General features: G+C 44.1%; 1 protein-coding gene across 4 annotated transcripts; it reads left to right on the top strand.

Moving 5' to 3' along the window:
- Positions 1 to 15,934: 15,934 nt before the first annotated feature.
- Positions 15,935 to 53,567, top strand: LOC123034620 (monocarboxylate transporter 2-like). 4 transcript variants are annotated; one of them, XM_044452125.1, is made up of 5 exons: positions 15,989 to 16,051; positions 18,540 to 18,799; positions 40,610 to 40,753; positions 43,973 to 44,800; positions 51,666 to 53,567. In XM_044452125.1, exons 2-5 carry the CDS (start codon positions 18,583 to 18,585, stop codon positions 51,968 to 51,970), a joined length of 1,494 nt encoding a protein of 497 aa, XP_044308060.1. In that variant the 5' UTR covers positions 15,989 to 16,051; positions 18,540 to 18,582; the 3' UTR covers positions 51,971 to 53,567. The 4 variants fall into 4 exon arrangements, with proteins under 4 accessions (XP_044308062.1, XP_044308060.1, XP_044308059.1 ...); XM_044452124.1 differs by lacking the exon at positions 15,989 to 16,051 and adding an exon at positions 16,763 to 16,841; XM_044452127.1 differs by lacking the exon at positions 18,540 to 18,799 and having other exon boundaries at positions 15,935 to 16,051.
- The last annotated feature ends 18,522 nt before the right edge of the window (positions 53,568 to 72,089 follow it).

The following is a 72,089-nucleotide window of genomic DNA, read 5'->3' as shown; positions in this document are numbered from 1 at the left end:
GGACAGAGCCCTGGGGGGCCCCACTTGTCAGTGGCCAGCATCCCAATGATTCCCCACTAATGGTTACCCTCTGCTTTCGATCAGTCAACCATGCCCTAATCCACCGGGCAGTGCTTTGGTGTATCCCAGAACTCCTCAGTTTCTCCACCAGGATATCATGGGGCACTTTGTCAAAGGCCTTGCTGAAATCCAGGTAAACCACACCCACTGCATCCCCTCCATCTAGCCATCTCGAAACCTTGTCATAGAATTCCACAAGATTTGTCTGGCAGGACCTGTTTTTGCGGAAGCCATGTTGTGTGGCTGCCAGCCTCCCTTTCCTATCACTAGATCTCTCCCTATTATGAGCCTTTCCATTGTTTTTTCAACAATGGACTGGCTAACTGGTCTGTAATTCCCCATGTCCCTTCTACTACCCTTTTGGAAAATTGGGACCACTGATGCCACCCTCCAGTCCTCTGGAACTTCACCCATTCTCCACGAGGCCTCAAAAATGGAGGCCAGAGGGCATGAGAGAACCCCTGCCAACTCTCTAAGTACTCTTGGGTGTAACCCATCAGGGCCTGGTGCCTTTGTAATGTCCTATGCCTTGAGGAGCCCCTCGACTTCAAGGGGGGTGACTCTAATCTGTGCCCCTAAGTCCCCAGCCTCATCTAATCTCCTGATTTTGTTCACTCACTTGCACCAGCCAAATTCAGAAATCTCATGAATATGGAGAACTTGGCGAATGTTGCTAAATTCTCATAAAAACTGAACCGGAATCCTCAAAAATCTGTACCTCTTCTTAGGCAGGAAATGAAGTGGGTGGGGGCAGGGAGATCCTGCCTCAAAGCAAAACCAGAGGACCTTTGCTACAGCTGCGGGGCCCCTCCTGGGTGGAAAGAAGAGCAGAATCAGTCAGCAGCTCCCTTCTACTGGGGTGAGGGATTCCTCCAGATTTATCAGCGGCCTACATGCAGGAATGACTCAGTGAAGCGTTTCCTCCGGCTTATCTCAGTGGTGGGGAAAGCAGGTGCATGTGCTCTGAGTGTGCCAGCTTGCTCTGAAAGAGACAGCTCAGGACCGAGAAATGGGCTGGCAAAGGTGTGGGCACAAACTTTGCCCTTTCCTTATTCTTTCTCTTGGCCCATACGACTTCCTCGGCAAAGGGCTACACACTGCGTGCCTCCGATATTCCCACTGATATTGGGATCGGCCTGTGGCTGTTCAAGGAAACATCTCAAGTTCCTCCTGTCTCCAGCATGCAAATTGTTGTTGACCTTAGGCCTGCCCACCCCCCCCTCTCCCTCTCTTGTGGAAATAACCTTTGCCATCTTGGTGAACGGACTGGGTCTTGCTCCTAAAGGGAAGACGGTGGATTCCTGTTGGCCTGGGTTCCTGTTCCAACGATTTGAGAAAACAGGAGGAAGTTTGGTGATGCAAGAGCCCCACCGTTTCTGGATCAGATTTGAGCACCTGGCACAAGGATGCACAGACTTCCTCCTGTTCCTTAGGAGGAACAGCTGAGTCCGTTTCTCAAGCCTCACTCAGGAATTTTTTCAGCTTTTGTCTCAAGAGCCGGTGCCCTCCCTCCTCCTCCTCCCGAGCTGCCAGGAGACTGTGACAGTGCCCAGTTCCACGACCAGGGTGCTGTGGGGACGGTCACCTGCCACTTATGCAATGGACTTAGCCTTTTAAGCAGGGATCATATGGAACCGGGGAACTTTCCCTGCCTTGTCGGAAAACTGTACAGTCAGTGAAGCATTTGCCCTTAAAGGGAGTCACGTTTAAGCTCCCTAAGGAGGAAGAGGAAGCGCAAGATCACCAGGACAACTCTGTGGAACACCATTTCAAGGTGGGTGAAGTTCCTGTTGGCTCTGAGAATGTATATCCCCATATCCTTATCAGCTGGGCTCTCAGCCTCATAATCTGCACGACATCCATTGTGCCCTACGAAGTCCTTTCCCAGCCTTGTGGGTGGAGAGCCTGTGTTGAGGTTTACACTGTTCTGTAGCGGAAGGAAAGGTAGAATTCCGAAACAGGATTTGTAGATTAATGTCTGTCTGAGACTTGCGCGCTCTCTCTCTCTCTCTCTCATGTGCACACACACACACACACACAAGCCTCACCACTATGATTTAATTAAGCTTTCTTGCATGCTTACTAGAGCAGTCATTTTCAAACCATGTGCTGCACAACCTCCCCATGAGAAGAGCAGCAGTAATGGACAACATGATCTGAAACACTTGACACATGGTCCCTAATGAAAGTGCTACTCCTGTCTTGCAAGGGGTGGCCGCTAGTCTGTGGGCAGAGCCAGCTCCCTGGGCAAGACCCTCTTCATGCCCCACCTTTCCTGGCCTGCCTGCCTTCTCACTGCAGCGGTCGCAGGCTGCTCTCGGTCCTCTTCCTCCTGCTCCACATGGATGCCACTTGCTTGCCTCTCAGGCAAGGCGGCAGCGCACAAGTATTGCTCTGCCTCACCTCAGATTTGGGTGGCTAGCCCAAAGTGGGCCCAACTTAATGTGCAGGGTGCAGTGGAGAAGAGGGAGAGCGAAGCCAGTGGAGCCCTGCCGGGATGCAGACCCTTGGCAGATGCCCAGCTATGCCTGCTTGCAGCTTTCTCCACAGCTGTTATTTGAGGGCGGGGGAGTGGACTGAGCCACATCCACCCTGCGGAGTAGATGTGGCACAGAGTCTGTCTGGGCTGCAAACGTATCGCTGCTGTTACTACTGTTCATTCATTCAAGGTTTTGACAGACCTTTTCCTCAGAGTTGGTTTTCAGAACAATTTACAAATGTGTACAGATATTTCCTCTTGGGGGAATGAGACTCCAGCAAGCAGTTTTGCCTCATCTTGCTTCATAAATAACCACTATATTGCACCAGCAATATGGACCATAAAGTTTGTCTTCAGGAAAAAGTTTGTCTTCAAATAGGATTTTTCCACTGTGTGTCTACACACATACAAAATTACTTTATGCTTTTTAATTGTACTATCACAGAGGAAATATTGCAGCTGGGTCATGCACTTTGCACAATTATATAGCTTATAAACTTTTTTTTTTTTTGCTGATAACCATTATCATTGTTTTAACAATGGTTTTTTTCCCCTTTTCGCAGAGCTAGGCGGTAATCCTATAAATCAGAAGTTCTCATCAGTCACCCCAACGTATTCCCAAACAGCCTGAGAATAAACTGTGAATCTTGGCATTTCTTTTTTCTTTTACAGGCCAAAGCCTTTATTTTTTATTAACCCTTTTCTTCATAACTGGAAACAAGTTAATTTTTTAATGAGAATTACAGGTTACAGGCTGGACCTTGATCATTGTTGTAAAAAGAAAAACATCTAGTACAGGGCCACGGACAAACATTCTTCCATGTTTTGTAGTTTTTTGTTGGACAGATACTGTTTCTGTTCCCAAGAGGCTTGCAGGTCAGCCTTGCCTTTGGGAAGAAGCAGTAGCCTCAAGAAGCGGATTTTGGCTGTCCTGGAAGAGCAGCAAATGGCCATTTAATTTAACCCCGTACATGATCGGGAGCTGCCAGCAAATCACGAGGCTGCTCACGCCTACGTCTGGCTCTGTGACGTTCATGGTAAACGGCACTGGGTCCAGTGCAGATGCCCAGGGGCCCCCTGCTCTTCATCTTCCTCCACTGTGAAAATGCTCCACCTCTTCCTACTCTCTGCTTTCTGTTCTTTAAGCAATCCAGGGTCAACAGGAAAAGATACTGGAGGGCAGAGTTGTTTTTCTCTTTAGTGCTATCCCTGTCCTAAGAAGTAATCTGTAAATATCTGTAATGGGAGATCCTGGGTGGAGCAGTGAGCAGGATGTGGGAGGGGGACAAGAGATACTGGCCTGAACTGCCCACCTCTCAGCCCAGCTCAGAGGGCTCTGGTGAGCTCATTCCCAGGTCGGCCACCATGGGCACCTTCAAAGAAGGGTGAGTCACGATACACCATTAAAACACACGAGAGGAGAACAGTGCATCTGAAAGAATTCCCTCTTGCGTAAGACTGGCTCTTGGGGAACTGCTAGACCGGGGTCCTCAAACTTTTTCACCAGGGGGCCAATTGAAAGGTGCCAGCGGGGCGCGTGGGCCGGCATGGGAGTGGGCACGTGTGCACGCGGGCACTGAGGCGGGGCGGGCGGGCGCGGGGAGGGGAGGGGAGGCAAGGCGGGGGCGGGAATGTGCCGCGACGCAGCGGCTTGCTCGCTTGGAGATCGTTTTCTCCAAGGGAGTCCAAAACGATCTTGCGAGCAAGCCACCGCTTCCCCGCACGTGGGACAAGGCAGGTGGCGGCGGGCGCGTGCACGGCGTGTTAAAAACCTCTCCGGTGGGCCAGATTAAATGGCCATGGCAGGCTGGATCCGGCCCCCGGGCCATAGTTTGAGGACCCATGTGCTAGACTTTACTGATTACAGTGGTAAAATGGAAACTGATCTCCTGAATGAGGTATGTGTTTCCTTTTTATACCACCCAATAGCTGAGGCTCTCTGGGCCCTTCCCAAAAGTTAAACAAAGTTAAAAAGATACAAACACAAAAAATAATTTTAAGGGCTAAAACCATAAAAGCAATAGCAATTGCTATTATTCAGCATAGACACATAGCAGCAGTACAGAAGAAAATGGGCACAAAACGAAATTTAAAAGTTAGCCTGTTAAAATGCTGGGGAAATAAAAAAGGTCTTCACCGGGCACCAAAAGGAATGCAAAGTAAGTGCCAGGTGCGCCTCTTTGGGGAACTCAACCAAAACTGAATGGCAGAACCGCAGAGGCCTTCCTCCTGGTAGACACCCATCTCACTCCTTTTGGAAGGGTCTCCTGGGTAGGTAGACATGGGAGGAACTAATCCTACAGAGCACCTGGCCCCAAGCTGCTTAGGGCTTTGAATGTCAGTACTAGCACTGCCTCTCCCAGGTTTGAAGAAAAAGCGAGACAGAGCCGAGCATCTGCGTATTGGTGGTAGTTCAGCCCATGCCTCCAGATAGCCTCCCCCGTTGGCTTCATGCACACATTAAATGGCACAGGGGACGAAAGAGATCCCTGCTGTGCTCCGGGCAGAACTGCCCTGCAGGAATCCCCCAGCACCACTCCCAGAATTGGCCGGTCAAGTCGGAGCAGAACCACCACAGGTCCTGTCTCCTACTCCTCGCTCAGCCAGCCTATCCCGAAGGATACCATGGTTGATGCTACTGAAAGAGGTCCAGAGGAATCAACACAGTTGCCCTTCCCGTGTCTCTCTCCCAGCAAAGGTCATCCCACAGGGCAGCCAAGCAGTTTCCACTCCGAAACCAGGCCTGAAGCCTGATTGAAATGGCTCTAGAGCAGCCTCTTCTAGCAGCTTTATCTCTAGAAAGGGTGTAATAACCTGACACTTGTTATCTGCAAAATGCTAGCTTTATATAGCTTGTATCAAAGATAACAACAGAGGCTTTCACTGGGTGTTTTCTTCCAGATTTTCCTCCTGGTTTCCTTCAGCCGTGAGAATAACTGAGCCATGTCTCCCCCAGCTAGCACAGGCTTGGGCTACATTCCTCCTGACGGAAGATGGGGATGGGTAGTTGTCTTTGGAGCATTCATCTCTGTTGGATTTGCTTACGCCTTCCCTAAAGCTTTCACAATCTACTACAAAGAACTCCAGATCGTTTATGGCAGCTCCTACAGCCAGATTGCATGGGTGTCTTCTATTATGTGTGCCACAACCTACGGAGGAGGTAAGTGAAATGCAACTCTTTGCCCAGAGGGTGAATTCTCTGTATCTCGATTTCTGCTTGAACTCCCTGCCCCCCTTTTTTCCTGGTACATTTTTCAGTGTATAAAAAGCTATACTATTATCTAGGAAATTAACACTGAGCTTACTGGACAGCTCCTTATTAAAACAAAACCTCTAATTCCAACCAAATTTCATGTTTCATATAGTTTCTGTAAGATTTCAATTGTTCATTTAAACATGGTATACTAATTTCCAGATCTTTTGGCAACTGCTGACATTCTGTTTCCGGTACTGTGGGAATGGTAATATTTTCATTGCATTTTTAACATTTCAATTTCAATAGATCATTTTTATGTTTACTTCACCATTCCTGGTGTTCATATTTTCTGCAGTGTATTCAGAACTACAAGTATACCTTTGGCTGGGCAACTGCTTATGGAAGACTTCCTTCTTGTACACATCTTGTAGTTTTCCACTGATTCTTATCATAAATTAAGCTCTTCATGTAAGCTTTGCATGCACCTCTTATGCAATTTTAAACTATTTAACACTGGAAACATTAGAGAATGTTTTGCAATAGCAGCCTGAAATGCAATATATCTGAAACTTTAAACAGAAACCTGAAATGATTTGTGGTTGACATACACACATGCACACCCAAACAAAGCAATGGCCATTACAGGGATACGTCCAAATGTTAGCACAAGATCTACTTCCAGAGTTCTACTCCACTATATTAGTCTATCCCAAGTGGAGGACTGCACTGCGGGCACTACATGATGCTTAGGCAGAAAAATGTCCTAAAGCTCCAGCATTGCTGGACAGCAAATGCTGGGAGTTGTTTTCTGTTTAAACATGGTGAACCTTGTGCCTTTCATGCAGAGAGCAGTGGCACACAGAATCATAGACTCACAGAATCATAGAAAAGTAGAGTTGGAAGGGGTGAAGAAGGCCATTGGGTCCAAACCCCCTGATGCTGCAGGACACCTGTTTACACCATCCCACTCAGAAGGCTGCCCAGTTTCTTGAATGCCTCAAGTGTGGGAGAGCCCACCACCTCTCTAGGCAGCTGGCTCCACTGTTGTATTGCTCTGACAGTGAGGAAGCTTTTCCTGATGTCTGAATCTGGGTTGCTTCAACTTGTTCCCCGTCCTACACTCTGCCATCAACAAAAAGAAATCTTAAAGAAAATAGACCTCCAGCTGTTTTGGATTTCATCTTGCAGCATTTTTGTCATTGGCAATGATGGCAACAACTTTTGGGATGCAAACTCCAAAAGAGGGGAGCCGTCTTCGCTGGCACAGCCATTCCCACAGGCCTCTTACTGGAACTACCATGTAACCAAGGCCAGGAATGTGTTTTATGTGCTAGCAGTGCACACAAAAGAGAATGATTTTATAAACACTTGTATACAGGAGATGAGGAAACATCTGCCTCCTCTCTAAATTTCATCATTCCTTGATGTGGGCTATGGTTGCAGTGAAGAGGAAAAGCACAACACAAGGAAACATAGAAACCGAGCAAGTCAGAAGGACAATCCGTTGACCTGGGCCTGAGAAGAAGGGAAAGAACAGCCTCAAATAAGGCAATCCCGGTGAAGAGACACTCGGGGCAAAAGCGGACATGATGGTTATTTTAAGGCCGCTGAGGAGGGTTGATTGTTGCAGCAGGCCTGGGAGAGAAACGTTTAACCTCCCCTGTACCCCCAGCACTATCTCAGTTACCTCCGGAAGCTGCTCTTAGTCCATCTGGGTTAAAAATTTTGGCATCGATAAAGGCACCTATCCTGGCTTGTGCATGTGAGTGTAATTTAGACCAAGCCTGCAGTCTCCATCACCTAAAAGTAAAGGTTTCCCCTTGATGTTACATCCAGTCATGCCTGACTCTCAGGGGCGGTGCTCATCTCTGTTTCCTGGCCGCGGGAGCCAGCATTTGTCCACAGACAGTCTCCGTGGCCATGTGGCCGGCATGACTAAACACCGAGGTGCAGAGAACGCTGTTACCTGCCCACCGAAGTGGCACCTTTTTATCTACTTGCATTTGTACTTTTATGTAAAAAATGAGGACAGGAATTTTTTGGCATGCACAGGTGAGCAACTAAGCTATTGGAACTCTGCCAAAGAGTCACGGTCTCATATCAAGTAGATGCATAATAAAGTGACTCTTAAGTTAGAAACAGTTGGCCAAGGGAGGCAGCTTCAAAAAGCAGCTAACTTGGGTCAACAAGCTCTTCTCCCTATGAACTGAAATCAAGCTTGGCATAAGAAGTTTCAGAATACTTTATCATAATGAAATAACAAATTACTTCCAAAAATTGGACAGTGATCCACAAGCATGATTCCGTTAGATATTTTGTTTATGAATTATGAAGTGTTTGTAATCAGAATTAGTTATCTCATGCATCAGTTTGAACATGAAATGTTCCACATGCAGTCTGAACGTAACTATAGGACCCTGATTCCCCCAACACACAGTTGTCGTTAAATGGTTGCTTTGGAGTGGAGATGTCCACCTACTTGCTATGCACAACAAACACTACTATTGTCTGTAACAGTTGGTTTCAACCAGTGGTTCACGGAGATTTCCTGCTGATCCGCGGGTGGGGGGTGTGCATCCTGCTCGCTACGGATCGGCACGAGGGCTTCCTCAGTCGGCATTGAGTTCGTGGAAATCTGCCAGTGCTGCTGGTGAAGGGGGCAGGGAGGGGAGAGATGGTTTGGTGGGAGCCATGCTGCGCTGATTTCGGTATTTTGTTCTTTCGTTGGCATTTTTATTGCTTGGTTTCTGGTTGTTTGGGTATTGCATTTGGAAACTAATACACAGAATACTCTATTATGTGTATGGTGCTTTTTGTTTCTGTCTCGGCAGTCCCTGGGGTGGTTTTCCTGTTTTCACTGGTCCCCAGCTGTGGAAAACCACCAGTCTGTAACTGGTAAAGGAGGTCTTCTTGCAGGAATTAGGTGCAGAATGTCATTTAATTCAAAATGTCATCCACCTGAAACTGCCCCATCAGGCCACAACAGAGTTAGAAGAGAAGCAATTGACTTTCTACAACTGCCACAAAATTGCCAGCTATTCCATCAGCCTACCCGAACTGTTTCCATTTCACCAGGTCATTTAAACAACTTGTGTAGTTTGCTGTTCCCCTCCTCCTATTACTTTTTGTGTCATATTTTTTAGATCGTGTGTCAAAGAAAAGGGACTACCCCTTATTTCTGTTTTGCTGATCTGTAACTCGCTTCAGTAGCATTCTAAGCTAAAGAGCAGGGTAAAAAGGCTAGATTTTGGGAGTGGAATCCCCTTCCTCCTACACTGCATCTCACCTCATCCATCAGGGTCTTCTAACTCTGTAGCATTTTCAGTGGCTGGACAACTTCACTTCTGCAGGTGTAGGTGATCCAGAGTAAATCTGGATCTAACTCTATGCAAATAAATACACATAACTTTAGGAGTGACCAGTGATCTATTGTGCAGAAATTGTTGATGGTAATCAGCAACCATATTCCAGAACTTCCACACGTTAAACATTCCCATCCAAGAATGAACTAATCAGACTATACCCCTTCCAGTATAATCTGAATATATTAGGTGAAGCTTCCTGCAGCACTTACTGAGAATTTTGCATTATGCCTTTTTATAGTAGCGTTGTTTTCTTACATTAGTGATGGATCAGTTTGCAAAAGAGGTCCAGATACCCCCAATCATCTTCAGAGACTCACCTAGTTTATTGCTTCAGAGGTACTGAAAACTGCTAGTGCTTGCATTTCTTATATTGTATGAAAATAAGGCTCAGACATGCACAGATATTTATTTAGTGTGGTGGCTAAATGGTTGTGCAGGAGGAGCAGGACAAGGCCAGGAAGCCGGATTGGGAGGGTCCACTGACTGCCATTTCCTCACCTATTTGTGGTTGTTAAGTGCTGTCATGTCTTCTCTGACCTATGACAACCCTCCAAAGGGTCTTCTCCTTCACAGCCCTGCTCAGCTCTTATAAACTCAAGGCTGTAGCGTCCCTTATAGAATCGATACTGCTCATGGTTAGTCCTACCCTTCTTCCATCTTCAACTTTCCCTAGCATGATTGTCTTCTCCAGTGACTTGTCTTCTCATGATGTGCATAAAGTACAACAGCTTCCATTTTGTCATTTCTGCTTCCTGGGCAAGTTTTGGCTTGGTTTGATCTGGCTTTGTAGGACCCACATGTTTGCCTTTCTGTCAGTCCAGGGTATTTGCAAAGCTCTTCTCCAGCCTCTGTAAAAATCACCTTGTGAAACAAAGAAAAGGACTGCAGAAGTCATCAGTTACCACTGCCCGGAGGAAATTTTCATAGCTTTGTTAGCTGAAAAGGAGCTGCAATTTCTGCAACTGGAAAACCAAAATTCTGCAGATAAAAATTGTGCATCTTTGCAAATATTTAATTAATCCTTTAACCCCTTTCTATATTTTCAGTGGCTATCGGGTCAGGTGCCGTGCTTGTGCATTCCTTTCAGGGTTAAATAGGTGCTAAATACTTCACAAACCATAATCTGTATCACCCTCAAGACAGATCTGGGAAATGCTTTGTATTATCCCCCTTTTCTAAATTAGGAATGGAGGCTTTGCCCTATACCAGGGTGGTCAACCAAAGAGCCACATATGGTAAATGTCAGATGTTTGAGAGCTGCAAGCAGGTGCCTTCAGGTGGCAAGCAGCAAGTGGGTGGTGGCCATGGGGGGTGACTGTTGGTGGTGCCTGTTGGGACCCATGTGTGGTGGGCCACAAGCCACAAAATAAACTTAAAGAGCTGCATGTGGCTCCCAGAGAATCAGTTTGGCCACTCCCAGAGAATCAGTTTGGCCACCCCTGTATTATCTCATTGGGTGAGACCACTCAGGTTCCTGATAGATACCAAAGACAATGGTTTGTTAGCTTGCAGTAGGGGTTTCTGCACACAATAAAAACTGCATTTGAGCCTTCTGAAAATATTATTAATGTGGAACTCAATATCTGTGCAATTCAGAAAAGTCTTACCCCAGTGGCAGAGTTGTAGCATTATAAATGTGGACCATTTTGGATCCCAAAGGACAAGTGAAAAGTAAAAGCTACAGGTGACAGAAATAGGGTCAGAATCCTAAATGGAACTTTTCAAAGACTGTCACATAAAGACAGAAAGAACTATTACAATGATCAGTGCAAAGAAATAACAAAGAGCAACAAAAGGGGAGAAACAAGAGTCTTCTTCCAGAGGATCCAAAATATCAAAGGGAAATTCAAACCTCCATTAGGAATGCTAAAAGACAAACAGGGGAACATATTATCTGACCAGGAGGAAATAAAGAGAAGGTGTAAAGAATATACAGAAGAACAGTACAGAAAAGATGAAGGGATGACAGACCTCTTTGAAGCAGAATCCTACGAAGAAGGGCCTGCAATATTAGAAAGCAAAGTCAAAGCTGCTGTGAAAGCACTTGCAAAGAATAAAGCAAAGTAGTAGGATACCAGTAGAACTATTCCAATCTGCAGAAAATGAAATCCTAACAAATATATGTCAAATAATTTGGGAAAAAACACAATGGCCCACAGTCTGGAAACATTCAGTCCCCGTGAACGGAAAGGCAAAAGAGTGCAGCAACCATGAAACCATTGCATTAGTCTACCACACAAGCAAAGTTTTTCTTGAACAGTCACAGCAAAGAATACTATTCTATATGTAGTGAGAAATGTCGGACATGCAAGCTGGGTCCTATAAAGGAAGAGGCACTAGAGATCATATTGCAAATATACGTTGGCTATTGGAGCACACTGAAGATTTTATGAAAAAGATATAGACTGCAGCAAAGCCTTTGACTGTGTTGCTCATGAGAAGCTAGAAGAAATGGATGTTTCTCTGTACTTGATGTGTAACCTGTATAATGGACAAGAAGCTACAATGGATGTTACAGCAGTGGGGGCTTAACGTGTCCGCGTGGAAGAAGGAGGGACAGATGGCTGACACCTGTCCCTCCTTCTGGTTCTGCCCCCAGCCAGAGGGTTCCAGGTAGTCTTGTCAACCCCCCTCGGGCCTGATGGTGCTGCTGCTGAATGCCAGGTCAGTCCACAATAAATCTTCCCTCATTCATGACTTGATTGTGGATGAGGGGGCCGACCTGGCTTGCATAACGGAGACCTGGGCGGGAGAGGGGGGGATGTCACCCTCTCTCAAATGTGCCTGCCCGGGTATCTGGTTTAGCACCGTTCACGCCTGGAGGGGAGGGGAGGGGGGTCGCTTTGGTTTACCGAGCCTCCATCTCCCTCACGGGACTTCGAGGCCAGGGCTGGAGTGCCTCTACTTGGTGTTGGGCTACCGAGACAGATAGGGGATTCTGTTGGTGTACCGTGCACCCTTCTGCCCAACAAGTCTCCCTGCCTGAGCTGACAGAGATCATCTCGGACCTGGTGTTGAGGACCCCCAGGATGTTGGTCCTGGGGGACTTCAATCTCCATGCCGAGACTGGTCTGACCGGAGCGGCTCAGGACTTCATGGCCTCCATGACAGCCATGGGGCTGTCTCAACATGTCACTGGCCCAACCCATGAACGTGGACACACTCTGGACCTGGTTTTCTCGACGGGGCAGGAAGAGGGTGGTCTGAGGGTGAGGCATTTATGTCTGACACCCCTGTCATGGTCTGATCACTTCCTGGTGAGGTTTGTGCTCAAGAGCGGCCTCTCCCTCTGTAAGGGTGCGGACCCGATAGTGTGGGTCTGCCCCCGGAGCCGGATGGATCCGGATGGATTCCTGAAGGCCCTGGGGGAGTTTCCGGCTGAAAAGACTGGTGCTCCTGTCGAGGCTCTGGTCGAACTGTGGAACGGGGAGATGACCAGGGCTGTTGACACGATCGCTCCTAAGCGTCCTCTCCTGCCGGGCAGAGCCCACTCTTCCCCTTGGTGAAGGGGAATACACCTGAATTGCGGGCGATGAAGCAGGCTGGGAGACGGCTAGAGCGTAGGTAGAGGAGATCACGGGATGAATCTGACTGAACACACTTGAGAGCCCATTATCGGGCCTATGCTGTGGCGGTGAGGGCGGCGAAAAAGAAATTCTTTTCCGTTTCCATTGCCTCCTCAAAATGCCGTCTGGCGGAGCTTTTTCGAGTGGTGCAAGGCCTGGTTCGTCCAGGTCCTAAGAAAGATCTGGTTCCACCCGCAAAGGCCCGCTGTGATGACTTTGCCAAGCATTTCAGGAAGAAAATCGCTCAGATTCGTCATGAGCTAGACTCTACTAGTGACTCAGAGGTTTCTGGGGAGACACCAATGCTGCCGTCTGGGCCAGAATTATTGGATGAATTTCAGTTATTGCGGCCCCATGATGTGGACAAGGTGCTTGGACAAGTATGTCCCACCACTTGCCTATTGGACCCTTGCCCGTCTTGGTTAATAAATAATGCCAAGCACGGGATTGGGATCTGGATCTTGGAAATGGTTAACGCTTCTCTGAGGGAGGGTCGGGTACCTGCCCCTTTAAAGGAGGTGGTAGTCTGACCGGTCCTGAAGAAAGCATAACTGGATCCAGAGATGGCCACTAATTATAGACAAGTGGCCAACTTCCTGTTTCTGGGCAAGGTCTTGGAGCGGGTGGTGGTGGGACAACTCCAAGCTCTCTTGGATGAAACTGATTTTCTGGACCCATTTCAGTCCGGCTTCAGACCAGGGTACGGTACTGAATCTGCCTTGGTCGCCCTGTACAATGACCTGTGCAGGGAGAAGGACAGGGGGAGTGTGTCCCTGTTGGTTCTCCTGGACCTCTCAGTGGCTTTCGATACCATCGACCATGGTATACTTCTGGATAGGCTAGCGGTATTGGGGGTCAGAGGCACTGCTTTGCAGTGGTTCCGCTCCTATCTCAATGACCGATTCCAGAAGGTGGTGCTGGGGGACTATGGCTCTGTGCCATGGCAGCTATGCCATGGAGTACCACAGGGGTCCATTTTGTCCCCTTTGCTTTTTAAAATCTACATGAAACCACTGGGAGAGGTCATCAGGAGGTGTGGGCTGCGGAATCATCAGTACGCTGATGATACCCAGCTCTACCTCTCGTTTTCCACCAATCCAGGTGAGGCAGTGGCTGTGCTGAACCGGTGCCTGGCCGAGGTAATGGGCTGGATGAGGGCCAATAAACTGAAGCTCAATCCAGACAAGACGGAGGTCCTGTTGGTTGGTGGATCAGGCTTTGGGGAAGGTAAATTGAACCTAGTCCTGAATGGGGTTGCACTCCCTCTTAGGGACAAGGTCCGCAGCTTGGGAGTGCTCCTCGACTCAGAGCTTTCACTGGAAACTCAGGTGACAGCAGTGGCAAGGAGCGCTTTCCTTCAGCTTCGGCTGATCCATCAGCTGCGCCCCCTACCTGGAGTACGACTGCCTGGCGACAGTGACACATGCATTGGTGACTTCCCGCCTTGACTTCTGTAACGCGCTGTACGTGGGGCTACCCTTGAAGACGGTCCGGATACTTCAATTGGTTCAAAATAGAGCTGCCAGGCTGCTGACAGGGACGGGGCGTTATGTTCACATGACTCCAGTCCACCGTCAGCTTCACTGGCTTCCGATTGAAGTCCGGGCCCAATTGAAGGTGTTGGTGATGACCTATAAAGCCCTAAACGGCTTGGGTCCTGGTTACCTGAAGGAGCGCTTACGTCCATATATGCCTGCCCAACCCCTGAGATCTGCAGGAGAGGCCCTTCTCCGGGAACCCTCCGTGAAGGAAATTAGGACGGTAAGTACTCGGAGGAGGGCTTTCTCTGCGGTGGCGCCCAATCTATGGAATGCGCTCCCCAGAGAGGTCCGCCTGGCGCCGTCGTTATTTGTTTTTCAGCGCCAGACAAAGACCTTTTTATTCAAATGTCCTTTTATTAACTGTTAATACTATTTATTTATTTTATTCTTCAGCCAGGGTGACTTATTGTATATTGTTAACTTGTTTTATATTTTTATTGTATAATATTTTAATTGATATATTTGTGAGCCGCCCCGAGGCTTTGGCAAATGGGGTGGCATAGAAATTTTCTAAATAAATAAATAAATACCGTCAGGTCAGAACACGGAGAAACTGAATGGTTTCCCACAGGCAAAAGTTCCAGGCAAAGAGGACAATCTTCTTATCTGTTCTGTCTGTATGCACAACATATAACGAAAGCTGGAAGAGAATCAAAGGAAGGAATGAAAATTGGCAGAAGAAACATCACGAATTTAAGATATGCAGATGATACCATACTACTGGCAGAAAACAGCAATGACATGAAAGAAGTCCTGATAAAAGTGAAAGAAATTGCAAAAGCAGATGAATATTAAGAAAACAAAAATCATGTTCACAGAAGTATTACAGAATTTTATTGTTAATGAAAAATTGACATTGTGAAAGAAATTCACTGCAGCCAAGAAATTCAAAGGAGAATCAGAAGGGCAGCAATGAAAGCACTGAAAAAGATAATCAAGTGTAAGGGCATTTCATTAGACACCAAGGTCAAGATCTTCCAAACCACTGTATGTATCTGTATGTCACAATGTATCAATGTGAAAGCTGGACAGGAAAGAAAGCCAAGGGGTAGAAAATGGATTCATTGGAAATAGGGTGCCGGTGGAGAGCTTTGTGAATACCTGGGCTGACAGAAAGACATACAAATGGCTTCTGGATCAAATCAAGCCAGAACTTTCCCTAGAAGCAAAATGACAAAACTGAGGCTGTCCTACTTCGACGAAATCCTGAAAAGGCAAAACCATAATGCCAGGGAAAGTCGAAGGCAAAAAACGAAGGAAAAGACCAACTATGAGATGGATTGATTCCATAAAAGCAGCCACAGCCTTGAACTTGGAAGTGCTGAACGGACAGGACATTTTGGAGAGCTTTCATTCATCGGGGGCGTAAGTCGGGGACGACCTGAGGGCACAGGGCAACCATGCAGAATCCGAGCGGATCCCTTTGGGGCGCTGTCTTTTAGCCCAACCCACCTCGCAGGGTTGCTGTGAGGGTAACACGGAGAGGGAGTGGGTATTGCGTTGCGTTCCTTGCCAGAAAGGGAAGAAAAGTTGCGGACGAGAATGTAGGAATGGCGCAGAGAGCTTTCCCCCGTGAGGCCGGGAAGGCGGCGTGGGCAGCGGCGGGAGCGCCAGGGAGGCCGTGCCGCCCCTTCCCCGGGCCGGCGGGGCGTGAGAAAAAGCGGCAGCGGCTGCGGGGAGGCGGCTCTGCCTCTTGGCGAGGTGCCTCAAGCGCACACGCGCACACGGACGGCGCCGCGGCTCCCCTCCCGCGCCCGGCCCCTCCCCGGGCCTCTCGCACATCCCGCGGCGCTCCGAGGCCCCGAGCGCACACAGCGACCGCGCGAGCCGGAGCGCGGGGCCAGGTAAGCGCGCGCCCGCCCGCCGCGCGCCCGCCACGGGCGACCCAGGGCGGGAGGGCGGGAGGCGCGTGTGCGCCGCGGATGCCCGTGCGCGGCCGTTCGGGCGCTGCGCGTGTGCCTGCGTGTGCGTGCCAGCCCCGTGCCAGCGTGTCCTCCGCGTGTGCGCGTGCGCTCTTTCTACCTCGGCGGACTGTCCGAAAAGCTAGGGAAAGTATTACCCCGGACGCTTGCCCGGGGAAAACGGCTGGCTGGCTGGCTTAACAGGGGGCCGTGGGACCTCTCTGTCTAAGCATGCACTGGACTGCGCTGTGGGATCCCTTCCTCCGGCCTTCCGGTGCGCCCGTGAGTGCGCGCAGAGGTGGCAGTTCTGCGCTTAGCCTGATCAGTGGCCCGCACGCCGTTATTCCCTTTGCAGACCTGAGGATCTGCAGTAGTGAAACTTCAGCCCTGCCATTAACTTTGCTGATGCGCTGCGACTTCCACACTGTTAGCACTCCGCGGAGAGATATTCGTTGACATTACCCTGGAAGGCCGAGCGGATTCAGATCATGTGGAGAGCAGCAACCCTCTTTTCCTAATAGTACAACTTTTCATGCTCGCTGTCTCCCTTCCAACTCCACTTCCTCAGCACCGAAAAGTCATGTGTTAGATCAGGCCAGTTTTTTTTTTTTTTTGGAAGTATGAGTGTGTGGTTAGTTGTGTAGACAAATCAGAGAGAACAACTCGCAGTAAGGTACTGTGAGCGTTTTACCTGTGCAATCTGAACAAAGTGCAAGTGAACAGACTGTGCAAAGTGAGTACTGTATAATATAAATCTAAAATGTAGCCAAGATTTTGAATATCCATTTCAAATATGTACAGTATGCATTCAGTTCATATGGAAACTTAATGCACAGCATATTTTATGTAGGCTTATAGTACAATCTTGTGTATTCATATGTAATACCCATTTAATTCAATGGGGCTTATTCCCAGGTAAATGGGTACTGGATTCCATTCTTCATGTGTAATATAGTTGCATATGAATCTGTATTCCTTGTCAGGAAGGAAGGTTGTATCTTTTTGAGTATGTGTTATTGTGTGTTAGTCTTCTCTCTGAATGATGATAGTTCTGGAGACTATAAAATTCTGTAATTTCAGGGCTGTCTCCAATATTATTTTTTAGTTACATGCATCTAAACATCATAAAAGTTAATTGCAAAAACATAAGCCTCTTTTACTGCAAGCGTTATTTGCCTGTTTTAACATGACACTGTAAATTTTGTAGTAAACGATGCATCATATATTGTTTTCCTTGAATAACATTTGCAATCCATTGATGAGGGTATGAAAAAATGAAACAATGAAAGCAGCAGTTCAGAAAAATTGAATTGATTGTATCAAATTTCTGCCTGGATTTATATCTTCTCTCAGTTACCTTTGCTTAAGAGCAGTTGCCTAGAGACTCAGAACTGGTTTTAACATAGCCTTTGTGTCTTAAGTAATAACCACCTCTGAAGTTAATTTTTTTTTACATACTTGATTGCTCATACAGAAAAAAAGCCAAGCAGCTATTAGGCTTCCGGAAGAAATCTAGAATTAAACTTTTTTTTTAAAGCACAATAATTTATATAAGGTACAGAAAATATGATTTGAATATACCCAAATTAATCAGAGTTATGCCGTTAGCAATGTGGCTGTATTAATTAATTAATTAATTAATTAAAACAATATCCTTCCTAGTAACCATAGGTCAGGTAGCAGTCAAATAAATAAAATAGACTTTCAGTGGGAGTATTTAATGCCATTAAACCCCAAGATAGCAAGGTTTCTATCTGGCACTTGGAAACAAATGGATAAGAGGAGCAATTTCCATAGAAGAGAGCCAGAGAAGACACCTATTAGCAGTATTTACCCAGGTGAAGGTACCCACAGCCTGGCCACCGATAAAGATCTCAGTGGCTGGCCAGAGTCATAGAGGAATAGTGGTCCTTAAGATACTCTGATTTCAGACTATTCAGGACTTTAGAACCAGCTCCTTGAATTGTGTTCAGAAATGGACCAGGAGTCTGTGGTCTGTGTCACTTCAGAGGTGGATGGTTTATCACTATTAAAGATTGCAACCTCAATACAGCCTCAAATATTTACACAACAACATTGCCTAAAGAGTAGCATGCTAATGTGTAGAGAAACCATCCACCTTCTTGGACATAATCCTATCTGATGGTAGGAATCCTAAACACAATATGGAAAGAAACAGTGGCACAGTCCCAACCATCAACACTTGGAAACTAGTTCCACAGAAATCAGCCGTAATCAGATTGGTGAGTAAAGCTTTCTTAAGATTGCCGAAAGATAGATGATGTGTATTTCAGGAGCTATCAGGTTTTACACATCTTAATATGAAGGCTGAGATGATTAAGAAAAGGAGAGGAGGAATTGTGTAAGTGTATGTGAACTGCTTGTGGGAATGTGATACAAGCTGATTGTAGGTGTGCACTTTGTTTTTCAGGGCTTCCAGAAAAGTGGTTACAGGGAGCTTTTTTAGCCTTGATATGCCTCCTCCAGCAGACACAAGCCTAGCCTGTTCCCCTCCAGATGGAGGATGGGGATGGGCAGTGGTTTTCGGAGCATTTATATCCATTGGATTTTCATATGCCTTTCCAAAAGGCATAGCAATCTTCTACAAAGAAATCCAGGATTTCTTTGGCACATCATACAGTGAAATTGCTTGGGTATCTTCAATTATGTTGGCCGCTACATATGGTGGAGGTGAGTAAAAAAGAACTATCTCCTTAGTTTTGCCTTTCAAGTAGAAGACATGAGACTTCAAATTATACTGCCGAAAAAAGTGTGATTGGAATTAGAGCCTACTGCAGAATCATATCCACTGAAATGTATGGAATTTAAGTTAGCTGAATATTCATTATGACTGAGTGCGGTTAAGAGTGGGGTGGAAATATGCTAATAACAAGGATTAATCTTTGTCAATATTTGTGTCACGATAGCTATCTGTCTGTTGTATCCAACCAAATATTGGACATTCCTGAAAGCTATCGTTAACTAATCAGATGGGATTCAAAATAGTCCACATTTATATTGCTGCAACTGTGCTGGTAAGGGAGAACATTTCTGATTTGTAGAGGCAGCTATAAGAAATGAACATTTGAGCTGTGTGCTAGTAGAAGACAATAAGCAAAGGATACTAGTTTCATGTCATTGCAAAGGGAGGGATGGTTGTCAAGATAATGCAGGAAGAAGCCACTCTGACTCTCTGGGAAATACGTATATAGGTCAAGTGTTCGGTCAACAATAATGTAATGATTGTGATGTTATTTAGTTTGCCTCCATAGTATTTTCAAAAAAGCTCAAATGGGGTCGAAAACTCTCTTTACAACTAATGAACCATGGCCATTGGTATGTATCAAGAACCTGTGTGGTCTCATCCAAAAGTATAATATCTGAGAATAGGGCCATTTAGGTTTCAAGCTTGGGTCCTCATTTACAAAATAGGAATACCATGAAGACACTTCAGTATTTGCATAGATGAGCAATTTTTGTCTGCAGAATTTGTGTTTTCTAGTTGCAGAAATTCAGCTAACAAAGCTGTGCAAATTTCCCCAGTAGCTGAGCTCTGCTGTCCTTTTCTTTGTTCCACAAAGTGATGCTTACAGTGACTGCACTAATCCAGACTGCAGATTGTCCCCTGCTTCTGGCTTTTGGCAAACTTTCCAAATGAGGTTGGCTCACTTCTGATGTGGGTCTCACTCTCCAGTCCTTGCCTCACTCTCCTGTATAGCTGTCAGGCTTCAAAAGGAGCCAGGGAGAGCCTCTTTTCAAGGCTTCATTGCCACAGGGGGCATTTACAGAGTGGTGATGTGCTGTGCAGAGGGAAGGGTCAACTCACCCATCCACGCAAGCTGTGATTCCCCACTGAAAATTGCTTTCCTGCAGAGCAGCTTGACTTGAAAATGGCCTTCAGTGGGTTGAAGCTGGATTGCCCCAGAGGGCCACTTTCAATGAGGCACAAATGAAAAGAGGGGCGGCTCCCCCTGTACCCCATAACCTTCCAATTAGTAAATCTCTCCCCACTGGTAGTAATCAGAGGTTTCCCCCAGTCTAATTGCTTGAGGGTGGGATGCTAGGTTGAGAGCCAGAACATAGGTGTGCATATGTGAATGGGTATGTGCCATGTGTGACTATGACTGTTTATGCATGTGTGTGTATGTATAAATGCACATGCACATGAATGTTTATTAATGGATGTGAATGCATGAAAGTGTGTGGGGCAACCCTGCCCAGCTTGGCCTCTGGAAGGTTAACCATGAGAGAATGAAGCTGTAAGACGGAAAAGTTTTCCACCTCTGGCCTTCAAGGCCAGAATTAGTTTCCACCAGATCAATAGATTAGGCTTCTCTCTCAACTGCATGTGTCAATATGCCATTGGAAGCCTGGCTCTGTGAAACTCAGGACCTCTTGCCAGATGTGTGTTTATGGCAGTTGCACCAAATTCAGTTAATTTTCTGTGTCCCTTAACTTTGAAAAAATCTTTACTGTTGCATTTATTCTTTCGGCCACCCTTCTGAATCCCATATATCTAACAATAAAGAAACTGCTTAATACAAGCAAATACATACTTTCTGGTATAATTATGTTTAAGTAGAGGATAAAACCCTCTCTGCAGTTTTAGCTGAGCATTTTGATTGATTTAAGAGACCTTGGAAGAGCATCTGGGCATTGGTTTAGACAAGATTGTAAAGTTAATGTTTGATTAAACAGATTGTTTCAACACTCTGAAGCAATTTGTGCTGAAAGTAGAAATCCAGGATAATATAGTTATATACACAGAGTTCTGTTCTGTGTTGCGTGTATGAAGCATATAAAGTGGGAATGGCTTATTTGTATTCCCCCGACTGTAGACACGGTGGCCCTGAACCAGTGACAGGAATCTCCGCTTGGATTCCCGATGCAGAAACGCTGATTTAGCAAGAGTTCAGAGAACTCCTGGTTCTGGGCTGCTCCTGTTCCCATGTATGCTCTGGCGCAAGGAGGCATCTTTAGATGGGCAGAATTGGGGAAGGTAACACCTACACTCAGCCCCCTTCAGCCTCTTCCTTGCTCTCTGGGTCTGATGATATTTTAGGTAGGAAGGAGCTGAGCAAGTGGGGGAATAGCCGTGTGACCCCTGACTTTGCTCAGTTTCCGTGATCTGGATGATTATGAGGATGGGGTCCCAAGCATTCTGAATCTTACTGGAATGCCCTGGGTGCTGTCACAGAATTGCTGTCGTGGTCGGGGAGGTTGTTCATTTACGAATGGCAATCCTGGTGGGCTGGTGGGCACGACCACTTACAAAATGGTGATTTCCCAAAGTGGTGAGAGAAAAAGAACCTAATTACAAGGCAGAGCCCCAAAAAGAAAAGCACTTTGTAACCTGAATAAAGAGAGTGTGGGGTCCTTTGCTTTGCAGGATGCCAGACTCCCACTTATTTTCTTTTAATATTAAGAGACAACATAAAAATTGGGATGGGCAGGGATCCTGGCAGGCACTATGGGAGGTGTCTGCATGGATATTTTTGCCCATAGGTGCCACACCGGAGACCCCAGATGCAGGTGGAGCTCACTGTAAACCCTTAGGCATTGTAGACTGCTCTGTATAGGAGGACATCTATGCTGCTATGATGCTTCCTTTGCATTAACCCAGAAGTGCAAGAAGTAGTATTGGAAGAAAATGAAATGGAACGGAAAGGAAATATTTTTAAGGGCTCATGGTATGCAAAATTTGCACAAAATATGAACTGTGTCGCCCGCTGGATGCTTCTAGACAGATCAGAAAGTATATTCTGCTTTTTTCCCTTAAGTTGTCTTCTGCATCTGGATAAAGGATGAAGGAAGCAGTAGGAAGACAGAGGAGGTCTACCGGTGGAAGACATGGCTCAGTTTTCGGCAAAATTCTATGACTGAGGCAGGGTGATGGGGTGATCAAGGCTGTTTGAACTAGTGGAGATTTGTGTTGTTGGTACACCCAGTTCCTGGGTTCAGAACTAGTTCCATTCCTGAGATCATCTTTAAGTTGAATTTGTATGTAAGTTAGATCACATATATGAAAAGCATATAAACACTGAAAAAACACTTCCATGTACACTCAAACATCTTAAACACAATGCAGCATTGTACTAATGGTAATAATGCAGTAATTATAAAGTCACTACAGGAACTGGAGAGAGACAGAGAGTCTGTATGTAGGAAAAATAGTAAAAAAGATTATTAAAGGTTAACACTTCCTGAGCTGACATTAATCTTAACATTAACTGGGACTGGTGATGGAGAATCAGGGTTTGATTGTGTTGCTGGAGAGGAAGGACTTGTACCATTTATGCTTTGGAGGCGTGGTTACAAAACAAGTACATTGCACAGTTACAAAAGGCATCACTAACTCCGTGTGATCTGAAACACATCGGCTTGCATATGCCAGTTTTTCCATGAGCATGAAGAACTACTGCAGTCTCAACTTTGCCATTTGTCACTTTCCCCCCTTCCCTTCCCTTCCCTTCCCTTCCCTTCCTGTTCTTCCCCTCTTTTCTCCTTTCTTCCTCTCCTTGCTGCCTGGTGTTTGCCACCTGTGGGCACCTGCTTGCAACTCAAAGACAAGGTGGGACTTCCAGGTTGGCTTGTTCATAAGCAGGGGTCATCCTTAAATAGGCCATTCATTAATTGGGGGACTGGCTGTATTTGCCTTGTGCAGATGAGTCCTCTGATGTCGTTCCTCTGAATGACGGTCGCAGATGATGCAGTTTCTAGTTTCCCAACAGCACTGTTAATGACATTCTTTATATAGCATGGAAATACTTCCTCAAACATGAGAATACACCTGGTATACCACTTCTCTGGCCTAGCCTTTGAACACGTTTCTTTTAGAAAATTTCTATATCACTTTTCATTTTAGGAAACCAAGAATGACCCCACAGCAGTTCACGAGTTAAAAGCATGATTTGCCATAAAATGAATAGTAAAATGGTAATATGGCAATAAAATATCTAGGTAAAATAACAAGCAAAGTTAGCTGACAATGCTCATCATCAGGGAGATTCCTGGGCAAAGAGATGCTCTCTAGTTCTCAGCAGAAATTCTTCTGCACCAGAGGCCTGCCTGATCTCAAGGGAGAGATCTTTCTAGATTTTAGGTGCCACAGCTGAGAAGGCCCCCACACCATGGTCAAAACAGGCTTGGTAGGCTGTGGTACAGTAAACAAGGCCTCTTCCTCAGAAGGGAGAGGCTAGTGTGAAGGCCGTTCCTCAGAAAACCAGTCCTGAACTGTTTGGGCCCTTGGAAACCAGCAGTAACACCTTGTACAGTGGCTAATTAGCTGCTAACTGAGTCAGAGCATTGGTACATCTAGCTCAGAATTGCCCACTGAGCAGGTCCAGTTCACACGTAATGGCAGGTAAGGGTTAGGGTTAGTTTAACTCACAGTTGCCGAATCTGGTGGGTATGAGCTTGTGCACCTGCTCAGGCATACACCTCAGTTCTGCTTGCAATTAATAACCCTAATTGCAATTAACAACTCTATCCCTATCCCTGATTTTTGCTAAGAAATTAAATGCACATGACTTTTTCCTATTTCATTCAACTTTAGAGCATTTAACTTTGGGTGGTTTGTGCCCTTAGTAATGCTAAGTTACAGCCTTAAGGATTCTGTGTTCCCAGCTTCCCTCTGCAGTGCATCTGGAGATCAGAAGTTTTTCTTTTCTTACTAAGCTGTGTTTACTCTTTTGTCAGCCTGCTTCTGACCCCTTCCTTTGGCCCTGCTTTCTGTGCCAGGATGAATTGGGAAGCTGCTTTCATTGGACAACAGTTTCCCATGATTTCTGGAGTGGCAAACTGTGCTTGGCTATTTTGCTCCTAGTGGTGAGGTTGTAGCCCAGCGGGGTTCTGTGGCAAGTTTAGGCTCTGGCAACAGAAGCAAGCCTATGCCAACCAAGTCTAAGACTAGCTTTTGGCATGAAGGCATGCAAGGTAAGGTTCTAGTTCCAGTAAAGGAAACTCAGTGCAAAACAGAGGTCAAGGTTCAATGGGGCAAAGTTCAAGCAAAGCAAACAGCATTCTGGATAGCTTCCTGTGAAGTGCAGGTTGACAAACTATACAATCAGACTCAAAGTTTGCTGTTTCAACCCAGGCTCAGACCTTAATAGAGCTAGAAGTTCATCTGGCTGGCTGGCTCTGCTTCTGCTGAGCAAACCTTCTTCAGATTATTGGGCATGGCTTGCTTCACCAGCTCCAAACTCCAGTGGCATAAGGAAGATTTAGTATTAGTTTCCGGGCTTAATTCCCAGGATGGCAGCATGACCTTCTCAAGCTAGAAAGGAACTGTAAGATTAGTTCCTCTTGTACCTCATCTGCCTGGGCACTGAGGATTCTGGGACTGGTTTTGCAGCCAGATCCTTCTCCCTCTTTGCTTCCCATGGATCCCTGACCTCATCCTTTAAAGATGGAGTAGTAAATTCCAGGATCATGGCACTGATGTTAGTTCTGATGAACTTCAGACTAGCCAACTTCAAAATTACTGAAGTAATTTTGGCTTTTACTGAAGAAGCTGGCTTTTTGAATTAACTATAGCTAAGATCCACTACAGGTACTGATCTGGATGGCACAGAAATAAAAGATAAAACATCTTAGAAAGGAGGGGGAATGTGTCAGCCCCATATTTTTGGTAGCTTATTCTGCTTGTTCACATAGTGCTAAACTACAATTTAGTGTGAACTGGGCCATTAGTTCCAAGGTTGGCAAATGTCAGTTATGATTAGGGACACAGGCCATGTTTTACAATCCTGCTTTCCTTGAGCCATAGCTAACACCAACTGCAATTCTCAGTTTGGTTGAAACAAGTAATTAGCTGAAAGTGAAAGTTCAAGCTTCCAACCTCTTCGTGGTGATGCTGGAGAAGAGGATTCTGTGCTTGTTCCCAAACTGAGCTTGTTGATGGTTTGGTTCAATAATTCATGCAAACTAATTATCTGGAACTTCCATCCTGATAGTCCTTATATTAACAGAAATGTGGGAGGGCATGTTTCACAAGCATTTTCATTTACTTGCCCCCATTAAGTCCCAGCAAATGGGAAGGCAGTGGGAGAAGAAAAATGGATCCTGGGAAGGTCTGTAGCTCTGTGGTAGAGGGCAAGCTTTCCATGCAGAAGTAGGGCAGAAAAACGTTTTGGTCTGAATGGCTGGAGAGCTGTAGCCCTTTGGTGCACATGGGTATTATTGAGCTAGGTGGACCAGTGGTGAAATGCAAACATCTTCCCATCTACACTGCAGAGGTGACTTTCCTCTCCTGCTCTCTCTGCGAAAAGAGCTTTCAAGTGTACAGCCCACTGAAATAATGCAGACCACTGTTTGAGATGCATTTCCTAACCACCAACTTTAAATCAGTGGAACAATGCCTGGAACAAGGAACAAAGAGAGAAACATTTTTGACCTTCTTGAAATGATAGCTTGCAAAGCAAAAACTGAACCTTGGGAAAATTCAGCATGGCACTATGCTATTTCCAAAGGGCTGCCTGTTTTTATAGCATGGTAATAGAGGCATACTGGATATTGCAGAGTTGTATTAATTCATCACCCCCAATTCAGGGTGGTGCTTCAAAGACTAATGTACAACTTTAGGTATGATGACTACGTATTGACCATAAAACAAGAAAAGATCCAATGACAATGACTGAGAATTAAACTTTGTATCAGATACTTTGATCTACATAAACAGTAAATTATTGTTTGCTCTCCTTCGTTCCTTGAAACACAGATGAAATGTTGAACTCCTCCTGTTCTTTTTTTGGCTTTCTGCCATGTGCCTTTTATCTACATCCTATGATACCTCTTAGTCCACATAACAAGAAAGAGACTGCTTGAATTTTCCAGAAATGTTTTAAAGACTTACTGAGAATGTCAGATTTTGTATGAGATAAAAATGCAATAAATACAGGTTGGTAACTTTCTGTTTGCATACAAATAGTCGTACAAATCTATGGTACAATTTCTCTGTAAGTTGCCTTAAAAAAGATGTTAAATACTTTGGGAGAAGAATAATGTTAGTGGCCAGATGCTATATATTTGCTATCAAAGCTTTATTGATATCATTTTCTGCTAACTTAAGTCAGCTGATGCTGCTCTGCCTTTGACGGCAGTGTGGAAAAATGAATATTCTGTCTGCTATTAGTACCTTCCATCAGCAGGTAACTGAGACGTGCTTTTCTCCATCTGCTCAGCATGATCCTCATTACAGAGGCACTCTGCGTTTGGACCCCAGATTGCTTATACGACAAGGCATCTAGCCTGTCCTCTGCATGTATGAGCAAGGCAAAAGAGTTAGCCTGAAGCTGCTATCATCTGAACTTTCCTGATCTTAAGCAAGTACCTGAGGTGGTTGTATAAATCCTAGTTAACATGGTTAAGTAACATGGAACATGGTTATCATCATGGTGAACGTTGTTGAGGATACAGCACTAAACTATCATTAAAACTGACAAGGAAAAGAGAGGTATCTGTGCTGAACTGAAGGGATAATTTAATGATAGTGACCGGATTTGCATGACACAACAATGCATTTTAATGGTTTAAATATCTCTTTTGAAAAGTTTTTTTTTGTTTTTTAATGGTATTTTATTATTTTTATGCACTGTTGTAAACTTCCCAGAGAGCTTCAGCCATTGGTTGGTATAGAAATGAAATAAACAAATCTAGGTACTCAACAACCTAGTGGTTAATCCAGCAACAAACCATGGATTGAATACTGGTTTATTTAGCCCCTAAACAACCCAGTGGTCCATTTTCACAGGCTATGATCCACAACCTGCAAAGTAGGAGATCATGGGTTGTGCACTAAAAGCAGAAGAAATGGATATGCTCATGCACCATAGCCCATAGGTTTTTAAACCAGTAAGTCGTCATCATGTTCAAATCAGTTCTGTATGGAAAGATGTGTAGGATTAAATCCAAGTCATGGTAATGGATATTTGCTGGTCTGATGGGCTGTTCTCGCCACAGTGGTCTGCATTTCCCCAAAAATCTGCTCTAGAGGGTTTCCGTGCCCTCTAGAGCAGTTTTTGGGAGCTTTAGAGAGTCAGTACAATCATCCCTTCCCACTTCCTCTGTCAGCAGAATGACAATGTTGGGTAAAGAGAGTTTTTTAAAATCCTCTTTTTGTTTTCTTGTTGCTTGGGTTTTGATTTTGAAATTCTTAGTAAAATGTAAAAATCATAGGGATTCCACAGTAACAAAGATTTTTCCTCTAGTTCCAGTTGAATAACATGTATATTGTAATTTGTAGTTCTGGCCAAAAGAAAAGCATATTTTGGAAATGTGGAAGGAAGAACTCATAAATATCAAAGAGTGTTTTTAAATAGGTTGAAGTTGATACTGCTGTATGAAAGTCTAGGAAACAAACAGACCAGTATTTGTGGAAGGCTTACATACGAGTATGTACACATGGAATGCTACATCCTAGTCCAAGCTGGGGAGATCTGCAGGAACAGCTAATAGTTTGGCATCCTGAATTCCCATTAAACTTGATAGATGGGACACTAGATGATCATGGAGATACGCTCTCCTCCAGGACAAGTAGTTCCATGCAAGGAAACGCAACTGAACTTGCAATCTTAGTATATTATTTGCCCATAAAGCATGCCTCGTTAAAAAACATAAATAGTTATTCTACAAATAAATGCAAATATAGATTTTTGTAAGAAGAAAGCCTGTACTAGGTGGCCAAAGTTACAACTACAGTCAAGGGAAGGAGGCTAGAAGGCTGACGGGAATCTTCACAAGCCAGCAGCCTTAGCTCCTCTCCTCCCACCCCTCAGTGTGCCCTCTTTTTAGCCCCCCTTCCCCAATCTGGGGGACAGTTATTTCCATAGAATTGTGGGGGGCAGGATGGAGTTTGGTGAGGGGCTCAGCCTCTGGAGTTCCACCTCCTAAGATCACAGGATTTCAGAGCTGGGACTCTGCATAATCCCAGAGTTCCAGATGAAGTTGGGAGGCCATTGGATTGCATCCTTATCCTTTGCAATCATATGGAAAAACCAGAAAACGTAATTCTGAAACTTCTTTTGCCATCGTTTCTGAACCAGGCAAGCTTTGTCCTGGAGCTTGCGAATGCTCAGCTGTAGAACATCTGCTCAAACAGCGAGCAGTAGGTCATTGTACTGCATCCTGGAAGCTGAAAGTTGACAATTGACCTTGAACATTTTTATCCCAAACTTTATAGCTATGTTTTATTATTCAGAGACTACTATAAATTACAGTGGCAGGTACAGAAACTCCATTCTAACTGGGGCATAAATAAAGCATTAAAAATAATGCATCTCATTCTTCAGCCCATCAAAAGACAGGCCTAAGGATCCAGCTTTGCATTTAAGGATCCATTCTAAGTTCCACTGACATTAAAGGTGAATCAATTAATGTTGCAAATCAAAATGCAAGTATTCATTTTATTTAATGAATAATAAATTTAATGAATTAAATTATTTAACAAATGAAATGAATTTCATTTAATAGCCATGTGGTTTTAATTTTGCTCAGGTTATTGACAATACAGGAATATATTTCTGTTATTATACTAGTAATATTTGGCATGTGTGTTTCACAGCGTTATTAGAAGCAGCATGATATATGCTGGAGTTTGAAAACTTTTTTAAAAGCACAAAAATTAAAGCATTAAATGCATAGTTCAAACTCAAACAATTTAACATTCTACTAATTTGAGTAGAAATTCTCCTGATGCAATCACTAAGATTTAAAAGTGCTTAACTTTGGTTAGATTTCAATAATAATAATAATAATAATAATAATAATAATAATAATAATAATATATTTGGCTTTTAGATTGCTTCTTTACATTGCCTTTGCAAATCAAGCCTTTGCTTTGCAACTGGATCCTCTTGAATGTTTTTGCTAAGCAGCACAGGGCTAGGTAAATCTTTTTTTTCTCTTTTTTAAAATTGCACTGTTCTGATTAACAATAGCACTACCTATTCAGATGAAATATCTCCATGTTCTTACACTGCATCACAATGCTTCATCATTTTGTCTTTTGCTATGGCAATCAAGGTCACGGGACAGGAATAACAGAGCTGTGATAGTAAACAAAAAACAAGATTAATATGAACTAGCAATGGGAAAGGAAGGCTGTTTAGGATTAACTCTTTGCAGCCGTGGCTGTCAGGTGTGTGTGTGTGTGTGTGTGTGGGGTCTTCCGAACATGACAGGGTGTGATTGTTGCAGCGACATCACAGGCAGGAACTTCCTATCACATACAAGCTGTACAACGGGTTTGTGTGTCCTATGGAAACCTGGGAGCTTCTTGCTCCCTTCCTGTAAATCCAGTTCCTTCACAGCATAGAAATGAGTTCCATGCTTCTTCCCTTGCTTTTTAAGAAAACTCTATTCATCTAGAGATGACTATCCATTTCTACATTTCTGATTATCTCAATATTTTGGTAACGAACTGCAGCACTGAGCAATCTATCTTCTTTCTTGCATTGTTAAGAAAGAAGCCCAGCATTTGTATCCTGTGAATGAGCAACCATCTGAGCAAAGAACAGATTTGACTCAAACTAGTATGACAATCTGAATGAAGTCTAGCTCCATTCTATGTCCTTCTTCCTTCTCAGCCCTTCTCACACCTTTCCCTACTGTTTCATTTTTTTTAGATTTGGTAACCCTTTATCCCCCACCCCACCCCACCCCACCCGAGCTGTTCATTGCCTGGATGAAAGCACTGACTCCCAGCTTTGCCTAGAACTGTCTTATCAGGCACAATAAGTGTTACTAGATTCAGTACAGAAAAAAAGCGCTGTAAAATGATGGGACGCAGCCTGACAGAAGCAGGCCAGGTGTCTACAACCTGCAGCGAAGGGGGCGATCCTTAAAACAAGAGGGCTTGTGAAAGCCTCACTGGTCTCATGGGCCTGCCAAAGGAGGTTGCCTCTGATGGTTTGGAAGGGGCTGGCACTCCTCGTGTTCCAGACACTAGCCTGGTAGTTAAAAAGTCTGCTTCCTGTTTTCAGTTGGTGAGCCCGGGCTGTTCACCTGCTTTCATTTGTTCCTATTCTTTCTATGAAAGGGTAAAAAAAAATAGACTGGCATCTCCATTATAAGTAAAAGAGCTGTTAATCGCCAAAGACACGGTTACAAAGAAATTAGCATCTCAAAACTGACTATTGTTAATGCTTATAGAAGTTACACCTGTAACATTTCCTTTCACATTTTAGACAGAAAAAATGCAGCTTTTCTTCTGACCGCAGTTATTAGTAACGCCATGTCAGTGATGAAAAGATGCAGTATCTAATTAACTTGTCAGTGCAGATATCCTATATGCTGTGTGCTGCTCATTCATCTAAAAATGAGACATGCTAATTAACAATAATTACAGGGCCTGAAATAGGACATAAGATATATGCAGGTGATCTGCAGTCTTTATTGGTCATGGAATCATAGTTTGGCCCTCCTGTTAAATGGTGAGGGGGCCAACATACACTTCCCTTCAAAGCCTGGCGTGGTGCATGGGTTCTTCATGGCTTGTCAAGCATCTCAGCAACCCAGCCTTGCTGCGTTTGCACATACCCAGGAACCATGGTGTGTCCCTGCCATGAATAGTAAAACATCTAAAATGGAGGCAGCGGCAAGATGCCCTGCTGTAGCTTCTTCTTACATGTGAACTCAGTCACAGAGACAGGGAGGGATCACCTGCCTTACCTTGTGTCCTCAGCTGCACGTGCCCAGCTGTGCTTTTGAATCCAGGTGTCATGTGCCAAGATCTTGACCTAAAACCTACAGTTCACGGTGGCAATCGATGGAGTGTTCATGGAGGGAAAGCCAATAATGCTGAGTCACCTTGCCAAAGTTCGATTGACTGACTATGCAGTTTATTGCAAATCTATAAAAGTATTTCTGAAAATATGATCTTTGAACGTGGCAAGGAGTGATTTGGCTATTTCTGCAGAGAGAGTTTGGTTGAATAAGGACTGCAGTTCCTTGGTTAATCTTTTAGCAAAGGTTGGCCCATGGAGGATCTCCTGTGATCTGTGGAGTCTTCTTGGATGCCTTTGGGGTGGGGGGCGTTGCAGCAGGAATCCCACGGTTGTCTCTTGTCTCCTTCCAGTGTCTGCTGAGTCACTTGGTGTGCCAACCCCATGGAGGCCCTGCTGTGCCTTCACTCACTGGGGAAGATACATTGTGGGCAAATCCTGCCCAGCCAGGGGGCAGCTGGCACTTTGGCCAGGCACCAGGAGAGGTCAGGGATGGCAGGGGCAAGCATGGCTACTGCACCTCTTCTCATCAGCGAAGGGTTGGCTGCAAAGGATTACTTGGTCCACACCCCGAAAATGTTTTCTCCACTGTAGAAGCAGGCTAGGCCATCCCTGAAATAGCAGTTGCTGTGTCAGGAGAGAGAAATAACAGGGTGGCTACTTTGGCTCTGGAGAGGAGAAAGAATAGCAGATTCTCATTTGGCTGTGAAGAATACTGCAGGGCTCTGGGCAGAAGATTCAAATACACCCTCACCTCTAGTGGTGAAAATGTAGTAACTAAACAACTGGCTATTTGCTGCCCCTTAAAAGGTACAGGTTTCCCCTTGACGTTAAGTCCAGTCATGCCTGACTCTAGGGGGCGGTGCTCATCTCCGTTTCCTAGCCGAGGGAGCCAGTGTTTGTCCACAGGCAGTCTCCATGGTCATGTGGCCGGCATGACTAAACACTGAGATGCACGGAACGCAGTTACCTGCCCACTGAAGTGGTACCTTTTTATCTACTTGCATTTGCATGCTTTCAAACTGCAAGGTTGGCAGGAGCTGAGACGGAGCAACGGGAACTCACCCCATTGTGCAAATTCGAACCAGCGACCTTTCGATCAACCAGCACAGCAGTTTAAACCACTGTACCACCTGCATCCCTTAATGGCTCCTAATTTCTGCTGTTTATGGTGGCCTTTTTCAACCAGCCTGACAGTAAGCCAGATATAATTCATCTATCATCCTAAGCTGAACAGTTGTTTGCTGTGAAGGCACAACACTGGTATGAGCTGCTCGAAGGAAAGAAAAGTTATGCAGTGTTAAAGGTAAGGTGAGGATGACTGAAATATCCACTTTGAGAAGAGATGTGTGGGTGGCATTCTGATTATCAGGACTGAGGTCACAACACTTCAGTGCTTCTTCAAATAAGATAACTTATTGGGGGTATATCAGAAAGCCACTGAATATGCTTTGCAGAGTGGATGGCTTATCATCTGAGGATCCTTTGAGGAGATGCAGGAAAGGAACATACAAAGACTCAGTGCAATTCTCCTTTACATCTGTTTTTAAAGGGGAAAGACAAAAGTCAGGTGGAGGTAATGCTAATACTGATGTGCTTTACATAAAGAGAAGGAGATAATTACCTGCAACTGGACAAAAGGGGATTCACAGACAATAAATTCTAGATGGCACAGGAAAGGAATGCTTTCTGTAATTGGGAAAAGGGGGGCAAGCTCTCAAGGACTACTTCAGAAGACTCTCATCAGACCAATAAAGCCACTACTACTGATGGAAATTAGAGTAGGTAAGATAGTTACTCTCACATTAGTTGCTTCTCAACAGGGAGGGAAGCTTGGCAACAAGTCAGCATGTTCTTTATCTCAGGCTTCTCCATACTTAACACCACCCATCCGTAGATAATTCGCTTTATTTAGGTCACCAGTTTTTCTTTACAACATCATGAGAAGGACCTTCCAGCTTACCCGTCACTCCTGTTTCTTCAACACACCATTCTTTAGATCGTGATACTGAGCAAACCTTATGGGTTGAGTAAAAATAATATTTGTTCTGATTCCATAAAGCCCACTTTGGGCGGCGTTAAAAGTGCAACTGCTGTTGTGAGTAGGAATAGGGCCCTCCTCCCTCATCTCACGTCGTTATGAAATTCCTCCCATTGGCATAGGTGGGTAAATGCAGTGAGAAGTCCTTTGCACATACAACTGCAGGCATGTTGGAGGGGTGGCGCTACTGAGTGCAGCCCTCTTGCTGTTCACATGGAGAATCTGCCCACTTTTAGTCCTGCCTTGATAAGGCTAAAGTCGCTGGAACTTCACTGGCAAATGAATATTGAAGAAAAGAGTCCTGAAATATGGAAATACATCATACTGTATTGCATCCATGTGAAACAGTGTGTTGACTGTACTTTAAATGGAGGCTCCCCTCACCTGTTACCATCAAAGTTTTATGTAGTTTTGCCAAGTGATGTCCTAAATAAAATCACTGAGAACTTTTTGACCCAGGAGACATGGATAAGGTGCACAGAATGCCAGATTGGTGGCATTTCTGTCTGTGGATAATTTGAACCATGGTAGGAAACTTGTCCCTCTTCAAGCTTGCACAGTCATACAAAACTGTGCTGTGACTTGAATGCATTGCCAGTGCAGATGGTGGCACTCAGAAGCAAGCCAGCTTTACAGAATGCTGTGCAGAAAGAACAAGGCAGAGCTCTGTTCCCGTGTTGCTTACATAGTATTGTCTACATCTTCAGACAGATTGCTTTCACATATTGGTTAGGAGAAATGATTCATAGATGCGCACAGCAACATGGAATCGGAAGGAAGCAAGAAACGATCTGGTCCCATAGTTCCTGGTCCTTTCACAGTTGAGCTACGCAATGCAGAACATGCTATGCCTTAAGTCACAGCAAGGGAATAGGGTGTAGCTGAGCAGAACAGCCTGTGTTTTGCATGCAGAAGGTCTCTAGCTCAGCAACAGGGATTCAGCTAGAGGACTAGAGAACTGCCATTAGTCGGAGTAGCTAAAACTAGGCCTATCATATGAAGTAGGTGGGTGCACTGAAGAAAGGAGCTTCCTGTACAGCCAGACCAAGATGACTCACACTGAAGCAAAGCCAGATGCAACTGGGGAAAGCAGCCTGGCCTGGGGAAATACTTTTTCCACCCTCAAGTATATGATCAGGACAAGCATGCCCAAAATCCATCCCGTAAGGTCCAGTTTATGCTGCAGCCTGGCCTGCCACTGTTGCGTAGTTGCTTCTGCTTATATGGATAGCTACTGCGTCAGCCATCATCAGTGTGGTTCATAGCCCGACAGCATGAGTGCCCTTGGCCAGTCCTTGCAGGGACAGGGTGGGTGGGAACAGCAACAGGACGTGGGGAGGCTCTGTGGGAAGACTGCCTGCCTTGCATGCGGGAGGTCCCAGGTTGAATCCCCAGCGTCTCTGGGAAGGGCAGGGAAAACTCATGCTCAAAAACCTGGACAGCAGCAGTGTGAACGATACCGAGTCAGACCGGCAAACGGCCTGACTCTGTATAAGGCACTTTCCTATGTTCCTAACCACACTGCTGTAGGTGAGGTATGAACCCTGCAGGGAAGCTTAAGGGGGATTAAGTTATCCAATGCAAACTGGTGGTCTTTGCAGAGTCTTGTGGCCCACATTAACATTGTTCCCAGTTTTCATGGCATGAGGGCAGTTAACAAGTGAATGTGCCCACCCTGCACCTGCTGGTCAGTTTCCCCGTTACCCTCAGGTTGTTGTGACATGCAGGCCCCGTGAGAGTGCGCGGCTGGGGTGGACAGCAAACCATCCAGCAGCCCTGCCACGGTGTGTGTGTGTTTGTGCGCACACATGTGTGCCGGGATTGGTAATAGAGGACAGTGGCTTATTCATCATGCTTGTGTCATGTGAACCCAATCTTCCTTCTCAATAACATGCATAGTGGGGGATATATATATATATATATATATATATATATATATATATATATATATATTCAAAAGCAGATAATTATTTGTAGTTTCTGTGCAGCATCCTTTGTATATACTGTTGTGAATATTCAGAGTTCCTCTTTCCATAACAGATAAGTTGGTTTCTTCACTACCATTTTAGTGTTTGTTAAAAATAAATGTTAAAAGTAACCAATGCAAGTTGGGACAAAGCCCTTTATGGATGTTGCTAAATATAGTACAAATTACAAAAATTAGAGAAAAATTCAAAAAGCTTATTAGATCTTTAAAAATATTGAAAAAAGAAAGTTGGATAATCAGGCTGTGCTGGAAAAGGTACCCATGATGATCAGAGAGTTAGAGCATCGCTCCCATGAGGAGATGCTAAAGTTCTCGGGGCTTTTAGTTTATAAGAAAAGGTAGCTTTATAAAATCATGAATAATGGGAAAAACTGGTGGAATGTTTTCACTGTGTATTATTGAAATATTGGCATCCAATGAAATAGATTTGTAGTAGGGCGGATTCCCAATGCACTTCTTTCACAAGATACAATCAATGAGCAGAGCAATTATTTCATCTTTAGAGGGTCATGGGAGTTTTTGGAATCCCAGCTCTGACATTGTAAAACAGCTGCAACCTTGGGGCTGAGTCTCTGCACTCTGACCCCCCTCTCCTTACCGCAGGCATGGGAACAGCTGTGCTCTGAGGTCAGCTGTTCTGGGGGTGAGGGTGGGTCGGAGGGTGGGGACCGGCATACAAAGTCCTGGTAGTGCTGGCCTCCCCCTGTCCCCCTCTGAAGTGCCACAGTTCAATTGGCTATGGTTCTGCAAAGCAAGAAAGGTCTGCTCCTCAGGCCTTACATAGGATCCCCAGAATCTTTCGAGTTTGGAGGGTTATAGGCATCCTTGTCGGATTGCACCATTAATGTAATTTGCTTAAAAAAGTAAATAGTGGGTGGGTCTCTCAACAGCTGTTAGATAAAGGAAGCCTCTGTGCTCACGGGCAGTGTACCTCTGAATACCTCTTGCTGGGGATGTTGGGTATTGCTTTCTTGCCCAGCTCATGTGCTTCCTAGAAGCATTTGGCTGATCCCTACTGAGACCAGAATACTGGAACAGATGGATCCATCGCCCAATCCCATAGGACTTATGATGGGATAGAAGCTAAAAAGGAATTCCAATAAATGTTCAACCGCTTATGTACAGCTATGATAGTTAAAATCAATTGTGGCTTTTTTTCCACTTATTTTTTTCTCTGACACTGCATGCTAGTACAGAATTAAAGTTGACCTCATTCAGAAAACATAAATTTCAAAATTGCTCTCAAGGTGAAAAGTAATTGGACAGCCTAACAGATGCCTTTGTACTTGACTTGGTATCCCATAGGCAGGTTAGTGTATTTTTGCCTGCCACTAAAATCTGTGACACGGCCTTTTGTGTATCACCAGTAATGAATGGACATCTGTCACACTTTTGATGAAACACATTAAGCAGGGCAGTCACTCAACTGGTGTGATTTATGGAAGGAAATGCAATGATTTACTTTAGATCTCTCTACCACAAGAAAAGGCAGACTACTTAAGAAAAGAACTTGCATGTGTATGGATTGGGCAAGGCCATCCATGATCTGGCCCTTTATCTGCAGATACGAATTTGTGTTTCATCATCACCTTTGCTTTCTAAAAGCAGCAGAATTGTTCTTTCCTTTCTATGACAACAGCTGTCTATGAACCCAGTTCCTGAGATGCATAACTTTGATATCAGCATGGTTGCCCGAAAAGTTTAGTTTACTTGAGTTTATTTCTTATTTTCTTCCTCTGTGGGCTCATGAGGATTTCTCTGTGAACCAGGTTGCTTACAGTGGTGAGTTTGTGTGCAGAGGCAGGCAGAATCCACATTTGCTGCCATCACAGGAATGACTGCCGACCACCTTGGGCTGTATCTATAATCTGTGTGCATCTTGTTTCCCGTTAAGGTTTCTCTACAGGAACCTGCAGGTGGGAGGGATTGTATGGAGAAACCTCGGCATGAACAGAGCTGTGAACAGGGACCACCATGGTGGTCGACAGTAATTTCCTTGATGGCAGAAGCGGGAGAGAAGCCCCACTGTGGTCATGGAAATGGCCTTCTTTGTTCCACAGGGAGGGTTTTCCCCATGATCTCATACGTAAGGGGAATCACACAGAAAATTGTTTCCTTTCATTTCTGGCTATGGACATAAAGAAAGCACTGAGTAGGTTGCTCTTTTTTTAGGGCTGTTGCTCTGAGAAATATTGTGAAAGCTGTGTCTTGGTTTAATGAGAAGGCCATGTAGTGGATGATTCATTAATTTTCATTCACTGTTCGTTAGACAGCAAAAATAGCAAAGCAGCTCAGGGTTTCAGTCTACTGTGAACATGTTACGTCTTTGGTCAGAGAACTGCACTGGCTGCCAGTGCTTTGCTGGGCCATGTTCAACGTAAAATTGTTGACATAGGAGACCCTGAACAACTTGGGGCCAGGCTACCTGCAGGGACCTCCTTTTCTATGTCTATAAATAAAGTTAAATGCATAAATATGCTTGTTCATTAAGAGCTACCTGTCAAGGCCTCCTGCTTGCTCCTTTGCCTGCACAGGCACATTTGATGGCAACCAGTGACAGGGCCTTTGCCGCTGTGGCACCCTGCTTTGTGCATCCTTTCCCCCACAACCTTCATGGTGTTCAGCCAGGCTGGTCGTTAATACATTCATTGGTGAATTTTCATTTTTTTAAATACTGGCTCTGTTTTTATCATTGTGGGAATTTAAATTTTGAGCTTTCATAAGTTTAAGCTTATTTAAACTATCAATAGGAATGGAGGAGGAGAGGAGGAGGAGCAGGAACGTCAGAGATCTAAAAGTTGCTTAATCAGAAATAACATTCTGAATCAGCAGCCTTGGTCAACCCAGACAAGCAATTCCAGCAGTTCATTTACAGCCCCCTGCCCACTTTTTTTTGGCAGGTCGCCCTGTATGCTTTCCACTTCGGTCTCCCAGATAGGACACGCTGTGTTGACACAGGCACTTATGCTGAGATCCAAGGAACGTTGTTCAAGAGCCTTGGTGGTGCTGAGCGCTCTTGAAAACGATTCTCTTTCAGCTTCAGACTTCAATTCCCCCTCCGATGTGTAAACAAATGAAAGGTTATGTTGAATGAAGAGACTGCTGGCCGCAGAAGCCTGATCATGTAAAGAGGACTTAATCAGTTTGTTCTGACAATGAATGGAAGAAACATTCCATAAAAAGCACTCTGCTAAATTATAGTGCTAAAAGAATGGACATTAATGATGCAAGGGTTGTAGCAGGAAGAGTATTGTTGCCATTTTCAAGCAGTTAAAGGGACTCATATGGGTAAATACAAGGGCCTCTTTCAGTAGGTCCATTCAGGAGTAATTTCACTGAGGCCCAGTTTGCATGTAACAAGAAACCACCTTGAGTGACTTTTCTTATGGGACTTCTTGAATATTCAGGCCAGGAGCCGGAGCAGGTTTGTTGAACAAACCTCGTGAAGGTAGGTTTGTGGAATGGCTAACAAGTCACCTGCCACCCAAAGGCAGCTGCAGCTTCTTGGTGCCTTATTAACCACTGCAACAGTCCACCCTGTGCCGCTTCCACATAACATCAGGCAGCAGCCCTTCCTGGGTACTGTTCAAATTTGCAAAATAGCATCCGCTGCCACTATAGGGAATCTTCCTTGTGTGCGAACCAGGTTGGAACCTTGTTGGTTTCGCAGCATGTCTCTTTAGCACAGCGATTTTCACTGTTATTGCCACCACTGTTGTTATTGCCATCTTTCATGTTTCTGCCTCCCCACAGTGGAAGCTCTCTGGGCGGAATAGCTATGGCTTATGGATTTGCATTTCTGCACTCCTGCTGATGCCAGATTAAATTGTCAGCTCCCCATAGTGATTCTGTGTCCAGAATCATGATCCTAGCATGTTTGTGTGTGTGTGTTATTTGTTTGTCTGTCTACACAATATAATAATTAACAGTGGCCTTCACTGTGACCAGAGTCTTCTATAATGTCTACTCAGAAATATACCCTATTCAGCAAAGGTTCACTGGAAGTTTAATTATTCTTCCTATTTGTGACATCTACCTGTATTAGGTTCCTTTTTGTAATGAAAGCAGAACATTGCTGATGAAATAACCTCAGTTTTTCAGCTTCTAGCCTCCATAGGACAGAGGTCACAAGGAAGCTTCTAATTAAACGTGCAAGAAGAAAGCTTTAATAGAAAAACCTTAATAGAGCATCGCCTAACTGGTTTGTGCTGTGATTGTGTCTTAAGTAGGAGAAAAATCACACAAAAACAGATTCTTAGTAAATTTGGGTGCAATAAGAAATCCGAGGATTTTCTTTTCTCTCTAGGTTTCCCATTAGTAGGAGTGAGGCAATTGGCCTTCCTATTCCATGCATCAGGCTGCATTTATAAAATCTTCACCTGCCTTTTCACTATTTGTTCTTTTTCTTTTTTCCTATTCACCTTTCTTTTCTTCAGACATGACTGTTATTAAAATAATATATTAGCAAAACTTCACCAGCTGTTGACTGGGTCTCTGAGGCTGCTTTCTTGGTTCTGAAGCTTTTTCAGTTGCAGCGTTACGTATATGCCAGCTCCCCGCCATCTTTCTTTCGTTTTCATTCTTCTCTAGCTCTCTTAATTAAGACATAGACATTTCAAGGACTCCAAAGTATTTCACAAAACCGGGGGTGCTTACCATAGATTAAAAGGGCAACAGCCCATACGTTTGATCAAGGAGTGGAATCAGGGTATAGGCCAGTGTGTGGTTTCATGCCTGAGAGTTAGACTGCGATTTGGAAGAACCACAATTTGGTCCCCACTCAGCCATGAAGCTCCCTGGCCAGCCACCGGCCCTCAGGCTAGCTTACTTCACAGGGTTATTGTGAGGTTAAAATGGAGAGGAGGATCCTATATTTTCCTGTGGTTGTTTTGGAGGAAAGGCAGGATATAAATGTAATAATCAATTAATAAAATACAATTCCTTTTCCTCCCTGACATCTCAAAGTGTCAATTAGGTATCATAAATAACAAAGACCTTGTGATACTGTGTGTGGGGGCAGCCATAAGTTTTCATGAATTGCATGAAGTTTATCTTTTCAGTTGGCAAATTATCTGTACAAGTGTAGTTAAAGAGAGGCCAAAAGCCTGTTGGAATAGTGATTGACCCAAAGTCCCCTGCAAGCTTTATGGCTGACGGGTGACTAGAACCTGGATCTCCTGAGTCCTGGTCCAACACTATCACTATGCCACACAGGTTCTGGTGAATGAAAAATTTCACAAGAAATACTACAACAGTTATAATTTCCCTTAATGAATTAATGCATCATGAAAAGCCCTACATTGTTATCCAATCTTCAGCCAGGCATCTTGGTCCTCTTCTGTCAGGAGGATGGGAGGAAACCAGGTTGTGGTGTGTGCCATGGACTGGGTGCCTTGAATAAGCATTTTAAACCTCTCCGAAAAGCACCAAGTCTCACTAAGCAGGTATGGGCTCCCTTGTTTGGCTCCGCTTCTCCTTCCTTTTCTGACATTCTCTTGAAATTAAGATTGTGAACTCCTTAGAGAGGGAACTATTTTATTGGATTCAGGAAAGTGCCATGAACTCTGAAGATACTAGATAAATGAATGTGCCCAATACCGTTGCCAGATTTTGTACCCAGTGTTTCCTTATCTTAACGTTGAGGTCTGAGCACATTCCTAACAACTTAAGCCTTACTGAATAACCAAATTAGTTTGAAAGTTTGGAAACACTTGTCACTGGAATGCCTATTTCTCCTTCTCCAATTTCTTTAGGTCCCATTAGCAGTATTTTGGTGAACCGTTATGGAAGCCGACCGGTGGTCATATTTGGAGGTCTGCTATGTGGCATCGGGATGGTTTCTGCAGCGTTCTCCGCAAGCATTTTTCAGCTATACATTTGTGGTGGATTCATCACAGGTAATGGTGAAACTTTCTTTCCTTTCCTGAGAAACAGAAGCAGAAGTGGCCTCCTGGGCCATCTCATACCCTTTGCATGCAGGGTGACATAAGCAATGATGACCATTGTTGAAAAAAATTGCCATCTTTCTTATTTGCCTTTCTCTGCCCGCATGATGACTATAAAGAGATCTTCATCAAAAACAAAGCAAAAGGTCAGGGATTCAAGATTTTGACAAGAAGCTGTAGCAGGAAAACACAACTTGCTGACACCGAAGGTGTTAATATGATGAGTGCTGGTTTCTATATGAAAGCAAACACTTGCTTGCATTAGACTGAAGGTGGCCCTTCTACAGTTGCCAGTTGGCAGCTTCCTCGGGTTGCTGGAAAGCCCTGGTGTCCCTCTGGATCCGCCACCCGCTAGATTCCTGCGGCTGTTCCTGCCCATCATCACTGGCCCCACGTGCTCACTCACGTGGTGTGTGTTCCACTGTATGGACCAGGAGAGAGCAAGGATGTGAGGAGGAGATCATCCTGCTGCCCCTCTGCTTCCTCACATCTGCCTGCTCACCAGCTCTCAAACCAATCGAGCAGTGTGGAAGGCAACGGCTAGGCTCCTAACCAGCGCGTGCTGCTGGGGCCTGTCTTGAAAGACCTCCATTGGTTGGCTTTGCCTTTCTGGGCCACGCTCAAGATGTCCATTTTAGAACCTGCTATTCAAGGGGTGGTGACCCCTCTGGGTATTAAGGTCTGCAGGGGAGCGCCATTTGAAGATGCAGTCTCGAAAGGGCTTCCTCCTACATCAGTCCAAAACTGGAACGAGCTCCCTCTTGTCAACTACTCTGTTGGCCTGGAGAAGTGGTGTGATGTGCATGTTTGAAATCTGGCCTTTTCAAACTATGTGGGTGCCATCGATGGCCTCCTGGCACTGTCTGGGTGGGGTCATAGGGCTACTCGGGGTCTCAGCTCTGAGCCCTGAGCCCTGTGGGACTGGGACTCCAAATGTGGACCTCTTGCCTGGACCCCCTTGTGCCCAGGGTGGAAAGAACAGTGCCGGGCGCCACTCTAAAGTCCAGAAAAAGGGGGCATGCTGGGGTGGTGGGGGGAGGAGGCCCAATACGTCCCTCTCAGTGCAAAGCAGGGTGTGGAGCGCCAGGTGGCAGAGGCTGCCTCTTCTATACCGCTCGCCCTGCATCGGATGCCTGTGAGCCAATGTGCTGGAGGAGGCTTGCATGCTCAGGAGACGCTGGACTGAGCCCATAGTGGTTTCAGTCTTTCACTGTTTTTAACCTTCGCTTGATTGTGCCCTATTTTCGTTGTCCGAATTTGCTGATCACAGCCTTGATGGCTTTTACACAAACAAGTGGTGTAGAAATAATAGTAATAATAATATGAATAATAATAAATGAGAATGTCTACAGACCTGGTATTCTTTATCTACTTATTTTATACTGTTAATTTTAATTTTATATTATTATGTTTGTATCTCAATGTATTTTTTGTATTTTTGTATTTATTGGTAATTTATTATGTTCTATTGTATTTCAATGTATTTTATTGTGTTGTAAGCCGCCCCGAGGTTTTGGCAAGGGGCGGCATAGAAATGTAATAATAATAATAATAATAATAATAATAATAATAATAATAATAATTGACTTCCTCAACCTGGTGGCCTTCCGAGGCATTTAAACCATAACTCTCAGACTGGGTGTTGTGGTCCAAAGGTGTCTAGAAGGCACAAGGTTGGGAACGGCTGATCTATGAAATTAAGGTGGATTCATTTCATGAAAAAGTGTGTCCATGCAATACCTCAGGTCTGGAAGGCATATTCAATTGCCTTGCTCAGACTATTAAGACTTCAAGCTAGACCTTCAGGCAACAAATTTGCAATATGGTTAATTATCCCATTTACTGTTCTTTGTAGGGAAAAGGGGGGAAATGGAGTGCTTCAGCAAATCTGACCCTTGCATGCCAAGTTCCCATTTTGCCTCTGGGTCTGGTGTTTAATAGTAACCTTCCCTTCTTGCCTCCCTTCCACAACATTCAGCTTGGAAGCATTATTTTCCAGTCATTTGCCATTCTAATCATGTAATCGGATGAAACCTGTTACTGCTGCCTGGGCAAGCACAGCGTGTTCTGTATGAATAGCCACTGTATAGTGATTCCCTAGGTGGCACCGGACTTAATTTCATCTGGGTGGAGTCAGGAGCATATCTTCTGTTGTCTTTCAGCTTGTTTATAAGAGATAATAAAGTTCTTGCCTGGTTTCTTGGCCAGAATTTCCTTTAATCCCTTCGTGGCATGGTCTGTTTTTAAAAATAATTTCAAAATGGATTGTTGGAAACAAAAACTGGCTGGCAAATTCCATCCATGTGCTGGTCATGATTCCTAAGAGGCCCAGAAACAGGTTTGGCTTGCATTAAAATATTGTTTTGAAAACATAATGCAAGAAAATATTTGATGTGTGTCTAGTCAAAGCATATTAAATGCTTCTTCTAGTAAATGTCTGTTGGCTCATGTGAATTTATGGTTCCCGCCATGACTAAACAATTAAAGGGCTTTTTTTTGACTGGATACCACTTCAACATTATTCTGCATATATTTTCCGAGTCCCGTCTGTGTGTAGACTGTTGAGAGACTTGTGTCAATTACGGCAGAGCTGACTCGCATACTGCAGCTGCTTTTACCTCCACATAGCTTTAAAAAAGGCACCAAAAATTCTTCATTGTTTTTATTGCAACAACTAACCAAGCAGCAGATTAACTCTTCTCCAGACTAACATCAGCCAGTGTGGTATTGTGGGTAGGATGTTGGACTGTGGGTCTGGAAGATCTGGATTCTAGTCCTCACTGTGTGACTTTGGGCCAGTCATTCATGTGGCCCATGACCTTATGCAGCCTATCCCACTTCATAAGGTGGTTGTTGTAAGGGTGAATTGAAGAGAAGGAGAACTTGTAAGCCACTTTGGAATTCTGCAAGAGGAAAAAAGGTGGGATATAAATGCAATGTAAGAACAACATGACTAACAGTAAATGTGCAATCCTATGCATTGTTGAGTAGAAGAAAAGTCCTACAACTCTCAGCATTCCCCAGTCAGCTGGGCTGGGGAAAGCTGGATGTTGTAGGACTTTTTTCCCTATCTAAACATGCATACAGTTGCCCCAGAGCCATTTAGTCTCTGTGATGCCAGAATGCATTTTGCCTGATCTGCCTTTTTGCTTCTTCCTCCCTGTACAACAGGACTTGGTCTTGCCCTCAACCTCCAGCCCTCAGTGATCATCATTGGAAAGTACTTCCTGAAGAAACGTCCCCTGGCCAATGGCCTTGCCATGGCAGGAAGTCCGGTCATGCTCTGCACCCTTGCACCCTTGAACCAGCTCCTTTTTGACCACTTTGGATGGAGGGGGAGCTTCATGATTCTCGGGGCGCTTCTGCTGAACTGCTGCGTGGCTGGAGCACTCTTCAGACCCGTTGGGCCTACGGGGAAGCAAGCCGATGCAAAAGCGAAAAAGGCCGATGGAGGCATTGTTGAAATGGCGGACCCCAGAAAGGAAGAGAAGGACGACAAAGACTGCTGTGAAAAGTTCAACAAGTTCCTCGATTTCTCGCTTTTCAAGCACAGGGGCTTCCTCATCTACTTGATAGGGAACGTGCTCATGTTCCTAGGCTTTTTTGCCCCTATTGTCTTTTTGGCGCCTTATGCAAAGCACATTGGGATTGATGAATATTCAGCGGCTTTCCTCCTTTCAATTCTTGGAATAGTTGATATGATAGCCAGACCAGCTACTGGCCTAATTGCAAACAGCAAATGGGTGAGGCCAAAGATCCAGTATTTTTTCAGCTTCTCCATTGCTTTTAATGGTGCCTGCCACCTCCTTTGTCCCTTGGCAGCAGGCTATCTAGGCCTTGTTGTGTATTCCGTCTTCTTTGGACTGGCCTTTGGAATGGTCTGTGCAATGCTGTTTGAAACTCTCATGGATCTTGTTGGAGCCAGCCGCTTCACAAGTGCCGTAGGACTGGTCACCATTGTGGAATGTTTTACCATATTACTTGGACCACCCATCGGAGGTAAGAATATTTCTACACTTTGCCTCATTATTCTGTTTGGTGGTGGGATACAAGCCTGTAAATTCCTTGTCTCAAGCTGGAGGCATTGGACTTCTTTGAATTCTAATTCTCCGATTCTGCCTTTGGCTGATCCAGTTTCCTTGCCTTGTGGTTTCTAAATTGCAATTCTGATAAACTCACCTGGATCAAAACCCAAATCTCAGCAAAAAAGTGCAGTTGCTCTACAAGCTTGTTAAGTTGGATCTTGCGAAACCAAAGTGTTGGAGCAAATCAGCGCTCCTTTTTCAAACCAGTGCCAGTGATTATTGCTAAATCTGCACTTCCAAACTGCTCAGATGTAATGTTTTACAAGCATGTTTTGCAAGACCTCAGGTTTCTTCATCAGCTAGCTATCTAGGTGATGCCCAGATTGATTTTTGAACAGAGAGTGGCAACATGGATCATGCATGTGTGTTTGCTCTTAGTACACGTTCAGGAATATTCTTCTGATTGACCGATAGCATTTCTATAGCACCCAATAACAGAAGCACTCTGTGTGGTTCACAACATAAGCTTGAAACCACAGAACACACAAATATAGGAAAACATAACATCTAAAAAAAATTAAAACCACTACAAAATGAAATCGAAGTAAAAGCAACAGCAGAGGACAGCAGTGCAAGGACCAAAAAACATACTTTGAAAACTGAAGGTCTAAAAAAACCTTAACAGTCTGAGAGAATAAAGAAGTCTTCCCTTGAAGCCATAAACCATCCAGAGAATCCTGGCTATGACTATTGGTTGTGGTTTATAAATTGAAGAAGATGAAGACGAAGAGGGAATTCTGTAGGCAGGTGTTCCCACTGGCAAGGCCTCTCAGTGGCAGCCACTCTTAGAAGGTGACTCTGTCCTGTTGGGAACCTCTCAGCGAGCTTTGGTTAAGGCAGTATAGAAATGTAATAAAAAATAATAACATTGGATAGGTTCATACAAGAGGACAAAGCCCTTCAGGTAAGTTGGTCCCCAAATGCTTCGGGTTTTAAAGGTTAATACCAGCACTTTGGATTGGGCCTGGAAATGAATGGGAAGACCTGGCAGAAGATGATGTGCTGGCCTAAAAGGATGATCAGTCTCAGTTAACAGTCCTCTGTCCTAGTCTGAACTAGGTGGAGTTTTGGGACCATTGTCAAAGGCAACACATTGCAGCCATTCAACTGGGAGGTAATCAGAGTTGGGATGCTGGTAACAGGGCAATCCTGCCCAGGTAAGGTTGCAGTTGGTTCACCAGCTTAACCTGATAAAAGTGCTGTTGAGGAACAGAGATCATGTGGCTCCAGGGATGATGCTAAATGCAAGAGTGTTTGCATGCTGTTGGCCTGACAATCCAGAACAAAGTAAACACCACCCAGTTGGCTGCTGGATCCGCTCATGAGTTGGCCCTCATCTTTTTCTAGATCTGTCTCACTTGAATGTACCTTACCTAGCCTATTACCACACCAGGCATAGCTTTAGAACACTTACTGTCCCACCTGGATTAAAGGAATAGGAATGGTAGAGCTGCACTGGCAGGACCATATTGGCCCTCATCTTCAGATGACTTCTCCCAGCAGCTTCAAGCAGGTGTAAAAACAGCATGCAGGAGACAAGAGAGCTCTGGAGATCCTCATAATGCAGCTGCCATGGCGTCTCCAGAACCACCTGCTGGCATCATAAGAACATCTATCTATCTATCTATCTATCTATCTATCTATCTATCTATCTATGTGATTTGTATGCCACCCCATTAGCCATAGACCCCCTGGATAGCTCACAGCATAATATACAACATTTAACAACAATTAAAACAATGCAATTCAACCATAAAATTGTAATATAAAATCAACCAATCAGATAACAATAAAATCAAGAGAGGAAAAACAGCATAAAACTAAGCACATAATATATATCGAAATGTCCTAATAACATAGAAATATTCACACTGTTTTTTCTGGCATTCAAATCAGAGTATGGCAGCTGCAATAGCAGAAACTATTAAAAGCATAAACCAAAACAGCTCACCCAACAAAATAATCATGAAAAAGATAACTGGCACCTGAGGGAATAAAGGGTTGGTGCCAGCCAACTCTCGGATGGGAGTGAGTCCCACAATCAGGGAGCTATTATGAGAGGCCCCTTCTTCTCACTATCTCCCCTCTTGCTTCATTGCGGGGAGAAACAGAGACGGGCCTCTGATGATGACTTAGTGACTTGGTTGGTATGTATGGAGATGTTGGTATGTATTTTCCCAGTTGTGAATAAAGGTGTTGCTGTAATTTTTTAAAAAGTGCATAAAAAGAGCCATGTTCAAACCAACCAAGGTCCATCTAATACATCATTCTGTTCACACAGTGGCCAGTGAGTTGCCTGTGGGAAACCTACAAGCAGGACATGAGGGCAAGGACAACCTTCCATCCATGCTTTCCAGCATATGCATCCTGCCTCTGAAACTGTCCCTAGCATAGAGCCTTCAGGACAAGTATCCCTTCATAACCTTAACTTCCATGACTTTCTCTAGTCTAGCTTTAAAGTGGTCCAACTCAGTGGCCGTTGCTGCAGCATGGAAGTGAATTCCACAGTTTAACCATGTGCTGTGTGAACACATCCTTCCTTTTACCTGTCCTGAACCTCCACCAATCTGCTTCATGGAATCCCCCCCTTTTGTTCTAATATTTGCAAGAGGGAGGGAAAATCAGTCATTCAAGTAAGATTGCAAAGTGGCATGTGCAGCCCAAGCCCAGACAGTCTATCTAGAAGCATACCATGGTCAATGGCTCCGAATATTGCTGAGAGGTCCAAAAGAATCCGTCTCTCAGCACAGTGTGACCAAGGCAGTTTCTGTTCCTAAACTAACCTACCAACCTATTTTATTTTATTTATTTATTAAAACATTTAATGCAACAGGGAATGAGGACGCCTTGATTTTAGTTGTAGAAACTAAACATCAACAAGAATAATATGTTTCTGTTGATGGATTTGGCAAATATGTGGAAGAAAGTATCACCGCGGTAAAATTTGGTGCCAGCAATGCAGCCTCCAGAAACGGAAGAGAGTTTATTCAATAGGAATTTATGTGCAGAAAACAATACAACCATATGCTATATTTTGTGTCTTTGCATGTGAGAAACCATCCAGCCTTCCTACCTTTCTGAATGCATAATTGCTTTCTTAATTTACGGTGCAGTTCTATAATGTCTCTTCAGAAGTGAGCCCCACTGAATTCATCTTTTGGTTCCATTTCTTGCAAGTCCTCTTCCCAAGAATGTAGGACAGGCAGCAGCGGTTTATATGGTCAGTTAAGTGAGAAACCGCCTGGAAACTGTTCACTAAACAATTCTGAACTAATATGACATCTCTGGGGAGGGGCTGGGTAGACGCTGTGGCAAATACACATGTTTTTGTCGTATAATCCCTGCTCTTTTTGTTCTTCAGAGATATAACTGTTCCATCAAAAGCTCATTATCTTCAAACAACAAAAAGCCTTCTGATAGCAAAATCTCCTCTCTCCAAGACAGCTCTGCAGGAGTTGTGTCAATATGACAGAATGTTTGTAAGGGGGAATTAGATGCAATTTTCATTTAGCTTTCAGAATAAAAGCCCTGAAACCATTCCCAGGTTCAAATGCACAATGGCAGTTTTCATGTTGATTACAGTGCAGCAATAGGCCTTAAGTTGCTGCCATTCCTATCACAGCAGAACTATAATTCCATATTGTGCAAGAGTTGTGTGGATTAAGTTGCTCACCTCCTGGTTGGAACAGGTGATGCCAACTTGGCATGTGCAAGCTAGGTAGCATTTACTGGCATTTTACCCACAGCACACTAAAGAAGTGCTAGGATTTAATTTTCTGCGTGAGGGGAGTGTATCCACATGCTCTTTGGCTCTGCTCTTTAACTGCCTTGGCATAAATGTTACAGCATTCCAGAGATGTTCTCTGACTTTCAAGGACAGGCACAACTTCTTAGGAAGGAAGCTCACACTTTTTATTTTTGACTGAAAGAAACTGAGACCTGGAGCTGCTTTTTAGAGTGACCGCAACAGCCTTCTTCATTCTACATCATGGGATGCCTGAACTACCTTTTTCTGAAGCAGTTTTTTTTCTGGGGTCATAAAATGACCCCAAATGCAAGCAATACTAGTTTTTAAATTGATACTGGATGAAGATTAAAAACAACAAGAGGTCTTCTTTTCTCCACATGGTCCTGGGAGACAGAGGACCTCTACTCCAGATATTATCTTTCATTGCCCACAATACTCTTTTCATCTTCTTTACTACAATAAGCACATTATTATAATATTATTATTGCACCACCCAAAAGCCGCTTAGGTTTCTCATGACACATTCGAAATAGATTTCAGAGGCCATAACTAAGGTGAGAAGGAAATGGATGTGGCAAAGATGACAAATTTACGAATGTTTGATCTGTTTAGTAAATATTTTGAAAGATACAATGCAGTATCCAAGGTGACACCACAACTAGCATAAATTCCGAGGGGTCTTGTAAAAGTTTCTGCACTTTTATATTTCATAAATATATTTTAAATATTTTTTGCTGATGGCATTAAAAGTTGGTATGATGCTGGGAAAAATGCACTGCAAAGGAAGGTGACTATGTAGAAAAGTGATGTGATTTCTTTTAGAAATTCTTAATAAATAGAGTTTTTAAAAAGTGTGGAAACTTTTTGAAGACCCCTTGTACATTGCACTAGGAAGAGGCACCTGGAATCATGTTGCAAATATATGTTGGCTAGTAGACCACATGAAAGAATCCCAGTAGAAGATCACTCCATAATTTATAGACTACAGCAAAGCCTTGAACTGTGTGGATCATGAGAATCTATGTATAGTCTTGAAAGAAATGCGTGTGACTCAGCACATTAAGACAGAATGCAGAGGAATTTTTCTTTAGGCAAAGTCATCGGGGGGGGGGGGGTTATTTTATTTCCCTGTCTGCTTAATCTGTAAGCAGAACATACAAGGAAAAGTGGATTAGGATCAGAGGAAGAAGGGATATTAGCAGAATAATTCATAATATGTGGATAATGCCATATTATTGACCGTAAGCAGCAATGAATTGAAGTGGGCCTTGCCGAAAGTGAAAGAAAGTGTGGAAGCAGGACTACAGCCAAATATTAAAACAAAAATGAGCACAGAAGATCACTCAACTTTACTCTCAACAATGAAGAAATTGAAATTCTGAAAGGTTTTACACATCTTGGCTAGTCATGAATTCAAAAGGAGACTGGAGCCAAGAAATGAAGACTGAGACTGCGAAGGGCAGCAGTGAAGGAACTAGAAAAGTTAATCAAGGACGTTTCCCTGGAGAGCAAGGCCAAGATAATCCACACTGTTGTATTCCTGATCATTATAAAATGATGGCATTGCTGTTGTGCTGGAGGTCATTTCCACCAACGTAACATGGTAGTGGCAGGTCTCATTTATCTCTCCGTCTGTTTACAGGAAAGCATTTTGGTGGATCTTCTTTGGTTCATGTTGATTAAGCTGGATTTAAATCCTCACACATATATTGGATAACAAGATGTTTCTATTCCCCTTCCTATGTTCTCTCAGTAGAAGAGCAAAAAGATCGTTGCATCAAGGAAATTTAATGACCAAGCATGGCATGTTCAGTTCTATAATGTGTGGGATCAGCATTTTACTCTTGTGCCTCAGAGTAGGGTTAGGTTGTGTGGCTTAGATCTACAAATCACAAAATGGCTGCACCAGATTGAATCTAAATTATACTTGTTGACTTTAGTGAGACTAAAGCCTCCATATTGAATTGAAAAAGATTTATTAAAATGCAGGCCAATGTTGTTACTTAGTTCTCCTACTCTGAAAAGCAATTCACTTCTTTTTTACCTTTGTGTGGGATGAGCACTTGTGTAGTATCTTCTTTGGTGAGATTTCATTTTATTCCAGATAAAACACACACACACACACACCCACCATTTTTCCAACTAAAATACAATTTTATGAAACAGATTACACTAATTGTTGAAGACTGGTAATGAAGCCAAGAAAGTGTTGTCTAATGGTTTGCAATATGAGTTCTGCAGTTTGCTTTCACCCATTTTAATAAGCAGGAAATGGATTGACTCTGGTATTTAATAACCTACTGCTAGGTTTTGCTTTAATGAACAAAATAATTTTTTCCAGGTGTGTTTTATGACTTTCTCTTATTCTGAAATGGGGTTGTGGCAAGACTCTTCTACTGTTAAATTTTGCAGTACCTTCTTTATTAAAACTCTGAATGTGTTTAGCAGACCTCTAGGTCATCCTGATTAGCAGAAAGTGAGAATTGCTGTAATTAGCCTTTGGTTGATGTTTCATTAATATTACTGGATGATGGCCTGAATATGGACTAGGCTGTTCCTAGGAGTGACATTTTTCAGCCAGAGCATATGAAATTGTATTTTTACCATACTAGGGAGCATACCTTCCCTGTGACAAAATTCCTAGTTCATACGATTACACATTGAAATAATTAATCACCACACTTTCAACAGATTGTCACCAAGGTGGTTAATTAAAAGCACTGTGTATTAAGGAGAAGAAAATAGGGAACCAACGAACACATCATTGGCATGTTAATGTAGAGGATGAAATTCATGTGCAACAAGCAAAAACATGCTTGCTAAAAATGCAGACTTGAAATTACTCTAGAATTTACAGATGTCCCTTAAGGTTGTCAATGTTGTTAGTACTGATGGAGATTTGATTGATTTTCATTGACTGTGTGCTTAATTTCACCTATCAAGTAAAATTCATGATGAATCTGCTAATGTTTTTTTCAGTTGAGTGATAGTACTGTTTCTAAGTAAGATTTTTCTCTTTCTCCCTTTACAGGAACTCTTATTGACACATTTGGGGACTACAAATACATGTTCATTAAATGCGGAGCAGTGATGGTCTTAGCTGGAACATTCCTCTTCATCATGAATTATTACAACTACCAAATGCTTGCAAAAGAAGAGAAGGCAAAGAAAAAGGAGGAAGTGGAAAATCAGGATGATGGACACATAAGAACACATATGATTACTGAGCAAGAAGATGCCACAAATGCAGAAAAGGTGCAGGATGGTCATGAAACAGTCCCTCTGAAAAGTGAGGAGGAAGGACTAAAGAATACAGCAGATAGCTCAAGTGTCTAAGTCTATATTACTAGGTATCTGAAAAGCAAATTGTTCTTTCATGTTTGTCCAAGTGACTAAAAGTTAGGTTTCTGTTGGTCTCTTTTGTATTGTACCTGCTGGCCTTACCAAATGCCCAGAATGTAAGTCCATTTCTGTATGAGTCCATGGCAGACTCCGAAGTGCTTGTTCTTACCCTGCTGCCAAACAGTATACGCTTAATGCCTTTCCTTTCCATCAGAAGTGTTGTGGCACCTCCTGAATGGAAGACATTCATCATGACAGTTGCCATAGTCAAGCCTTCAAAAGGAATCCAGAATGTGGAGAACTGTGTTGATCTGGATTAACACACTAGTTCTAGAAGTGTTATCTCTACAAGGGAAATAGCTTTGATTTTTGCTTTGTGTTTTCTTTTCTTAATACCAGTGCATCTTAATGGTCCATTCAAGACCAAACCACCCCAAACCAGTGCTGGGGATATTAATTTCCCCCATGATGGGGGATTCCAGCTAAACTTAGAGTATTCTGAGAGGACTGGGAGATGTCAAAATCCCTGCTAATTAGAAAGTCCCAATGCTGCATCCCTGAGTGTGTGAGTTCTTTGCACCACTGCTCTCAATACAGAGGACCTTGGACAATGGATGCATTTCCTTGTTTAGTCAAGAATGCTTGTTCATATTGGAGCTTTCTGTCTGCAGAACTGTTCAGCTCTTTTAGTGGTGAAGCATTACACAGGAAAAAATGTGAAGCGAGAGAGCATCCATCCTCTGTATTTGTCATGGGCAGGTCTCTCCCCCTTTCCCTTTCCATTAGCAGCAGATTAAAGTGAAAGACTTCTAAAATACCGAACTTTATTGAGTAAGGCTGACTTTGCAATACAGAGTGAGTAATAATAAACTTGTTGACAAATAGCATTTATTAGTGATCTCTTTGACTGGTGGAGTTATATTTTGCCCTTGTCAGGAGTTGATTAGAGCCCTTTTCCCTTTTCTTCCAAAAGGGGTGAGCTCCACCCTCAGGGAGGATCATCCTACTTGTGGGCCAGAGAGTGGAAATGCCAGACATTACTTAATTGGTCTGAACATTTGGCTTGATGACTAATCACTGTGTTGATGAATTCATACCTCCTCCTCCATCCCTCATTTTTTCTACACTGCCTCCCCCTGGACCTGAAGTTATCTGGTTCTCACCAGCTGCATGCCTACTCTTGCTTGTTAACATTGGTATTTCAGTAACACATTCCACCCCCCCCCTTTTTTTTGTTGTCTAACTCACCTTCCGCTTTGACTTCTGGACACAGTAATGAGCCCATTGCTTCTAACAAAATGGTTTTCTTGATCTAAGCCTAGGAGACCTTAATGTTAGGAACCAGTGCCAGTCACTGACTTGTACTATTGGAGGGGTACCTGGTACCCCTTCTAAAATTAAAACAGATCTGTTTGTTTGCACCAGGGTTAGCAGGTTTTCCTTTTCGTCTGCCTTGAAAGGGTCCTATGAATTCCAGCTAAGGCCAAAACATGGGCAACTATTAGATGCTTTAGGCAATCCTTTATTTTAAGAGATGTCCCTTGCTTATATGCTATAGGATGCACTTCTAACCTAATTGCTGTCCACAAACCAGTCTCCATCTTCATTTTTCTGGTTGAAACAAATGGCAGACTGAGCTTTATGCCACATCTTCCCCCAGAAGCAGAAGATTCCTTCTTGCCCACCACTGTCTTTTCTCTCTCTAAAAAATCAGACATTCACCCTCAGCAACTGTGAACTGGGGATACAACAAATAAAGGCATTATTTATACTGTGACTTTTATGACTGAAATTTTTCAGTATGAAATTAATTCAGCAGCTGTGGTTTTACCACATTTTTGCCAGAAGGAACAATAATTGGTTTGACGTTGGGTACCGTCTCACTTGGCTTAAGGTCTGTAAGCCAGATCTTTAGGCTTCCTGAGTTGCCAACTGATCTCAAAGCAGCTAGTGGCAGAAATGTCCTCTGCACATGCCCAGAAAGGAAATAATTAATGATATAATAAATGTTATACTACACAGAAGACATGCTCTCTTCCCTTATTAATACTTCATGGGTATCAGGTGTTGAATTGCAGTATTCACAGCAGATCTGCGGGGAGAGGCTCTGGCATAACAGGCAGAGTTGTGCAACGTGCTAACTTCCCCTGCGGATAAGAAATGGTAGGTTGGCTGCTGTTCACAGGTTGATCTATGGTGCACCCAACAGGCATTTGGACTCACTGTGGGTTATCTTCTTTCCTTTCTTCTCTGTCCTCCATCCGGTGTCCCAGGGGACTTGGTGATGGAAGCCATCTTATCTCCTTTCCCCACCGTGCCATGGCTTTTTCCTCCTGTCCCTTACGTTTCTTTCCTTCCATGATCTCTGGATTGACAGCCCAAGCATCACCACATTACAAAAATAAGTGCAAGAAATTTGCAGATTTTTATCCATTTTTGTTTTCAGACTTGTACAAGTGTGGGGGTGCACATTGTTTGTATCTGAAACGTGAAGTCTTACTGGGGCAATGCACTGGAAGATGTCACCTGTGCATGTGCAGAAGGCACTAACCCAGAGAGGCTGCAAAGAGGTCTGTTCTTGTTGCATCATGTCATGTAATCCCTTCGAGGGCTTCCTGCAAGGCTTTTTTTCCTTTTCTTTTAAAGGAGGTCCATTCTTATGCCTTTAAACTGTTTGTAGTTACAGAGAATGTATGCAGAGAAAGAGGTGCTGGAAGTGGTGGTGATTCTGACAGGGAATTTTGCATGAAATGTGTGCTTAGACCTTAAGTGAGGCACAAAACCATGAGAATGAAACAAAATATATTGGTGAGTATTTCAAGGGAAATTAGGGAGAGAAAATACAGGATTCTTGCAGAAGATTAAAATCCTGTAACTCCAACCCCATATTACATACAAATTTACTTTGCTTGCAATTTGTAGAGACTTGGTATACATACATGCCAAAACTGACAGGTACTGCATTATCTGAAAAAGCTACCTGAGCATGCAGACATCCACATTTTAAAGAAAATCCATTTTTTGTCTTCCTTTTCTGAGAAATGCTAATGGAAAAATCCTTTGAAAAACATTACGCCAAGATGAAAGCGCCACGTGACCTCAAAGTCCAGGAGCCTCAAGATGCATTCTCTCTGAACATTTTCCACATGCATCCCTTCAGGGATCCTGAGAAAAGGGGGCAGGTTTTGTTCTAAAGCGAAGCATCACCTACACATGAATAATCACAAAATCCATTAGTTCTCTTAAATCAAATACAGTACCCCCCCTTTTTTTTGGTTAAAAAAGGTCTCCAGATACTCAGTGCTTCAAAGTCCATCAGTATGCAAGAGTCACTTTTATTAATTATTATAATTATTGTTATTAGTTTCATTTCTATGCCATCCCTCAAAGTCCTCTAGCCAGTTTACAACATTCCATAAAAACTGATAAAACTTTTATTTTTTCTGATTTTATACTTTTATTGTATTTTAAGCAACAAAAAAAAAAAACCAGACAATAGCAAAGAATAGCAAAATATGAATCCGCAAAACGCCTGGAAAGCATCATCCCCCTCAAGCCCCTTGGTGCCCAGATGACTCTTTAGAGCCTCAGAAAAGAGGGCTGTCTTTTCTTGGGGCTGAAATGATGACATTTGGCAGATTTCTCAACAGGACCCTTAAACTGCAATTGCTTGAAGTTTTGTTGTTGTAGTTGTCAGGATGGGGTCTCCCAACATTTTGCCCATGGCCACCAACCCTAAAGGATCAGTCAGTCTTTGCAGTTGGGGCATAACTATTGTGTTCTGAAAGGCAGCTGATTATTTATTAACACACATATTTATAGGCTGCCTGTATGTGCTGAGGCCTTCCTAGGTGGCTTACGAAACATTAAACATAATAAAACACATTAAAAACCTATTAAAACATCTATAGTAACAGTATTAAAAAGGGCCACAGCATTCAGGGGCTAAGCGTAAAAAAATTGCCAGCTTCGGATAGAAAATGAAAGGAAAACCATGAGCGAGTATATTCTTTGTATGATTTGACAGGACAATAAAAGGGGCTGCCAACTTTTCTATCAGTCCCTGCTCCTGTACCTTTAACAGAAGCTGAGTTTCATCAATAACCATCTTTATCTCCAAACTGAAAAGCTTCTGCTGATTTGTGCAGATCAGCTGTCAAAAGTCACAGGAGAAGACCAGGCTCAGCAACCTTATGGACTGTTGGGCACCTTAGTAAAGATCCTGGCATGTTTGTGCAACCTGCACAATAGTATAATCTTTGTGAGCCTTCAGTCCTGGAGAATTACTGATGGGTCTTGAATCTGTAGTCATCTCCTGCAAGGCGATCAAACCAGTCAGTCCTAGAGGAGATCAACCCTGACTGCTCTTTAGAAGGCCAGACACTGAAGATGAAACTCAAATACCTTGGCCACCTAATGAGAGGGAAGGACTCCCTGGAGAAGAGCCTAATGCTGGGAACAATAGATGGCAAAAGAAGAAGGGGGCGGCAGAGGATGAGGTGGCTGGATGGAGTCACGGAAGCAGTCGGCGTGAGCTTAAGTGGACTCCGGGGGATGGTGGAGGACAGGAAGGCCTGGAGGAATGTTGTCCATGGGGCCGCGATGGGTTGGACATAACTTCACGACTAACAACAACAACCCTTTATAATTAGGATACGCATTTTATAGTGGAAAAACTTGAGGCTTTAACAATGGGCACCTGGTTTCTGAGGCATTCTATATGCATCCTCTCCACTCCTCTCCTCTCCTCTGCACATGAACATTGAATTTCACATGTTATGTCAGGGTTTAAGAAACAAGGTTTACTACTGAAATAAAAAGCACTATTCTTTTTTTTTTTTTTTTTAAGAATGGGTGTCCTCTTACAACTGCATGCATTCTGGCTGTTTCTGGACAAAAATCAGGCGATCAAGTAACCACCTGGCCAAGGCACCCTTCCACAGGCTTCTGCAGGAACCTATATGGAGTGGGCACAATATAGATACATACATATCTAGTGTCAGATAACAGCTCTAGCATTTTTGGTGGATCTGCTTACTGAGCAATGGTGAGGCCTCAGGATCTGGTCTACCGACTCGGGCAAATGAGACTTTTACGAAACTGGGTGGCGGGTCTATCCCTCAATTGTTTCTTATGGAGTGCCTATACATCAGTCCAGAGGATGTTTTTCCACCTGTTCCTGAACTCTTCAGTTTTTCCGGGTTCTTTTCCTCTAGCCCTGAATTAACTGCACTGCTGTTACAGTCTGCAGTGTACTGCATTTCCCTAAAAATACTAGCATCCCTGGACACTGGCTGATTGCATTAAACTACACTGCAGACACCCAATAAAAAGAGTGGGAATAAGCACGGTTACTTTACCTTCTTAGCCACAGTTGTACCTCCTGCAATACTGATATAAAAATGATGGACTTTACATTGGGAGGGCTTTAAAAATGTTTACAAGCATGTGTGGGGAACACATTATATTTGGTATGAAACAAGACCAAATTAGATCACAAAGCTCTCTCTCCCTCTCCCTCTCTCTGTTTTGCTACCTTTGGTGTCTGGGCTGCATTACTATTCTGGCTTCCTGGATTGTTTCCTATGTGACAGCAATCACAAAAAGACAAAAAGAAAAATGGCGTGACAATGAACGATCAAGGTCTTTCCCCAGACAATGGGCATATCAGTCATCCCTTGTGATTTCATTCACTGGCTGGAAACCAATGAAAGAGCAGGCTGCTTTCTCCCAGAATCATTGGGCACATTTTGCCATGTGTCTTACCTCTTGTAAGGGCTAAAAATAAGCCCTTTGAAGAGGAAAGCTGGAACTTATGACTTATCCAGGGGGAGCATCTGCCACGTGGCCCTCCCAGTGGACACTTCTACATAAATCAATGCACTTCCACTCTTCTACCCACAGAAGTATGGTGGCCATGTGCCTCTGCCTATGAGGGCAGTCCTCTATTTAGAGAGGTGCCAGAGGGCTGTTCTCTGTGAAGAGGGCCGTCCATACAAGCCCAGTTTAAAGATAAAGAGCCATTGGAAGGAAGAGCTGGTCCTTGAGGATGCTCAACAGAGACACCGGGACGGCAGGCTGAGCAAGCACTCCGGACACGACGCTTGGTCACAGTCGTCCACGCAATGACGAAAAGTACAGCATTTCTACTTAAATTGGAAGCATTATTTCTAAGTGTGCACCTGTACATATCAATAAACGCATGCAAGTTTTATGCATCATGTTTGGTGTGTGCTCACGCATGTTTTCTTTTTTTTTTTTGGTGAGTCACAAGCGACATGTAGGTAGATCAGATCCAGCCCGTTCCCAACAAAGCACTTCGACTGCACTGGAAGGCAAAACAAATCTTGTGACCTGGATCCCAAGGATTGTAGGGGAAACCCTGTATGTAAAAACACTTCTAGTCAAACTGCAGATCTCTGAACTGCCCGGCAAGTCGATTCCAAACCTAGAGGGATATGTGGGCAAGATTGCAGTTCAAAGTTGGAAGAATGCAGTCTAAGGTTCCCTTCAATTATAGCTGTGTCCACCAGGTGAGATTCCATTCATTTGTAAAAAGAAGTCATTGTTGCTGTTGTGGATGGGAAAAGGACACAGATTTTTCCTGTCTCCCCATTTAATCATTAGGCAGGAGATGCTCTGGTTGCACTGGGACAAATCCTTTCATGTTGTTTGGGGAATATGCAGTGTCTGCTCTCAACATGCCTGTGTCATATAATAATTCAACCCACAATAGATACAACACACACTGTGAAACTGGAGATATTTAGAGTGAGAGTGGGAAAGAGAAGCAAAGGAACATGGCAAATAATTTAAAAAATGGGTAGTTTGGAAGAAGTTCAAGAGACAGCGAGAATCACAAATGGACAAAAAAGCACTTGGGACAGAAACTGCATGGCAATCATGCAACACCCGTATTTGCTCTTTATATGGTAGTTGAACTCTTCTTGGCTCATGTCTTTTCTGGAGAGATGTCTCCTGGCATTGCTCTTTCTTGGGTAACGTTGGTACATTTCTCACGTAATGCTGGTACTTGCATTCAGATGGCACCATGCATGTGCATCTTAGCTTACTGTCTTCTGGAAACTGCCCTTCCCAGGATCAACCAGGATAGAGAGCTCTCTGAACATTAATCTCCTCCACCCTAACCCCTATGCTCGGGAACAAGGCAGAGTAAAGATTTGTAAAGCACGTTCACAAATCAAAGTGATCGCAGTAGCAAAAGATCTTAAAAAAGGCTGCCTCCTCAAGTGACCTGGTCAGCTCACAACAGACAAGGGGGGTTTCAGCAAAAATATTTATTTATTTATTTATTTAAAAGTTTTGTATGCCGTCTTTTATGTAAATATCTCAGGATGGTTTACAACAATTTAAAAGAACAGTTTTAAAAAGCATCTAATAACATCCAAGAATAATTAAAACAATAGCACAGTGTAAAACAATGTTGTTGTTGTTAGTCGCCATGTCGTGTCTGACCCATCGCGACCCCATGGACAACATTCCTCCAGGCCTTCCTGTCCTCCACCATTCCCCGGAGTCCACCCAAGCTCACGCCGACTGCTTCCGTGACTCCATCCAGCCACCTCATCCTCTGCCGTCCCCTTCCTCTTTTGCCATCTATTGTTCCCAGCATTAGGCTCTTCTCCAGGGAGTCCTGCCTTCTCATTAGGTGGCCAAAGTATTTGAGTTTCATCTTCAGGATCTGGCCTTCTAAAGAGCAGTCAGGGTTGATCTCCTCTAGGACTGACTGGTTTGATCGCCTTGCGGTCCAAAGGACTCGCAGGCGTCTCCTCCAGCACCACAATTCAAAGGCCTCAATCCTTTGGCGCTCAGCCTTCCTTATGTTCCAGCTTTCACAGCCATACATTGCAACTGGGAAAACCATAGCCTTGACTATACGCACTTTTGTTGGCAGGGTGATGTCTCTGCTTTTTAGTATGCTGTCTAGATTTGCCATAGCTTTCCTCCCCAGGAGCAAGCGTCTTTTAATTTCTAGGTTGCAGTGATCACTGCAGTCCCCATCTGCAGTGATCTTGGAGCCCAGGAAAATAAAATCTGTCACTACTTCCATTTCTTCCCCATCTATTTGGCAGGAAGTGAGAGAACCGGATGCCATGATCTTAGTTTTCTTAATGTTGAGTTTCAAACCAACTTTTGTGCTCTCCTCTTTCACTCGCATCAAGAGGTTCCTTAGTTCCTCTTCACTTTCTGCCATTAGATGTAAAACAATAAATAAACATTAAATAAATCAGATTAATTCAAAACAAAACAAAGCAAAAGTGACTGCAGAACCATTAAAATTATTAATTTTTAAAATACCACTTAAATAAGTAATTTTTAAAATACCGCTTAAATAAAAAGTAAGCTCCTAGCTTGGAAGAATTTCTGCACATGACCCTGCAAAGGAGCTTGCTTTGGCACCTGCTCTGCTGAACATCGTCTGCACATGCCTGGAAGGACATTCTGTTTTGGTAGGGATTTGGGGCCTCAAGGGATGCCACACAGCTAGCCCTACCTCCCAGGATTCCAAGCTTGTTACCCCCACATTCTGAACTGGCTGGCACCCTGTCCTCTATGGACATACAGGTAATTCCAAAAATCGGAGGACAAGAGTTCAATTTCATTTTGCAAACGAGACCATTCATAATACCTCTGTTGAGCTTATTTCACTACAAATTACAGTTTATTGAAATTTAGGGATGCAGGGAAATGGTGAATGTCCTGTCAAATGTTGTTACATATGACCAGTACATAGTTACATAGAAGCTATCATTAAGTAATTACTTAATAACCATTATTGAATTTGCATTTGCTCAAATTTAAGATCAAACGCATTACCCAAATCTCGAAGAGCTGATTAATCCTGACATTAAAACTCTGTGTAGGCCCACTAAATGGCCAGTATAGACAATGCTCAAGATTTCTCAGGGATCCCCATTTGTGTTACTTTGAATATTGAAGCCAGTTCTAGTGTCTCAAGTTTGGCGGAGGAAGAATTACATGGCCTAGGTCACTCATGCTTGTTTTTATCATGAATTATACCCAAAAAAGACAAAATCTGAAGAGAAGAGAAGAAGTCATAAGTCTCTCTTCATTATAAGAGGTAAATTTTTATTATTCCATTCTTTTAGCTGCCAAAACAGTATGGAAAATCCATTGATTGTGCTTTTACCAAAAGCCAGGTAGATCATTTAGGAGAACATGTATGCCATGTATGCCAGAAAATATTAAAGAGTATTCCAATACAAATTTTATCCATATTATTATCACCCCAAATGAAGTGACTACTGGACATTGCCAAAATATTTGATTAAAAGAAACATTAACAGTATTGCACCTTCAGTAGTTAGAGAAACCCTTTTTAATAAGATGTGCCATTCAATATATGTGAACAAAAGGTTTTGCTGAAGGTGACTTAGGCTGAGCTTCACTGAAATGACAGATATAGACACTAAGGCAACAGTCCATTGCTTGGACTGAACAGAACATTCCAATGTTTTATCCCATTCCTTCATTAGACAAAATGTACCATATTTGGATAATGGATTGATATGCCTGATCAACCTCAATAAGTGTTTCCAATAGCAGGGGGAACTTTGAAACTGGAAAGCTCTACAATGAAAATCCAACTCTAAAAAAGTTTGCTTGTCAGTGCTGCCATTCAGTCATAGCTGACCTTACTCACATGGAAACTAAATGCTATGGGTCAGATCCAGGATCTGCCTTTCACAAGAAGGAGAGAGCTCCAACTTGCAGAAGATCCGTCAGCCTGGTTCTGGAGGATCACTGTCTCCTGCACAGCCCACAGCACAGCCCATTCACAGGGTCTCCTTTTGGTGTAACTTCTTCTGGGGGCTGAAGGGGCTGGTGTGGGATGCAGATGGAGAGAAAGTCCACTGCTCCAAGCCTGTTGATCAAGCTTAAATCTGGGTGCAGCTCATCTCAAAAATTAAGCTTTGCATGACTGAAGGCTAAGTCATTTACATTTGTGACCCTTCCCTTTAAGAGATCTAGTTTATTTTTCATTCAGCAGCTCAGTGTTTTTCTTTTCCTTTCTCTGTTCTTTTTTCTTCTTTGTATGATGGAGCCATGCCTTTTGCCAGATGTTATGTGTGGATCCTCGGCACATATTTTTCTTTCTCTCTCTTTGCTAGAAAGATAATTTCTGTCACTCCCTTAGCACTTTCTCCATCCCACTAAAAGTAGGATGTGTATATTGATGCAGTCTGACTTATGAGCGAATATATTGCTTCTTGACAGGTTGTGTTCTCTGTAATGTCTGTCATTATTCTATCTGACAATGGAACTAGCAAGTTGATACACTTATGATGAACGAGTCTTTGCAATTCGCCCAAGAACCTAATAAAGATGATACATTTTCACTTAATGACTTGGGACTGATAAATTAATTCTAATGTGCACACCCAGTACCCCCCCCCATACCCAGCTGCACTGGTTAGATGGGCTTATCCTAATAGGGAGGGACACTTTTAAAATTCAACTTTTTCTGCAAAAACCTATGAGAGGCGACCATGCTGAGGATGTTCATAGCTCTGGCATATTTGTAACACTAAAGATAGCCTTGTTCCAGTTCAGCAGTCCAAAGTCTCACCAATCCTTAAAGTGCTCTGGGATGCAATCTTATGACCCCCCCCCCTCACCTGGGAGGTCATAGGATCCTTTAGAGCTTCAATGCCCAAGGCCCTGTTGGATCCTTCCAGCCCCTCGCATTGGCACAGAAAGCCCTCGGGGTCCTAGCTGGGCCTTGGAGGGGGAAGGATGGGGCCTCACAGCTAAACTAATTTTAATCAGAACCCCAAGCACCTTCTCTCATGCTCCCCACGGTGATATCTAGAGGGCTGGAAATGTCTGGCTCGATAAACTGTAGGGTGTGAGGTGCAGCGGCAATGGAGGTTGACACAGCTGTGCATGGAGAATTGCTTTGGATGCACGTAAGCCTTCAATTTCTGAGGCTTACAAGTACTTGCTTCTGGAGCAACAGAACTGCACCCTTGGTGAAATTTCAGAGACTTTGCTAGGAGGATTTGGACTTCCTAAGTCTCTGATATTCTTGAATTTTAGTTATCATTTAAAAATGTATGCTGTGCCTTCTAACCAGCATATTCAAGGCAGCTCACAACAGATTTAAGATACAACAAACTGGACAATCAATTCTAAAGTACCATGAAATGCAAAAACAATCAATAACTAAAATATAATGAAACCTCCAAATAGCAAAAGTTTAAAAAGAATCAGCAGCAAGATCAATCAATTCATCAATCCATTTATTGCATAAAGAGTATTTTATACCAAGGAATATAGTATGCCTAGTTATACCTAGGAATAAGGCTGAAGCTTAAATGTCTGGCACTTGTAGTCAGACAAATTCCTATTCACACAATTGTATCACTACTAGGCAAAGGTGAGATGTGAAGGAACCTAGAACCATTGCTTTGTCCTCCACCCTGGTAGAATACCAAAGAAACAGAAACATAGAAACAGAGCAAGTCAGAAGGGATCTCCCGGACCATCTAGTCTGACCCGCGGCTCTAGCCATGTTCAGCCTAGCCTTGAACACCCTCACCGATGGGGCCTCAACCACCTCCCGTGGAAGCCCATTCCATACCCCAGGGATCCTGACTGTCAGGAAGGGCTTCCTGGCATCCAGATTGAACCTTGGTTGCTTGAAATGATTACTGCAGCCACTTCTTTCTGCGCCAGCAACCTGGTGAAGTAGAGGAAGATCAGAAAGCAGATGCTAGACTTACAGCTCAGTCTGGGGCACACCTTCCTGGAAGCAGCTCCCAAAGTATTCAGCAGACCCATGGAGGATTAGGGGCGTAGGCTTAGTCCTGATGTACTTGTCTTATTCTCTCGGCGATCAGCTCTGCTGCTACTGGCAACACAGTCCATCTGCTTGAAAGGAGGAGGGCAGGGAAAGGAGGATCCAGAGCTGTAATAGGTGCTTGTGCTACTTGAAATGTGTGTATTGGCCTATATTGTGTATTTGTATATTGATGGAGGAAGAAGTGAACAAATAAACTTTTAATCTAATCTGTATGCATGGGGGGAGGGAGGGGAAGAATTATCTTTGAGTGCGTGAAAATAATAGGATAACTCAATGGAGTCTGAATCAAATAGAGCCTAGGATTTCTGAGTGGGTACATTTGATTTCTGCTTGAAAAGAAATTGGCTAGGTTTGGGAATCTCTTCCTTTCTGTTGCTTGTATATTGCAGACACCCTTCACCAGATTTCATACCTGTATTTCTAGTCCCAGCCACTTGAGAATAATTTATCAGTAGATTGATGGTGGCTTGATTTCTTCCTATACAGCTGGAGCTGATTTTTCAAAAGCGTATTTAGTTTTGTGAAGATGCCCAAAACTTTGTGTAATGTTTCAGTACAACCACTAGAGTTCAATCTTGCACTGCATTTGGTACCCTTCTTGGTATAGGAAATCTTTCTCCTATACCTAGCATGACCTTTGGCTTTTAACATCTAATTTACTTAATTTGCCAGTTCTTTCCAATGTAGTTAAAGCTTCTAGAATGATAATCATATCAATTATTGCTTCTGAATGGTGTGACTATCATAAACCTAGTTAGAGGTGATTTATAGGTGTGGGAATAAATATGTAACTTTTAAATAGACTTTTTGCTGTGCAGTCCTATTGGATGTCATTAATGCAGCTGCTCTCCTTCATGGATCACTGCCTTGTCATGGCAAAGGGGCTTGCATAGCTCAATGAAGCTATGAGCCATGCCATGCAGGGCCACACAAGACGGACAGGTCATAGCAGAGAGCTCTGACAAAACGTGATCCACTGGAGAGGGAAATGGCAACCTACTCCACTATCTTTGCCATGAAAACCCCATGGACAGTACCAAAAGGCAAAAAGATATGACGCCGGAAGATGAGCTCCTCAGGTCGGAAGGTGTCCAATATGCTACCGGGGAAGAGCAGAGGGCTAGTACTAGTAGTGCCAGAAAGAATGAAGCGACTGGGTCAAAGCCGAAAGGACACTCAGTTGCAGATGTATCTGGTGGTGAAAGGAAAGTCTGATGCTGCAAAGATCTATATTCCATAGGAACCTGGAATGTAAGATCCATGAATCAAGGCAAGTTGGATGTGGTCAAACAAGAGATGGCAAGAATGAACATCGACATCTTAGGAATCAGTGAACTAAATGGACAGGAATGGGTGAATTTAATTCAGATGACCATCAGGTATACTACTGCAGGCAAAAATCCCTCAGAAGAAATGGAGTGGCCTTCATAGTCAATAAAAGAGTAGGAAAAGCAGTACTGGGATACAATCTCTAAAATGACAGAATGATCTCAGTTCGAATCCAAGGCAAACCATTCAACATCACAATAGTCCAAGTCTATGCCCCAACACTGGTGCTGAAGAGGCTGAAGTTGATCAGTTCTATGAAGGCCTATAACACCTTCTAGAATTAACACCCCAAAATGATGTCCTTATCATCATGGGGGATTGGAATGCTAAAGTAGGAAGCCAAAGGATAACTGGAATAACAGGCAAGTTTGGCCTTGGAGTACAAAATGAAGCAGGGCACAGGCTGGTAGAATTTTGTCAAGAGAATATGATGGTCATAACAAACACTCTTAGCAAGGGGGACAAAATTGCTATGGTGCAGAGCCAAAGTCCCCCAGCACCACCTCCTGGAATCGGCCGTCAAGGTAGGAGTGGAACCACTGCCAAGCAGTGCCTCCTACTCCCAGTCCCATCAGCCTATCCAGGAGGATACCATGGTCGATGGTATCGAAAGCCGCTGAGAGGTCCAGAAGAACCAACAGGGACGCATTCCCCCTGTCCTTCTCCCTGCACAGGTCATCATACGGGGCGACCAAGGCAGATTCAGTACCATACCCGGGTCTGAAGCCAGACTGAAATGGGTCCAGATAATCAGTTTCATCCAAGAGTGCTTGGAGTTGTCCCGCCACCACCCATTCCAACACCTTGCCCAAAAACAGGATGTTGGCCACCGGTCTATAATTGGCAGCCATCTCTGCATCCAGAGACACCTTCTTTAGGACAGGCCTGATTACCGCCTCCTACCTTTAAAGGAGTGGGCACCGGGCCGTCCCTCAGAGAGGCGTTAATAACCTCCAGGATCCAGGAACCAATCCCGTGTTTGGCTTTGGTCAGCAGCCACAAAGGGCAAGGGTCGAGTAAGCAGGTGGTAGGACGTACTTGTCCTAGCACCTTGTCCACATCATCGGGCCACATTAACTGAAATTCATCCATCAATACCTGACCAGACGGGGTCATTGGTGTCTCCCCTAAAGGATCTGAATCTCTTGTAGAGTCCAGCTCGTGATGAATCTGAGCGATTTTCTCCTTGAAGTGCTGGGCAAAGTTGTCACAGAGGGCCATCGGTGGTGGTACAGGATCTTTCTTAGGGCCTGGGTGAACCAGCCCTTGTACCACCTGAAAAAGCTCTGCTGGACGACACTGTGAGGAGGCAATGAAAGTGGAGAAGAATTTCTTCTTCGCCGCCCTCACCGCCACAGCAAAGGCTCAATAATGAGCACGTAAGTGTGTTCGGTCAGATTCATCCTGTGATTTCCTCCACCTGCACTCTAGACATCTCCCAACCCACTTCATGGTCACAGCACTCACTCTGAGCAGTAGCCAGGGCTCAGTGATGGAGGAAGATGAGTGGACAGGTTGGTGGTTGCTATACACCTGTATGGGGGGGGGGGAGCAGGCTGTGAAGCTTTGGACCCACTTCCACTGAAGAGCCAAGTACCTCCTTAGGAACACCAGAAGCTGCTTTGTACTGAGCCAGACTCTTGTTGCATCTAGCCCAGTATTGCCGACACTGGCTGGCAGCAGTGTCTCCTTTCAAGCTTTCTCCTGCCTTACCTGGAGAGGCCAGGGTTGAGACTGGATGCAGGTGCTCAGCTTCTGAATGGCACCCCCTCCTGCTGCATAACACCTGCCCGGCAGCTAAGCCAAAAGCCAAGCCACTCCAAGAAGGCATGCTTTAGAAATAGGATGGAGACGAAGCTAGGAAGGGCAGCTTGGACTGAGGCCCTCTCAGCCCCCGGTCTGTCTTTGCCAGTGCAAGAGGTGTGTGGCGCTATCCACGGTGCTGAAACCCTGGCCTGCCTTGCCTTTGCTTGAGACCAGGACATGAAAGCTGTTCTCTGTCCAGGGGGAGGGGAAAGAGAGAGGTTTCCACTTGGTTCTGACGAACCCTGTGCTGAAATTTTATCCCAGCTTCTGAGCGTTCTCATTTAATTTGACAGAAAGTAAATGGCTTTCACAATGATATTAAAAGGAGAAGTTTGGAGAAATGTTCATGGGTTGAGTTCTGGCTTCCTGTATGAGGTAGCCCTGAGAGCGCCTGCCTTTCTTAGTGCATTTATCGCTCTGGCAGCCCTCTTGGCTGTCTGCATGTCAGTTAAAGCCCAGGGGAAGATATCATGAGAAGTTCCATCCTCAGGGCATTTTTCAGTTCAGAAAGCGCAGGGGCCTGGGCGACTCCAGAGCAATAAAGATGTGCCATTGAGAGACACCACGCATACAGTCACCTCCCAGTGATTAGAAAACACCGCCAGCAAACACTTCAGTTGAATTATAAAATGCCCTTATATATAAAAGTAATATTTTCTATTAATTAATGTCCTTATATAAAAAATTATATTAATAAATTAATATAAAATTATATAAAATTATAAAATGAGTGAATCAGGAAAATGGAGGCCTCTTTCCTGTGTTGGGGAAACTTTCAGGAAATGGGAAGACCAATTTTGGCAGAGGGCTAAGTCCACCTTATCCCTAAAGCTGGGCAAAGCACTGCCCCCTTGCACCTGCTACAGGCCATGTAGGGAAAGAGCAGTACTGCATTAGAGTTTGGATATATTCACAATAACCCACCAGAAATGCAACCTTTGGAAGATTCTGGAGAAGACATTCCTCAAAAAGGTCCTGAGACTGTTCTTATTGTACCTCCTATAAATAAAAGGGTTAGGAGCAGGGGTTTCTCCAAATTTTATCCTAATTTTCAGCAAACTATCTTCCTTGTTGTTTTTGTACAGGTTCACTTTTCCTCCCAGAATGCCCCAGAACTAGCTATGGGGTATTGTACAGGGTGCAAAATGAGGGCCAGGCTGCCAACAGAGTTTGCAATGACCGGGGGAACAAAATCAAAAGCGCTTGCCTAAAAAGAATGAAGTCATGCTACCACCCTTGCCAATGGTGAGCCCCACCTGTGAAAGATGGTTGGAAAATTTTTCCTCACACTGAAGGAATGTAGCTAACCAATTCCCCACTCCCGCACACAATTTCTCTTCCCACAAGTAGGGTGGAGAAGTTCAAGAGTGCACATCTCTATTTAGAAACACAGAAACAGAGCGACCCAGAAGGGGTCTCCTGGGCCATCTAGACTGACCCCTGGCTCCAGCCAGCTCCACTCATGACATGCCCACCATGTGCATTTCTCTCCTATCTTGCTTTGGACATTGAAATATTGGCCTGACATTCAGGGCTCAATTCTACTATCCCAGCTAGATTTCTGCCCTGATTTCCACAGGGTAAATATTATTATAACAAGCTTGAAGACTGAGACAGGAGAATCAAAATGGCCACACACCTCCAGGAGATAATCCTGTGACTGACCATCCTGATGCCTCCGTGCATTTTTAGGGAGATTGAGAAACTAATTCCTTGAGCACTGAGGCATCACCGTGAAACTTGTTATGCACATCCCTTTCTGAGAAATCTTCCTTCGCTGGCTCAGGTTTTGCACCCAGATGAGTCTCTGCATTTATCTCAGTTAAAGGGGAGAAGAAGGAGAAGATGCAAAATACATGCTAATGTAGGATCTGACATGGCTCCTCACAAACATTAACATTCCTCATTTGTATGGATGCATCAGTACGGCAAGCCTGTCCTTCAGAAATGAAAGCAGTTCCTTCTGCCCCGCAAACCACCGGGCAAAACAACAGCAAGCAGCTTCTTTTCGCCATGATTAGTGCCAGCAGCAAAAATCTCATCCCACTGTGAAAGATCTTATTAAGCCCAAAGAAAGGTCAGCAGTGTTGCATTCTATTCTTTTCTCCTTAAAATAAAAGTACTGTCTTTTAAAAAGTCCATTTTTTCTAGAACATATTTGGACACACATTTCAATGAGAAATGGCAATAATTTTGCCATATCTTGCTTTAGAAAGGTCAGTGCTAAAATTTATAGCCAATAGTATTGAACAGAAAGAACCAGAGAAATATCAGCACATAACAAGAGGGACGTGTTTGATAGGCATACGTAGCCAGTGTCCTTCTGCTTCTTCCCTCCCTTCCCTTTGCTTTATAACGCTAAGAGTTCTAGGACAACTCAAGGTACAGCCCTATGCAACTTTAGACAGAAAAAGGCCCACGACTCCCAGCATTCACAGTGAGCATGCTGGGAGCGGTAGGGCCTTTTTTTCTGTCTCACCTTGCATAGGATTGCACCCTCAGGCACTAAGCAAGCCATCCTATGCCCTTCCGAAGGCATGCAAGGAGTCACAGGTTCTTTGGAGACCCAGCTCTGAGATCTTGGAGCTGGGACTCTAAAGGCAGGAAGAACTGCACAAGCTGCCCTCTGGACCAAGGTGAGGGACTGGTGGGCTCTATCCAAGGACACGCAGATGGTCTTACTGTGCTTTTTCCTTTCCTGAACATTCAGCTGCTATCAATTACTACTATCATACCTTCACTTATATGAGCAAACTTACAAGAGGAAGAGGAAGACCAAGGATCAAATCACATGCTTCATGATTTTCTTCTGGATTTCCCCCCACCCCTTTTTTGTTTTTGTTTTGTTTTCAAAGCTGCATGACCTCAGTTTGATCTTAATCTGTCTTTTACAGTTGCCCACAGGCCAGGACTTAGCTGTGTTGAGGGGCCTTTTGGCAGTAATGGGTCACATATCCCTTTAAAATACTCTGGAATAGCGCTGAAGAAAGGATTGCTTTGATGTTTCCCCTTCTCTCCCCATTCCATTGCTCTTGTGCTTCATGTCTTTTTAGATTGCAGGCGGGACAGGGAGACTACTTCATTCAGGGCACAGATGCACAGAAAATGCGCTACACCTGCAATGTCCAACATTTCCCAGGCAGCTTGCTGGGAGTTGTAGGACCATTTTTTCAGACTAAATATATATAGGACTGCAAGTTTAATTGCTTATATGTAAGCCACTCTGGGAGCCTTTGGGGCTGAAGAGCAGCATTAAAATACTATACATATATACATGACATCTTAAAAGGACTCACTTTGAATTTTGCACTTGCAGACACCTCATAGTTCAAAACAGCTTTGGTATCTGGATCTAACTACAGAAGTAAAATTCAGGGAGAAAGGAGCTGTGATGTTAAATGGGCGCATAATGCAGTTAACACACGTGCATGTGTCTAAATCAGGATCAGGACCACAACATGCAAGGAGAGGGGACTTATGCCTCCCTCTCCCCACTGTGACCCCCAGTGAAAACTGTCTCATAATTAATATCAAAGGGAAGATTCTAATGGAGTTAACAGGCGGGTCATCTTGAAACCAACAGTAGCTTCAGGGATGATTTTCATCATGGCAGTGGAAGGGGAGAAGGTTAAATCCCTTCCTGTGCACATGAGTCTGATCCCGATGCTCTGGTTTAGGGAAACGCTGGTCGTCAGTGGCACAAGCATTAGCTCTGCTTTGGCCATGGGAATAAGCCCTGGGAAGGGCATCCAAGTGAAGGGAGCGTGTGAAGGCAGTCTTTCTCCTCTCCCTCTTAGAAAGGAGGAGGTGCCTCTGTCCTTCACTTATTTGCCCCTGTTGGACTCCACCCACAGAAGAAAAGGTTCCGCTTCCTCAGAAGCAAACAGAACAGGAAGTCTGTCTATTCATACAAGACGTGGCCAAACATGATTCTCCTGGTGGGTAATAAACACTTTATGTAAATACTGTGTAAGCAGGTTGGCAGGGAGGCCAGTCCATCCTTTCTGCCCCCTGGAGAAGCCATACCAGAGTGCATGTTAGTGCTTTGCTTATGCTTAGCTTGTTGCTCCAATGTAGGGTGGCCCCTTGAATGACCCCCCCCCCCCAAATGGCCTGTCCATGCCAGCCCTGCTCAGCTGTTTTAGTTCAAGGCTGTGGCTTCCTTGATGGAGTCAATTCATCTCTTATCTGGACTCCCTTTTCTTTCTCTGCCCTCTGTTCAGTTTATGTCTCCTAAATCCAAATCTCTCCTTAAACAAAAATAAAAATAAAAAAGACAGCAAAAGAGGAAGAAAACCAGAAGCCAATCCTCCGATTTCTTCCATTCATTTTCTATTTGAAATGCACACTGAGCTGTGACATTCCTGGATTGCATATGCTGTGCAATGATTGAGGCAAGTGGGCTATAAGTGAGGGCCCTCATCTATCATAAATAAGCTACGTATATTCAGCTCACATTACAAATCAGCGCCAGTTATACATTCTGACAGCACCAGATGTCTTCTCCGAAATGAACCGCATCTGTTCAGCTCGACATGACGAACAGTCTATACGCACATACACCAAAAAGGATAATTTGCAATCCTTTAGAGTGATTCCATACTGCGGCCTGTCACTGGGAAGGGAAGCTGGCCTTGCTCCTTTGGATTGGAGGGTGGTCCTGAGGGACTGCCTTGCTCTGCTGCTGGTGTGTGTGAGGGTGTGCCTCCGAGAGCCTGACCCCAGCGTTTCCTTTTAGTCCTGGAAGACTGGCTCAGCAAGGGTGTAGGACCAGCGCTCCAGAGCGGCTATTTCCACTTGCTGACTTCTAACCTTGCTACATCCGTCATGAGTCTCTTAGGGCATCATCCTAGGTGGCTGCCCATATCACTCCGAACTTGGAAGGCTGCAGGCAGCTAGCGGAGGGCAGGAGGAGCACAGAGACTGGAGTTGCCTCCACGCTCTCCTCATCTCCAAAACCTTCATTTTCATGGCCAATTTCAGCTATCTAAGTGTTCCCACTTCAACATGAGGAGGAGGCACTGAGGCACCGCCTAGATTTGCCAGAAGACAGTGGTGTCTCTCTCTTCCATCATCTACCAGCCATAGGAGTTGGACCTTTGCTAAGACAAATTCCAAACCAAGTTTTAT

The sequence above is a fragment of the Varanus komodoensis genome, unplaced genomic scaffold (genome assembly GCF_004798865.1).
Source record: "Varanus komodoensis strain SLA01 unplaced genomic scaffold, ASM479886v1 scaffold6_4, whole genome shotgun sequence".
NCBI lineage: Eukaryota > Metazoa > Chordata > Lepidosauria > Squamata > Varanidae > Varanus > Varanus komodoensis.
Note: the sequence above shows the minus strand (reverse complement) of the source record. Positions and strands in the feature narration are given on the sequence as shown.

Bases quoted from the DNA above. Each gene is read 5' to 3' on its own strand.
- LOC123034620 (XM_044452125.1), top strand. From the start codon at position 18,583: ATGCCTCCTCCAGCAGACACAAGCCTAGCCTGTTCCCCTCCAGATGGA. The intron at 40,754-43,972 runs GTAATGGTGAAA...CCTGTACAACAG, and splicing joins TTGTGGTGGATTCATCACAG to GACTTGGTCTTGCCCTCAAC. The intron at 44,801-51,665 runs GTAAGAATATTT...CTCCCTTTACAG, and splicing joins ACTTGGACCACCCATCGGAG to GAACTCTTATTGACACATTT.